Genomic DNA, 72,089 nt, shown 5'->3' with positions numbered 1-72,089 from the left:
TAAGAGCAGTTGGGGATAAATGAAAAGTCATCTAAAAAGGAGAGTCAATAAGACTATATTCTGACTACTCAGCAGAAAACATGCAGGCAGGAAGGCAATAGGATGACATATATAAAACCTTGAACAAAAAAGAAAATGCCAGCCAAGAATTATATATCAGGCAAAACTCTCTGTCAAATATGATGGAGAAATTAGGGCATTTCCAGATAAACAGAACTTTAGGATATTTTTAAAAAACAAACGAAAATTACAAGAAATACTAAAGGGAGTCCTCCGGTTACAAAATCAATAATATCAGAAAACAACCCAAGACTAGAACACAGGACAGAACAACCAAATATTAACCCAGATAGGGAAGTCAAAAAAATAAATCAAAGCTAAAACATTGAAAATAGGGAAACAGAGACATCAATATGTAAAAGATGACAACATTAAAACAAAAAAGGAGGGACTAATTTTTTTTTAAGTAATGTAGTCATAGAACTTTCATATGGTGATGAAGTCAAAGCGGTATCTAGAAATAAAAGCTTGGTTTAAACTTAGAAACACAGAGGTAAATATTAAGGTAACCACAAAGGAAACTATCCTACACACCCAAATAAAAAATACGAAAAACATAAAGACTTACAAAATCAACAATAATGAAAAAAAGTTGAAAAGAAAATAAATAAAGAAAAATGACTCAGCACAGAAAATTAACTGGAACAAAGGAACTGTCAAAAACAGCACACATACACACAGAGATACAACAGAACGACAGCACTAAACTCATACCTTTCAATAATTACACTGCATGTAAATGGAATAAATGCACTAATAAACAGAGAGTGGCAGAATAGATTTAAAAAACATAATCTGTCTATATGCAGCCAATGAGAGACACACTTAGATTCAAAGGCACAACCTAAAACTCAAAGGACGGAAAAAAAATATATTAAAAAAACAATCAAAAAAGTGCAGGAGTGGCAATACTCATCTGTGACAAAATAGGCTTTAAAGCAAAACCCACCACAAAGGTTAAGGAAGGACACTATATAATGCTTAAGGGTCAATACACCAGGAGGACATAACCATACTAAATATTTATGCACCCAAAAACAGGGCTCCAATATACATAAAACAAACTCTAACAGCACTGAGAAGAGACATAGCTCCACAACAATAGTAGGAGACTTTGACAGACCACTTTTTGGTGAAGGACAAAACATCCAAAAACAAGCTCAATAAAGACATGGCAAACCTAAATGCCACAGTCACCCAACTTGATCTCATAGACATATACAGAACACTCCACCCAACTGAAGCCCAGTATACTTTCTTTTCCAACACACATGGAACATTCTCCAGAATAGAGCACGTATTAGACCAAAAAAGCAAGCCTTAACAGAATCAAAAACATCAAAATATTACAAAGCTTCTTCTCTGACCATACAGCCATGAAGGTAGAAAGCAATAAAAGAAAAAGGAAAAAAACAAAAAAATCAAATACATGGAAACTGAAGAACACCTTGCTCAAAAACTACTGGGTTATAGAAGAAATTAAGGATACAGCAAACAAATTCACAGAATTAAATGAGAATGAAAACACATCCAACAAGAACCTCTGAGGCACGGCAAAAGCACTGTTCAGAGGTCAACTTATAGCAATAAATGCACACATTCAAAAAGAAGAAAGGGTCAAAATCAAAACACTAACCCTACAACTTGAACAAATAGAAAAACAGCAGCAGAATAAGCTCATGGGCACCAGAAGAAGGAAATAAGAAAAATTAGAGAAGAAATGAATGATATGGAGAATAGAAAAACAACTGAAAGAGTTAACAAGACCAAAAGCTGGTACTTTGAGAAGATCTACAAAATTGACAAACCATTGACCAAAGTGACTGAAGAAAAACAGGAGAGGAAGCAAATAACCCAAATAAGAAATGAGATGGGCAATAACAAAACAGACTCACATGAAATTAAAAGAATCATAACAGAATAGTATGAAAAACTGTACTGCAACAAATTTGAAACCCTAGAAGAAATGGACAAATTTCTAGAAACACACTACCTACCTAAACTAACAGAGACAGGTAGAACAACCAAATAAACTCATAAGAAAAGAAGAGGTCGAGGAGGTAATTAAAAAGCTCCCCCTCCCCCCCCCTCCAAAAAGTCCTAGCCCTGATAGCTGCACTGGAGAATTCTACTAAACTTTCAGAAAAGAGTAAATACCACTACTACTAAAGGTATGTCAGTACATAGGAGAGGATGGAATACTTCCGAACTTATTCTACGAAGCCAGCATAACTCTGATACCAAAACCAGGTAAAGACATCACAAAATAAAAAAAGAAACTTACACACCAATATCCCCCTAAAACAGGCGCGAAAATCCTCGGCAAAATTCTAGCCAATAGAATTGAAAAACATATCAAAAAAATAATTCACTATGACCAAGTGGGATTCATGCCAGTCATGCAGGGATGGTTCAACACTAGAAAAACAATTAATGTAATCCCTCATATAAATAAAACAAAAGATAAGAATGACACGATCTTATCAATTGACGAAGAAATGGCATTTGACAAAGTCCAATACCCATTCATGATAAAAACTCTCAGCAAAATAAGAATAGAAGGAAAATTCCTTAACATAATAAAGGGCATACATACAAAGACAACAACCAACATCATCCTAAATGGAGAGGGTCTGAAAGCGTTTCCCTTGAGAAGGGGGTCCGCACGATGCCCTTTACCACCACTCTTATTCAATATTGTGCTGGAGGTCCTAGCCGGAGCTATAAGGTAAGAGAAAGAAATAAAGAGCATCCAAATTGGTAAGGAAGAAATAAAAGTATCCCTATTTGAGATGATATGATCTTATACACAGAAAACCCCAAGGAATCCATAAGAGAATTACTGGAACTAATAGACGATTTCAGCAAAGTATCAGGATAGCAGATAAACATACAAAAATCAGTTGGATTCCTCTACAACAACAAGCAGAATCTCAGAGGAAATCACCAAACTAATACCATTTACAATAGCCTCCAAGAAGATAAAACTACTTAGGAATAAATATAACCAGAGATGTAAAAGACCTATACAAAGAAAAATACAAGACACTACTGAAAGAAACCAAAAGAGACCCATGTAAGTGGAAAAATATACCTTGCTCATAGATAGGAAGACTCAACATTGTGAAAATGTCAATTTTACCCCAAACTATCTACAGATACAAGGCAATACAATCCAAATTACAATGACGTTTTTTAATGAGACAGAGAAACAAACTGACAACTTCATATGGAAAGGAAAAAGACTCCAGATAAATAAAGCATTACTGAAGGAGAAGAACAATGTGGGAAGCCTCACACTACCTGATTTTAGAACCTATTATACCATGGCAGTCAAACAACAGTAAAACAGCTTGGTACTAGTACAAGAGATACATAGATCAATGCAACAGCATTGAGAATCCAGACGTGAATTCATCCGTCTAGGAGCAGCTGATATTTGACAAAGGCCCAAACTCCATTAAACGGGAAAAAGACAATCTCTTTTACAAGTGGTTCTGGCATAACTGGATACCCATCTGGAAAAAAATGAAACAAGACTGACACCTCACACCATGTACAAACTATCTCAAAGTGGATCCAAGACCTAAATATAAAGTCTAAAATGATAAAGATCCTGGAAGAAAAAATAGGGACGATGCTAAGAGCCCTCATACATGGCAGAAACAAAACACAAAACATAACTCACAATTCACAAAGAACAGAACAGAAGGTAGATAACTGGGAGCTCCTAAAAGTCAAACACTTATGCTCATCAAAAGACTTCACTGAAAGAGTAAAAAGACAACCTAAACACCAGAAAAAAAATTTTGGTTACAACATATCCGATCAGGGTCTAATCTCTGAAATCTACAAGATACTGCAAAACTTCAACAGCAAAAAGACAAATAACCCATTAAAAAATGGGCAAAGGATAGGAACAGGAACTTCACCAAGGAGACATTTAGGCGACTAACAGACATATGAGGAAATGCTCATGATCATTAGCCATTACAGAAATGCAAATCAAAACTACAGTGAGACACCATCTCTCCCCAACAACCCAAACCAGGGGGAGTATTAATCCAAAAAATACAAAATAATAAACGTTGGAGAGGTTGTGGAGAGCCTAGAACACTTACATACTGCTGGTGGGTATGTAAAATGGTTCAACCACTTTGAAAATCAATTTGGTGCTTCCTTACAAAGCTAGAAATAGAAGTACCATACAATCCAGCAATCCTATTCCCTGCAATATATCCTAGAGAAATAAGAGCCATCACACAGACGTATATATGCACACCCATCTTCATTGCAGCACTGTTAACAATGACAAAAAGATGAAAACAACCTAGGATCCCATCAACGGATGAATGGATAAACAAATTATGGTATATTTCACACAATGGAATACTATGCAATGATAAAGAACACCGATGAATCTGCAAAACATCTCACAGCATGATGAATCTGGAAGGCATTATGCTGAGTGAAATTAGTAAGTTGCAAAAGGACGAATATTGTATGAGACAACTATTGTTAAGAACTCAAGAAAAGTTTAAACACAGAAGAAAACATTCTTTCGTGGTTATAAGGGTGGGGAGAGAGGAAGAGGGGTATTCACTAACTAGATAGTAGACAAGAATTATATTAGGTGAAGGGGAGGACAACACACAATACAGGGTAAGTCAGCACAACTGGACTAAACCAAAAGCTGACAAGGTTCCTGAACACTACCAAACACTTTGAGAGACAGAGTACCAGGGGTGAGGGTCGGGGGACCTTGGTTTCGGGGGACATCTAGGTCAACTGGCATAACAAAGTTGATTAAGAAAATGTTCTGCATCCCACTTTGCTGAGTTGCATCTGGGGTCTTAAGAGCTTGGGAGCAGCTATCTAAGATGCATCAATTGGCTCCAACCTACTTGGAGCAAAGGAGAATGAAGGACACCAAAGACACAAGGAAAATATTAGCCCAAGAGACAAAAGGGCCACGTAAACGAGAAGTTCCATCAGTGTGAGAACAGAAGAACTAGATAGTGCCCAGCTACCACCAATTGTTACCACCAATGACTGCCCTTAGAAGGAACACAACAGAGTCCTTGACGGAGCAGGAGAAAAGTGTGGTGCAGAACACAAATTCACGTAAAAAGACCAGACTTGACGGTTGACTGAGCCTAGAGGAACCCCAGAAGGCATGGCCCCCAGACTCTCTGTTCACCCAGAACTAAAACCATTCCCAAAGCCAACTCTTCTGACAAAGATTAGGCTGGACTTTACAGTACTTTAATAATAACCATGGAGAGTTTGCTTCTTAGTTCAAGTAGATACATGAGACTAAATTTTTTTAAAAAAATACTTTCAAAATAAATACATAGTACATAGAAAAAAAGGAAAAGAAGTGTGAGAATTTGACTTGGGAAAAGAAAATCTGAAGGGTATGAAAATAAGTTTACTTCATATTTAACCATATTTAGGTTAGAATTCCAACTATGCTCTAATTCTCAGAATAAACAAAGAGTCAATCAACATCGATGGAGAGTTTAGGTATAAATATTTTTTTACCCCAAATTTTGAGGGCTTCGACAATTTTCCCCAGAGACTCTAAATAGCTGATAGGAAATTCATTCTCTTCTGAACGTCCTAGGCCATCAGCCCTCTTGTTCATTTTCTCTCTTTCAAATGGAAGCTGCCCTAACTCTCTGAAGTCCTTATTTGCCGACAGTTTTGTCAATGACGTTAGAGTTTCTTCAGCATCACCCTCCTCCCATCTTGAATTTTAAACCTCATGGACAATCAGCAAGAAAGGCCAAGTAACAAAGCTGTTGAGAGGAGAGTCTGGAATATACACCCCTGACTTAAACAGGGAGGGATACATAAGAAGAAGACGCAAAGACAAAACAGAGACTATGTACTCAGTTGTATGCAGCATAGTTACACCATGTTAGATGGAAGCATGGCTTTATTTGGAGAATAATTATGTTTAAGGAGACGTGAATGGATGCCACACAGACACAGGACAAATCACCCAGGGAACACTGACATAGGCAGGGAGTTCATTAGTAAATATCATTGTGTTTAGGGCCAATGGAGCCCCAAGGTAATGAACATGCAGTGGTCCCTTCTTCACGGTTCAATCTGAACTGACTGGGTCCTCTAGAGCTGGACCAGGAATAAAGCCTTATGCTCCCCAAACAACCCCACCTCACCAGACCATGAAAGGTGTTGTTGCCATCGCTCCCACCTATCCCCCACCTATCCCTCTCCTGATCTTTCTGCTCTCCCCTGAAAAGGAAGCGTGCCCTAGAGAGCAAGCATGGATCTGATCAGCCCTCTTGGATTCAGCCCTGGAGGAGACAAGACACATCCTTCTATGTCATAGCCTTTCTGTTAACTACTGTTGTTGGTAGTTGTCGTTGAGTCAATTTCGACTCATGCTGACCTCATGTATTTCATAGTAGACATGGGCTCCATAGGGATTTCAATGTTGTGATCTTGCAGAAGCAGATTGCCAGGTCGGTCTTTCAAGGCATCGCTGAGTGGGTCTGAACTGCCAACCTTTCAGTTAGTAGTGAAGCACTTAACAGTTTGTGCCACCCAAGTACTCCTATGAACTACTAAAGGGTTTTAAAATGGCTAGTGGTTACTTTCAGGTAATACTGAGTGGGACAAGGCTGTAAGGGAGTTAACTGGAAACTGGCCCTATTCTCAGGGTCATGATCTTGGTGGTGTTACAGAGGTGTATGCATATGTGGTTAAGAAATTGCACTTTACAGCTTATGGAGTTCCAGCGGTGAAGTGCTTAAGAGCTCAGGCTGCTAACCAACAGTTCAGCAGTAACAATCTACCAGCCACTCCCTGGAAACCTTCTGGGACAGTTCTACTGTGTCCTAGAGGGTCGCTATGAGTCAGAATTGGCTCAATGGCAACAGGTTTGGTGTTTTTGGTTTCATAGAGTACTTAGGATGTGAAAGCACTCTCCTAAAGCTTTATACCTATTAACTCATTTCACCTAGCCCTCAGTACTGTGTTGTTATTGTTGTTAGCTGCCATCGAGTCAGCCCCAGGCTCCTGAAGACCCCATGTGTTACAGAGTAGAACTGTTCCGTAGGGTCTTCTTGGCAGATCACCGGGCCTTTCTTCCACAATATCACTGGGTGGGTTCGACCCACCAACCTTTGCATTAGCAGCTGATGCCAAACTTCTTGCACCACCCAGGCTCCTTCAACAGTATGAGGCAGATGCTATTTTTATCCCATTTTAGGATAAGGCAACTGTGTCACAAAGCAGTGAAGAATGTTGCCTTAAGTCTCAAAGATATCACACGGTGGAGTTCAAATTTTAACTGAGCTTGTCTGGCTCTAAATCCATGTTCCTAACCCCTACACTTGAAAAAAAAAAAAGGAGAGAGAGAATGACACAATACCCTAGAGCTATAATGCTTGGATATTACAGGAAATCGTTTTGTTTTTTTTTTTTTTAATTTCTAAAGCAAACACTTAGATATTGGGGAATAAGATGCTGAATTTACATAAATGATTAAGATAAAATTTGGAGTTTCTAAGAAATTTCATACTGGTGGAAGCTGCTTGAGCTAAGGACCCAGAGCTCTGGGAAGACAAAGCATCCGTCCTCTGTCATCTGAGGCTGGGAGAGCCCTTGGGTGTGCCTGAGCATTGGTATTTCTCAGCATAGAGTGTCGAGGTCTTCACTTTTCGGGTCCAGGTCCTAGGCAGGTCACGAGTCTTGGGCTCCCTATGCTAGTTACTCTCTGTGCCAAGGGAAGATGTGACCTTTCAAAGCCAATCTTTGGTCTTCGGTCACCCCAATCCTGGCATCTGCCTCCGAACTCATGATGGAAAAAAGAGCTGGTCTTGCAGTTACCGAATCAGTCAGGCAGAGATGGACAATGCCCTGGCAGAGCACCCAGAGGCAAGTGAGTCAGCTGAGGTGAGAAGTCCAGATCCCATTAGATGGGAGGTGAGTACAGGACACGATGTGATCATGACTGCGTGTGGGCACTTGGAAGCCAGAAGCAGGAGAAACTTCAAGCCACTCTCTAGCCGGCCTTGGTCCTCTGGCACAGAGGGCACAGCTGATGTGTGTGTGGACTTCACTATGTGGTCAGCAGGTGGCAGTGGGCCTCATCTGTGGCTCTGTACATAAGGATTATGAATGATGATGATGAAGGCTGTGATGGTTAAGGTTGTGTGTCAACTTGGCTCGGCCATGATTCTTGGTAGCTTGACAGTCATATGAAGTTGTGATCACTTCCATGATCAAATTTGATATGATGTGATCACCTCCATGATGGCATCTGCTCTGAGTAGCCAAGCAGTTGAAAAGGAGTTTCCTTGGTCATTTCTCCTGCACTGAGTATAAGTGGATATTCTGACAACGTTTGTGGGCTTTTACTCCTTCTGGATTCTGCACCTGGCTCCTGTTTGTCTCACCTCCAGTTCTTGAGACTAGCTAGCAGCTTACCTGTGGTCTTGCCTGCTGATCTTTGGATTCATCGATCTTCACAGCCTGTGAGCAGCAGTACTTACTATGGGCCAACTCATTTAGCCCTCACAAAAATCCAAGGAGTTAAGTATTCTTATATACTGTTTTTACAGATAAGGTGTGGTCCTGGCAAGCAGAGGTCTTTTTAACCTAACCTGAAGGTTCATGGTTTGAACCCACCCAGTGGCACTGGAGAAGAAAAGCCTGGTGATCTACTTCCATGAAGATTATATCCAAGAAAACCCTATGGAGCAATTCTACCGTGTAACACATGGGGTTGCCATGAGTCAGGATCGACTGGAAGGCAATGGGTTTGGTTTGGTTTTATAGATGAGGAGACAGGCATAAAGAAGTTCTGTAACTCACCTGGATCACACTTTTAATAAGTGATGGAGCTAGAATGGGAATCTAAGCAACCTGGCTCCACAGCCTGTATTCCTTCATTCAACAAATATTTATTGAAAACCTACTATGTACTGGGCCCTATGCAGTCAATTTGGGGATATCCTTAATCATAATCATCAATTGCCAGTAAGTATTACTCATTAGGTCCCATGTAGGGAACTGTACATACAATAAGATTAATAATTATGATGATACTACTACTACTAATAGTAACAATAAATTTAAACTAACCAGATGGTTCACATGTATCATTACCTGGAATATTTACAGATATCCAGTAAGGGATGAACTTTTATTGTATCTGTTTCATAGACAAGGAAACTGAAGTTAAGAGAAGGAAATAATTTTCCAAGGACATAAATGGAATTGGAAGTAGTTAGATTTGAACCTGACTCTTTCCTTTTCCAAAGTTGATGTCATGGATTCAATTGTGTCCCCGAAAAGTATGTGTCAACTTGGTTAGGCCATGATTCCCAGTATTGTGTGGTTGTCCTCCATTTTGTAATTGTAATTTTATGTTACAGAGGATTAGGGTGGGATGGTAACACCCTTACTAAGGTCACATCCCTGATCCAATGTAAAGGGAGTTTCCCTGGAGTGTGGCCTGCACCACCTTTTACCTTAGAAGAGATAACAGGAAAGAGAAGCAAGACCAGAGTGGGGACCTCATACCACCAAGAAAGCAGTGCCAAGAGCAGAGTGTGTCCTTTGGACCAGGGTTCCTGCGCAGAGAAGCTCCTAGTCCAAGGGAAGATTGATGAGAAGGCTCTTCCCCCAGAGCCTTCCTGTGAAGCTGATGCCCTGAATTTGAACTTCTAGCTAGTAGGCTGTGAGCAAGTAAATTTCTCTTTGTTGAAGCCATCCACTTGTGGTATTTCTGTTATAGCAGCGCTACATAACTAAGACAGTCACCATGCTCTTATCAAGAACACAGCTCAAGCATCGCCTTGCTTTTCCATTCATTCAATAAACATTACATTTTTGCCATCACAGGGGTTAAGTGCTTGGCTGTTACCTGAGAGGTTGGCGGTTCAAACCCACCAGCCACTCCGCAGGAGAAAGATGTGGTAGTCTGCTTCCATAAAGCCTTGTAAACCCTATGGGGCAGTTCTCCTCTGTCCTATAGGGTTGCTATGGGTGGCAATTGATGTGAAGCCACTGGGTGGGGGTATCATTTCTTGGCATTCACCATGACTTCACTCCTGTGCTGCAGGTGGTGATGGTGTTCATTGTCCTGGCTCCACTGATCCTGTCCCATGACCATCTCACCAAGGAGTTGCAGCAGCACGTGAAGGGAGCGACAGCCCCACACAAGTACCCGAGGAAGGTGAGCATGGCAGATGGATGGGGTCTGGCCCTCTGGGCTGGTTCTGGTGCTCAGCTCTCCCAAGTCCTCCAAGGTGGTTAGGGTAAGCTTAGGTAAACCACCGCACTACCTTTTTCTACTGCAGAAGACCCAATTCAACTTAAGGATGTGATGGAGCAGACTTAACTGATTGGGATCCTCGAGCGTGTGTCAGAAACCAAAAAGGAACTCACTGCTGGTAAGTTAACCTAAAGAAAAAAAATCAGACAAGTGTCCACAGAGATAAGTTCAAGAAGGTTATTTATAAGCCTCCAGAATCTGAAAAAGAAAAGTCCAAATCAGCAGCTTCAAAACTATCTCTAACATGATTCATCGTAAAAAACACATTTCGTATTGCAGCCCAATACATATATACATAAATATGACATATAAAAGTTAATAAAATATCATTATAACTCAATACATTCAGTACTTTCTGTTCTACTTTGTTTTTAAATGCTACTTGCAACCAACAAAATTTCTTTTACAACTATCTAATGGGCCACAATATGGTTTGAAAATCACTGATCTCAATGTCCAACATAGAGAAGTGATTCAATTATTCCCAGAATTAATACAGGCACTTCCTGATGGCACAGTGGTTAACTGCTTGGCTGCCAACAAAAAAGGAGACAGTTGGAACTCTCTAACTGCTCTCTGAGAGAAAGATGTGGCAGTCTGCTTCTGTAAAGATTATAGCCTTGGAAACTCTATGGGGCAGTTCCACTCTGTCCTGTAGGAGCACTATGAGCCGTAATCAACCTTAATGGCAACAGGATTGTTTTTATATAGTTAGAAATGATTGCACATATTTAATTTTTTACATAAACAGATCTCGACAGCACATGGCAGAATATGGAATGGTATATGATGTATGATCCTACGTGCTCAGAGTTTGAAAGGGTACAGATGCCAAAGATTTAACATTTCCTTCTTTTGTAATACTTTGTGGCATTGTTCGAATCTTTACAATCAATGCATATTATGTAGCTACATGTCTAATATTTATTGATCACCTACCCTGTGTCCTGGGCCCTGTAATAAATGCTCTACATGTAGCATTATTTCACTTAATCCTCGCCACAACCTGCTATGGTATAACTCTCCTGTTCTACATGGAGGAAACTAAGACACAAAGTAAATGGCCTGAAATTACAGCTAATAAAAGGCAGAGCTGGAACTCAAACCCAGGTGTATCTGACAACAGAGTTCATGCTTTCCATTTTAGGTTCCGTTGCCTCATAGCCTTCATATCATGGCAACACCCAAGCCACCACAGTAACACCAACAGGCAGACAAGTATTGCAAACATCAGCAGGACCACCCATGGTGGACAGGTTTCAGTGGAGTTTCCAGACTGAGACAGAAAAGGAACAAAGGCCCGGAAATCTACTTCCAAAAGTTAGCTAATGGAAATCCTATGGATCACAACAGAATATTTTCTGATGTAGAGTTGCAAGATGAGCCCCCTAAGTTGGGAGGTACTCAAAATACGTCGTGGCCAAAACAATGGGCTTGAGCATCACAATGATCATGAAGATGGCACAGGACCAGTCAACCTTTCATTCTGTTGTCCTTGGGGTCGTCATGAGTTGGAGCCAACTTAATGCCAACGAATAGCAATAACAACGCTACCTCACAGAGAACAGAAAAAATGACGCATAGCATGAGGTTGTACCGTGGGGAAATGTGATGGTTAAGATTGTGCATCAGCTTGGCTAGAGCCTGATTCTCAGTGTTTTGGCAGTCGTTTCATGTTGTGATCACGTCCCTGTTGAGATTTGATGTGTGATCACCCCTATGATGGGATCTGCTGTGAGTGGCCGGCTAATCAGTTGAAGGAGTTTTCTTGGGCACGTGTCATGCATCAAGTGTGGGGGGACATTCTGGCAGGGCTCAGGGGCTTTTGCTAGTTCTGGACCCTACAGCTGGCTCCAGTTCATCTGAACTCCCATTCTTGGGACTTGAGCTAGCAGCTTACCTGCTGTCTTGCCTGCCGATCTTGGGATTCATCAATCTTCATAGCCTGTGAATAACAGCCCAGCTCTCCAACGAGATGATCTTGGGTTCACCAGCCCCTGCAGCTATGTGAATCAGGAGAACCCTCCATCCTGATACACAGACATGGGATGTTCCAGCCTCTACAACTGCATGAGCCATTTCCTTTATTTAAATCTTTCTCCCTTTATATATATTTATAAGCTTTACTGGTTTTTCTTCTCTAGAGAACCCAGCCTCAAACAATAACGAACAGCCCTAAAATCTTAGTGGCTGATAGCGGAGAAAGCTTATTACCATAGGTATTCTGGGAACTCTGCTCCACATCCTGTCACTCTGGGACCTGGATAAAGCACAGCCACTATAGAGACACATGCCAGGTGCTATGCTGATCGGAAGAAACAGTGGTCAGCCTTCCGTCTAAAAGGTTCTGAACTCTTCTGCCTAGAGGTGACACACTTCACAGTTCATTGGCCAAAGGAAGTCATGTGGCTACGTCCACCCTCAGGGAGACAGGAGGAGGACCTGAGATACCTGGTGAGATACTTGGAGACCCCCTCATGATGCCAGCCTGTCTGGGGTCTCTGCAGGTGACAAGGATGGGAGTGGGAAACGGAAGGAAATGATAGCAGGACCAAGTCAGGCCGGATCTGCTTTCTCCTGGTCCAGGTGGAGTTTGTTAAATAGCTGCCCAAAACCATCACTAGCAAGATCGACCAGATTGAACTTCGGAAAAAGAGTTGCAGCTGATGTAATCGACAGTCAACTCAGGCCCACGGAGTGAACCTGGGCATACCCCATCTCAGTTTCACCATTATGGTCGGGGGGGAGGTGTGTTCAGAGACTGGACTTCAAAGGGGATCAGGAGAGCCCAGATTCCTACATTTTTCTTCTTTGAAGTTAAATTCAGTCACCACACCTCCTCCCACTGCTCTGTCCCTTTAGGGTTGGCCAGGTAAGTGCTGGGACTGGGACTGAGGGGCGATAAAAATGTCTGGACCTGTGTTAAGTGCTTCCTCTGAGGTTCTCCCCAACCCCCAATTCAAGATCCCAGGCCAGATGAATTCTCCCTTCTGGAACCAGCACCATCTGGGGGCCCCGTGTGCCCATTCCCATGGCCAGAGACACTGAGCCTGGGAGGGAAAATTCAGGTGGCCCTAGGCTCCAGACCTGCTGGGCTCCTCCTGACCCTACAGGAGGGTAAGCCTGGCGTGGCCCTGGAAGGGCGTCTGGGGCCTCGGCCCTTGCTTGCTGGCTTCACCTGCTGGCTAGATAGTCCAGTACCTGCCACCACCCAGTGGGTCTGTCACCTTTCGGCCTGACAGTAACGCTGCTGTTGCTGCTACCACCACAGCTCCTGGCCACCACAGTGAGGGAGGGACCCGGGCTCTCTAGGATCCCAAGAGCCACAAAGACTCCCCGAGTCTACCTAGGTGTGCTGCACACTCACCACTAACCAGGGCCCCAGAAGCCCTCCCCATCAAATTTTCCTAGAGATCTCCCTCACTCAACCCATCCCCAGGAATCCAGAACTCCCCCAAATCTCCCACCAATGCCTAGCTACTCACCTCACCCCCGGGGCCACAGAGCCCTGAGACCCTAGCCCTCCGTAGGGACACTCACTCAGTCACCTCTCCCAGGGGCCCAGGACCCCCTCCACCCTTCCCACTCACTATAAACCTCTGCAGTTGCCCCCTGGCTGGGGGGGTCCTGTGAACTGACCCTTCACTCCCTCCATCTTGGGACCTGAGATGGGACCACCAGAAGGACAGCAGAGGCTGAGAGGAGCAGGGGCAGAAAGGTCCAGCCTGGCCTGAGAGAGGATGGACATACCGTCTCCTCTCACCCACTACCCCTGGGATGGCTCTCCAAAAAGTCCACTCTGTGTCTGCATGTTCCTGGGGTGCATACACACACATATACATATACACATTCAGTGAGAAGTGTACACACACAACGAGCATGGAGATGCACAGACAAGGACCACCTAGACTCACCTGGCAAAGGGTGTGGTGGGCTCATGGAGAGGCTCACATGGCCCCACACTGCAGACCCAGGCAGACACAACATGGGGAGCACACAGACACACACTCAGGGTCACCCTAGATGCCCCCCCAGGGCAAACTTTCATATGATGGACACACGCATACACAGATGCACACTCAGGAATATCCAAAAGAGCAATTTACACACACACGGATCCAAAACACAGATACTCCAACAGGGACACACATTCCCACACACACACACAGGCCCAGAGGCACATGGATTACATGCATTTCCACAACTGACACACACCCTTTCATTGACAGGCACGAAAACACACACACCCTGTAATGGATGGAATTGTTTCCCCCCAAAAATATGTGTCAACTTGGTTAGGCCATGATTCCTGGTATTGTGTGGCTGTCCTCCATTTTGTGATTGTAATTTTAAGCTGAGAAGATTAGGGTGGGATTGAAATACCGCTCTTAATCATGTCACCTCCTTAATGCAAGGTAAAGGGAGTTTCCCTGGGGTTTGGCCTGGACCACCTTTTACCTCTCAAGAGATAAAAGGAAAGGGAAGCAAGCAGAGAGTTGGGGACCTCATACCACCAAGAAAGCAGCACCAGGAGCAGAGTGTGTCCTTTCACCACAGGGCCCCTGTGCCTATGAAGCTCCTAGACCAGGGGAAGATTGAGGACAAGGATCTTCCTCCAGAGCCAACAAAGCAAGAAAAGCTTCCCCTGGAGCCCACGCCCTCAATTTGGACTTGTAATCTACTAGAGTATAAGAAAATAAAATTCTCTTTGTTAAAGCCATCCACGTGTGGTATTTCTATTATGGCAGCACTAGATGACCAAGACACACACATACACAGAGAAGGGCACAGAGAAACGCACAACAGCCACACAGGGGAAAGCACAGCACACAATCGATACACTCACAGACTCAGAAACTCAGACAGACAGAGACAGCCACACAGATTACACACCTGTACGCACACAATCACACACATGCACAGACCCTTGGCCCCCCAGGAGGCACAGATAGCCCCGGCACTCCCAACAGAGGCCACTGCAGGCAAATGAGGCTACAGTCCAGGCATGCCCTGCTCCGCTGAAGCTGACTGTACAGGGAGTGGTTTCCTGGCTTCAAATTCATGCTGGAGCCCTCTAGAGGGCTGTGTCCAGGGCGCTGAGAGTGGCCAGGGCAGGGTGGCTCTGGGAAGAGCTTCTGGGGCTGAGATTAGGACTCGGGACCCTGTCAGGAGCCCTTAAAGTGGGGTTGTCCTGTAGAGCCTGGTGGATGCAGAGGTCAAAGGAGACTTCAGGAACTGTTGTTGATTTTCATAGGTGTTGTGATGATTAATTTTGTGTGTCAGTTCTACCTGTGTGTACAAATGTAAGGAAAGGGAAGGGGCCTGTCCTAGTGGATCAACAGAGGAAATGCCCAGTAAATAAAGAAAGTATATTCCAGACAGGAGTAACGTTATAAATAATGGCAACTCCAGAACACTTCATTGTGCTCATGCCTAACCTTCACATGGATCCAGAGGCAATTGTCAAAACGGAATAAATTGCAAAAGGTGCGGCAGGGTACTATCCTTTTACCTTACTTATACAGTCTGTACGCTAAACAAATAATCCTGGAAGCTGGCATATGGAGAAGACAGCATCAGTATGGAAGGAACACTCATTAACAAACTCAATAATCAAGTGACAGAACCTTGCTTGCTGAAAATGAAGAGACTTGAAGCACTTACTGATCAAAGTCAAAGACTACATAGAGCCTTTGGTATAGATGATGACTGAATGTGAAGAAAACAAAAATCCTCAAACTGGACCAATAAACAACGTCATGATAAATGGCAAAGAAACTGAAGTTGTCAAGGATTTCCTCCTAGTTGTATCAACAATCAATATCCATGCAAGCAGTAGTCAAGAAATCAGAGAATGTATTGCACTGGGCAAATCTGCAAAAGACCTCTTTAAAGTTTTTTTTTTTTAATTTTTATTGTGCTTTAAGTGAAAGTTTACATATCAAGTCAGTCTCTCACACAAAAACTTATATACACCTTGCTACATACTCCCAACTGCTCTCCCCCTAATGAGACAACCCACTCCCTCCCTCCACTCTCTTTTCCTGTCCATTTCGCCAGCTTCTAACCCCCTCCAGGGAGGAGATGCCAACATAGTCTCAAGTGTCCACCTGATCCAGGAAGCTCACTCCTCACTAGCAACCCTCTCCAACCCATTGTCCAATCCAATCCCTGTATGAAGATTTGGCTTTGGGAATGGTTCCTGTCCTGGGCCAACAGAAGGTCTGGGGGCCATGACCACTGGGGTCCATCTAGTCTCAGTCAGACCATTAAGTCTGGTCTTTTTATGAGAATTTGGGGTCTGCATTCCACTGCTCTCCTGCTCCCTCAGGGGTTCTCTGTTGTGGTCCCTGTCAGGGCAGTCATCAGTTGTAGCTGGGCACCATCTAGTTCTTCTGGTCTCAGGATGATGTAGTCTCTGGTTTATGTGGCCCTTTCTGTCTCTTGGGCTCATAATTACCTTGTGTCCTTGGTGTTCTTCATTCTCCTTTGATCCGGGTGGGTTGAGACAAATTGATGCTCCTTAGATGGCCACTTGCTAGCGTTTAAGGCCCCAGACACCTCTCTCCAAGGTGGGATTCAGAATGTTTTCTTAATAGACTTTTATTGTGCCAATTGACTTAGATGTCCCCTGGAACCATGGTCCCCAAACCCCTGCCCCTGCTATGCTGGCCTTCGAAGCATTCAGTTTATTCCGGAAACTTCTTTGCTTTTCGTTTAGTCCAGTTGTGCTGACTTTGCCTATATTGTGTTGTCTTTCTCATCACCTAAAGTAGTTCTTATCTACTATCTAATTAGTAAGTACCCCTCTCCCACTCTCCCTCTCTCCCCCTCGTAACCATCAAACAATATTTTCTTCTCTGTTTAAACTATTTCTTGAGTTCGTATAATAGTGGCCTTAAAAAAATTTTTTTTATACAATATTTGTCCTTTTGCAACTGACTAATTTCACTCTGCTTAATGCCTTCCAGATTCCTCCATGTTATGAAATGCTTCACAGATTCATCACTGTTCCTTATCGATGCATAGTATTCCACTGTGTGACTATACCATAATTTATTTATCCATTCATCATAAATTATTTATTTTTCCATTCATTGGAACAAGCCTTGGTAAATTTTTTTTTTAAAACACTGGTGGTGCCACTGGATCCTATGAAAGATGGTTCAGAAAGCTGAAATTTAGAATTCTTTGAGGGCATGAAAATCGACAAACACGGCAATTATTTGAATTGAAAATGAGACAAACTAATAATTATATTTCAAAGATATAATTGATGACTGTCCTTCCATGGGAACCCTGGTGGCACACTGGTTAAGACCTAGGCTGCTAACCAAATAGTTGGCAGTTCCAATCCACCAGCCACTCCTCAGAAACTCTACGGGGCAGTTCTACTCTGTCCTATAGAGTCTCTACAGGGTGGATGCCGCAGCAACGTGAGTTTGTTTTTTGTTGGTGTTTTGTTTTTTCATGGTTCCATGAGGACTCCCTGGGCTGTGCAGATGATTAAGCGCTAGACTATAAGCCAAACTATAAGCCACCCAGACCTGCCTTGTAGTACAAACTTGGCAATCTGCTTCCAATAACATCATAGCCTTGAAAGCCCTATAGAGCAGTTCTGCTCTGCACACATGGGGTCACCCTAAACCAAAATCGAACCCATTCTACCACAACTAAAAACATAAGTGCTTTCACAAAAACCAGGACAATAAATTTAGAGTAATTTCTAATATTTTAATAAAGAAAAATAATTAAACCTTAAGTAATGTTGAGTGTTTTCATACACCTACTTTTCAATTTTTTATTATTTCCCAGCTACTTTAAAGTTATATGTAAAAATAACAACAAAAACCCGCTGCCATCAAGTCCACTGCAACTCATATCAACCCTACAGGACAGAGGAGAACTGGCCCCTAGGGGTTCCTAGGATGTCATCTTCAAGGAAGCTGCCACATCTTTCTCCAGCTGAGCGGCTGGTGGGTTCCAAACGCCAACATTTCGGTTACCAGCCAGCCGAGCGCTTCACCACTGCGCCTCCACCTGGGTTCCTTCTTTAGGTAAAAAGAACCATTAAAAAGGTAACAACAGCCTGTACACAGGGGTAGCGTCTTCCCTTTCCCCTCGGGCTCCACCGTGGCTGGCCTGAGAAGCCACAGCAAAGCCCCTTCTCCTCAGCACTCAGGGCCCCAAAAGAAAGCTTTGTACTCACTGTTGACTCTCGGGTCCCACAGCCGCGGGGCCTCCCTGACGCTGGGTCCCCTGGAAACTAAGCTCTTTGTCCTTCCCCGACAGCCCCATAACCCCCAGGCCGAAGCTCCGATCCACCAGCTCTTCAGGCGCCACCGGTCAAAATGGCGACGGGGCGCCCTCTGCCGGCTGCTGCCGCCCAGGAAAGGTCGCTTTGTGCAAACTGTTAGCGGTGGCCGCACCGCCCCCTGGGAATGACATTCTCAATTCTAAGTGATGTTTTAAACCAAAAAAAAAAAAAAGTTAATTACAGTTTTATCTAGAGAAGCACTTAAATAGGAATTTCACCAGCAATATTGACTAATCTCCAGGAAGAATTCTCCATCATCACGTTAAAACGCACACACGGTAATTCCTTGAGGAATTCTCCTCAGAGCTTGAGTGGAATACCTATATTCTTTATCTGGAAATGAGTATTTATCAGAGACGTCTTGTGCATCATTTCTGACCCTCTTGGCTCTCCTATCTCTTTTTCACATGCCACTATAACAACCAGCTCTGAAAGCTCAGATGTACTTCATGAGGGACAAACATCACAATCTCCTGCACTTTGTCCCTGTGTCCCATGACTCCCTATCCTTCTCTGGGTTTCTATGTTGATGGTGAGGTGGGACATGCCCCATGATCAAAGCCCACACATGCATAGTCAGGTGCCTTTTTGACTCTGGGTGTGTGTCTGGTCTCTGTGTGTATTCAGAGAGTGAGTGGTCACTGTGGTGGGGGTCAGTGTGTTGTTAGGGTGTGTACATATGATTTTCATGTTTATGTATGATCAGAAGGTATATGGTCATTTCAGGGTCTCTTTGTATGTGTATTTTATTATGTTTGCTATGGTCAGTGGGAGTATGGCCATGTGGAATCTTGGCGAATGTGCAATGTGTGTTTGTTGTCAGTGTTTTGTGCGTTTCTAAAGTGGACTGACATGTGAAAATGTGTGATCAGTGTGTGAATTCAGGATGTGAGTGTGGTCAGAATATGTGTGAGTTCTCAGTGTTGATGTGTTGTCAGAATATACAATCATTTGCAATATCTCTGTGTGTGCTGCATTCATTTTCATGTGGCCAGAAGTTGTGTGATCAGTGTGAATGTGTGTGTCTGTGTGTGTGTTTATGATGTGGTTACAGAGTGTTAGTGAGGAGCAGCATTGAATACTTGCCCAACTATTCAGCAGTCACCTTCCCTGGACCCCCAGTTTATCCAGGAATTGCCCAAAGATTACCTGAGGGTCTGCAAAAAGGAGGAAAGAACAGAGGGATCAGGGCAATGGGAGCTACTAATGCTCAGGACAGGTTCTTGACCAGCTAGAGACAGGGATTTGGGTTCTGTAGGTTCAAGGGGTTGGGGAACCTGCAGGCATCAGTAACTGTAGAACTTTATGGGATCTTGATTAAGGGCTTTGTGAAAGATAGGGATTTGGGACTAAGAATGTTGAACTACTTTTCATGTGCCTATTGGCCATTTGTAATCTTCTTTGGAGAAATGTCTATTCAAGTCCTTTCGTCAGTTTTGCATTGGCTGGTTTATGATTTCGTTCTTAGTGTTCTTTGTATCTTCTGGATACTAGACCTTTATCAAATGTATGATTTGCAAACATTTTCTCCCATTCTGTGGTTTGTTTTCCACTCTCTGGTTAGCATCCTTTGATGCAAAAATTTTAATTGGATGAAAATCAGTTTCTCTATTTCTTCTATAGTTGCTTGTGCTTTAGGTGCCATTTCTAAGAAACCATCCCCAAATGCAAGGTCGTGAAAATTGCACCTATGTTTTCTTCTCAGACTTTTATAGTTTTGGTACCTATATTTAGATCTTTGATTATTTTGAATTCATATTTGTATATGAGGCGAGGTAAAAGTCCAACATCAGTTTTTGTATGTGATATCCAGTTCCCTTAACATCATTTGTTGAAAAGACTCTTCTTTCTCCATCCAGTGGACGTGGCAGCCTTGTGGAAAAGCAATTGGCCTCATACGTGAGGGTTCAATTCTGGATGCTCTGTTGATCTATATGTGTATTTCTACGCCAGTATGATGCTGTTCTAATGACTGAAGGTTTGTAGTAAGTTTTGAAATTGGAAAGTATGCATTCTGCCACTTGGTTCTTCTTTTTAAAAATAATTTTGGCTACATGAGATTCCCCGAAATTCTATACCAAGTTTAGGACTGGCTTTATCATTTCTGTAAAAAAATGTTGGGATTTTGATAGGCAAGGCATTGCATATGTGAATTCCCTTAGGAAATATTGCCATTTTAAGAGTATTAAATCTTTCTATTCACAAACACAGGATCTTTGCATTTATTTAGGTCTTTTTCAAATTCCTGCAGAGATATTTTGTAGTTTTCAGGGTACAAATCTTTCACCTCATTGGTTAATTTTATTCCTAGGTAGTGTATTCATTTGGATGGTATTGTAAATGGAATTGTTCTCTCAGTTTCCTTCCTGGAGTTTTCAATGCTAGCGTATAGATATTCAACTGATTTTTTGTGTTGGTCTTGTATCCTGCAACCTTGCTGAATTCGTTGATTAGCTCTAACAGTGTTTGTTGTTAATTCTTTAGGATTTAATCTTTATACTATCATATCAGCTGTGAGTACAGATAGTTTGACTTCTTCCAGTTCAGCCTGGATACGCTATTTCTTTTTCTTGCCTGACTAATCTGGCTAGAACATCCAATACAAGTTGAATAGTAGTATTGACACCAAGAATCTTTGTCTTGTTCCAGATGTTAGGGGGAAAAGCTTTCAGTCTTTCACCATTGAGTATAATGTTAGCTGTGGGTTTTTCCATATATGGCCTTTATCATGTTGAGGAAATTCCCTTAGTTCAAACTTTCTGAATGTTTGTTTCACGACAGACTATTGGATGTTCTCAAATGCTTTATCTCCATCAATTAACAGGATCATGTGTGGGCTTGTGTGCTTCCTTATATTAATGAAGCATATTACATTGATTGATTATGTTAAACCACCCATGGATTTCTGGGGTAAACCCCTCTTGCTCACAGGGTATAATCCTTTTGCTGTGCTGCTGGATTTGCGTTGCCCTTGTTTGGTTGAGGATTTTTATGTCTATATTCTTAAGGAATAGTGTGCCACATTTTTCTTTTCTTGTGAAGTCTATTTCTACCTTTGGTATCAGACTAATGCTGACCTCATAGAATGAGTGAGGAAGTAGTCCCTCGTCTTCTTTTGTTTTTGAAGATTTTGAGAAGAATTGGTGATAATTCTTTAAATGTTTGGTGGAATTTAGCCACAAAAACTTCTGTTCTCAGCCTTTATTGTTGGGAGTTTTTATCACTGATTCAATCTCTTGTTATAAGTCTATATACATTTCCTATTTCTTTTTGAGCTCTTTTGTAGTATGTGTGTTTCTTGGAATTTGCTCATTTGATTTACCCTATTTATTTGGTTGGCTGAAGTATTCACTTAAAACCTATTTTTTATTTCTGTAAGGCTGATAGTAATGTCATCACTTTCATTTCTGATTCTTGTAATTTGTGTTAATGTAACAATTTTGAAGCTGCCATGGGCCTGAATAAGTTTCAGAATCACTGTGTTCAATCATGCAGATAAACACCTACATAAGACTTCAACTCAGGACAGGGCCTGGGAAAGATGATCACCTGTGCGAGTTTGTCCTAGTCACCGGCGCCCCCAAGCCCTGCCTACCTGCTTGACACTCACCACCCATTATTCCTGGGGTTGCCATGCTCTCTGGGTATTGTTTATTTGTTCCCCAGAAGAGAAGCTTTGGAACTTTCTTAAAATGCACAAGTTCTTTGGAGATCCCAGGAAGTTCAAGTGTGAGAGTCAGCTTGATACATTCCGCATTTATGTGCATCATTTAAAATCCACACTAATGAATAGTGGGGTGACACAGTTAATTGACATTTTATAACTATTTAAGGTGTGATATTTTCTAAGTTAATAAGGGATGATTTGGAGACCTGAAAATCTTCCCAACCCAAATCGGAATTCCCAGGCCAAAAGGAGTTGCATTTGAATTCCGTTTTACGTTATCCTTATCACCGAGGTCCCATATGTTCCTTTTCCCTTGAGATTTTGCCTTTGATTCGTGTTTCATTTAAAAGGGCATATTACCATTTCCAACATGGGGAGTTTCTAGTTAGCGCTATATCGTTATTTCTAGCACAGTTATGATCATAAAACTAGAAAATGTGTTCTCTGTGATTTCATTCCTCTGAAATTAATGGAGACGAGCTTCAAGTCCAGAACAGAGTGATTTTTGTAAATGTACCATGTGTACTTGAAAATAACGTTTCTTGTACAGTTGTTAGGAATAATGAGATAAACACATATATGTATCGGTTTGCTATTCAAATGTTCCACATTGTCACTGACATTTGTCTGTTTATTATATGAGTTGCAGAGAGATGCCAGGGGTGTGAACTCCCCTGCTCTGCTTCTGTTTGTTTCTTCTAGCAGCTCTGTCATCACTCACGCAGTAAGTTTTGTAGCCAACAGTTAGGATGGGAAATTCTGGGAGTGCAGGAAAGGAGGAACCCAGAATGTGGGGGACAAGGAAGATGGGTTGGGAAGGACCATAAATCACAAGTTTCTTGATGGTCCCAGAGAGGACCTGTAGTTGGTATGGCAGTTGGTGGGGGATGGTACATGGTGGGTTACCTGTGGTGTGTCAGGTATTGGTTCTACTGTGATGCATCAGGGGCGAAGGCAGGGATTAGACAAGGGAGAATTTATAAACCATGCAGGTTACTAAGGCATCGACCAGACAGGAGAAGGCTACTGATCCTGCGAGTCCAACTCTTCTGCTCCTTGCATCCTACTGACCTGCTGACCTACTCACCTACTGACCAACTTTGGAACCTCCTCCAACTTCTCTCCTTTGTGGTCTCCTTGCCCATCCATCCCATTCCAGCCATCTCTACCGTTTTCCCTTCCTTTCCCCCTTTCCCCCCCTCCCAGGAGAACAAGCACCCCCTGTCCATCCAGGCCATACCCCTTGTTCTACTTTCATATACAACTGACCCTGTTCCCATTCCATACTTACCCGACTCTTTGTCCCAGTAGGGCACTCCTGACACCAGCGTCTCGACCATAGCCAGATGGGACAAGAGTGCCCAGAACTGGGGTGTTTGACCAGTGAGGAAAGGATGGCCTTGGTTTTTTCATGCATCTGATCTGCTTCTTTAATCTATCTGCTGAGAGTGACTGTTCCCTTTTAGACAGTGGCTACTCAAAGACAGTGTGTTTTCTGAAAGCACACACGGTAGTCACCTCAGCTGTAAGGGCTGAGATGAAAGTGTTAGAGAGCTCAGAGTTTATTTTCCAGAGAGATTTCAATCTGCATGAAAGTGAACTTCCATGTGGGTTAGTATGAATTCCATTGCAAAGTTATTTTCTCCTATAATACTTGTACATCTTGTTTTTAAAGAAACAAGATTTGCCTTTTGTTGTGGCGATCATGCATTCCAGAAAGTTTTGTATTTCTTTTACATATTAGTTTCCATGTTCCTATTCATTGGTTCAGGTGAAGTACTATGAAATACAAAACTAAATTCTTGTTAGCAGCTATCTGGAATTGTGTTGCTAACTAGCTGCTATTTTCATAGTTTTAATCATATAATACACAAGATTCCTCTTTTATGCAAATCTTTTATGGACTTCAAAAATCTGACATGACATGGCTTGGTTCAGAATGAAAATGAATGTTGAAGGAAAACCAATGATTTTAGAAACTGGATGTTAACAGTATTCTGTACCTTTCATTGGAATATGAACTTATGATGGCAACTGCCTACCTCTCCTAGTTATGGCCATAACTATATCTATATTTATCTCGCATATACCCTCTTTAAAACAGAATTTTCATTCTTATTATTTCTCATGCTTTCATACAGTTTGGGTGTATTCCTAACCCTTGTAAAGTGCCAGGATTCCCACATAATGTAAGGATGTATTTTTTCCTCAATTTTAAATTCCTTACAAATTTATAAATTCATAAATTATATCCTGTTGACTTTTTAAAGATACTTGCAATATTCTTTTGGCTAAGGAAATAAAAAAACTGTAACAGTTTGTATATCTAATCTTTTTTCATACAGCTTGTGTATAAGTGATGTATAATAATCAGCACCTAATTAAAGTATGGAAACCCTGGTGGCGTAGTGGTTAAGTGCTATGGCTGCTAACCAAGAGGTTGCAGTTCAAATCTGCCAGGCGCTCCTTGGAAACTCTATGGGGCAGTTCTACTCTGTCCTATAGGGTCGCTATGAGTCGGAATCCACTCGGCCGCAGTGGGTTTAATTAATTAAAGTATGGAGTTTGTTGAATTTCTATGTGTATATACGTCATGAAACCATTACCATAATCAAGATAATGAGCCTAACCCTCACCCCCAAACACTCCTGCTGCTTCTTTTAATTCATTCTGTCCTCTCCCTCCATTTCTGCCACCCCTCTTCCAACCGCTGATCTGCAGTTTTAAAGAACTTTTGTGTAATCGAAGCGTACGAGATTTACTTTGTTTTTATCCAGGATCCTTTAAGTCAGCATACTCGTTTTAGATTCATCCGGGATGTTTGGTGTACTAGTAGCTGCTTTGTTTTCCTTGCTCAGTAGAAGTCCTGTATATGAATATACCACAGTGGGTTTGCCCTTTACCTTGGAAAGAGACCTCGGGGGCTGGTTTTTCCAAATGGGCCATGGCCCTTTAATCAAAAGCCCAGAAAGCAGCACCTTCACAGGGTTGTTTCTCCCAGCTTATACTTGCATTTTGCAAGTTCAAGATGGATCATTCTTGCCTCATTCCATAATTCATTCGTTTCTGTTGCTGAATCATATTCTGTCGAATGTGTATCTCTGTTGAACACACTGTCTTGAAGGAAATGTTTAGAATGAAAGTAATGAGTTTTCAAGAACAAACAGTTAAATCCAAAGCAAGCTCTCCCGACCAGGTATCAGAAAAGTCCGAACTTAGTCAGATGAAGTCTGTCTACATGCACAGAGGAGTGGAATAGAATTAAAATCAAGGATCTTAGAGAAACCTCACGTTGTTAGTGTCATCTGCATGGTCACCACTTTGCTTTTATTCAAGCCCTAAAAGTTGATTAATTCTGAATAAGACATCTCTGTAGTGATTTTCAGGTTTTTTTTGTTTTGCCCTATGCTGGTCTTTAAAATGTTAAAAAGTCAGTGTATCCATGAGAAAAGTGTGATTCAGCATTAGACACAAGGGCAGGTACAGTCTCTGGGGAACTAGAGATTGAGCCCCATTACAGACAGGACACTCACAACCTCTAACACCACTGCCAGACTCAGAAGAAACACCAGGTGGCCAGGTGCCAAGCTTCCTGGAAGCAGAGAAATCCACTGGAGATATCTGATGGGTGAGGCTCGTTCTTGGAGGCTGATTTGGGTTTCTCTCCAGGAGTCCATGTGACTGCTATATTGTACATTTCTTTTGAGGTTTCACGTGACTTTGAATATTGCTCTTTCAGCTCATTGACAATAGTTTTCCTGGGCTGGACCAAAAACTTGTAATGATGTTCCTCTTTCTGGAGATTGCTGTTTTAGCAATAATCTTTCTCCTCAGTCTCTGTTCGGAGACTACCTTAACATACCTTATAGATACGCTTCGAATCATGGATAATCAGGACAGAGTAGAGTGGCCAGTAGGGTTTCCAAGCAGCAGCAGGTGGACTGGAATGCCGACCTTTGGTTTAGCAGCCTTAGCTCTTAACCACTACACCACCAGAGCTGGGTTTTTGTTGTTGTTGTTGTTGTTCCTTTGTTTATACATATGCTTTGAATCATGAATAATCAGGAATTTTTATACTCACAGGTCTATTATTCGATTTCCCTTTAAACTACTAATGAGAACACAAATCGATGAGTGAAACCAAAGCTAAATTTGTACAACAGTCTCATCTTTTTTAGTGAAGAATTAGTGAACAAGACAACTATATAACTTCAATGAGAAAACTTTTATTTGATAAATTCTTTCTATCAAAGTAATTAAATATTAACTCTTCTGGGGCTCCTTTCGCACACTGATAGTGGAATTGTGAATTCTCACAACCATTCTGAAATGCAATGTAATACTCTCTACCAGAAGCCTTCCAAATACTCACACCCTTTTATTCAGCACAATTGCACGTCTAGTCAGCTGCCCTAATGAAAGAACCACCACATATCCAAAGACCAGGTGAGACCACATTCAAGGGGAACAGGATGGATTACAGTGAAAATGTGGCAACGAGCTGAATGACTCATGGTAGAGGGATGGTGGAACTAGAGTAAATCCTTCCAGTGGAGGCAGCTCCTAAAAGTCCTATGTTTCAAAGACATTTCAGAACACAGAAAATGCTCTTAACGTAATGTCAAGTGGAAAGACCCAGAAACCAGGCTTTCTATGTTGTGTAGAGAAGAGTGTATATGTTTCTGCACAGAGAGAGTGAACAAATGCTTCATGAAAATACCATAGAATCGAAGAACAGAGCTTTCTAAAGGGTGCTGTAACCACCTCTGTATCAACTTCTTGACAGTTATTTCTGGGGCTCCAAACACTCAATTCTGTCCTCACTCCACCACTGAGGGTGGGGGCACTTTCCTCCTTTTTACCAAAGGCTTGGTTGGACTCTAAGTGACAGGCCCAGGAGGGGCCTGGCTTCCTCTTTTCCTTCGTTACTCCTATGTATGATCTCAAAGTTTCTTGTGCACTTTGACTCCTCAATCTAGTTCTTGTTTTTTGCTTTTTGGTTGCATCCTTTCCCACCCCCTAAACTGTAGTGAGATCAGCGGGAGCGATAGAGTTTTCTGGCACTGATGCTCTTTTGAGACCTGGTGGAGGGGAAGGTGTCAGGTGTAGACACTGGCCTGCATCATTATGTTTCAGCTTTTATAATTCATAGTGTTTTGGTCTGTCCTATTGAAGTATTTTAAAAATTTAACTGCTTCTATTCTGCAGGGTCAGCAGGCTTCAGCAGGGACCCTTCCTTGCCCAGAAGGATATGCTACACGCTGCCCCATCAGATGGCCTCCATCAGTACCCATGGGTGGTGGGCCACAAGCTCCACCTGGATGTCTTCCCCAATCTTGGAATGACCCTTCACCATACCTTCTACCCCCTCCTCCCAGATACATTCCCAAAACTGGGCCAGGCCCTCCCCCACACCCTCCCACCCGTGTTACCAAACCCGGGCTAGACCCTCCACCTCCACCTCCCACCTGTGTTCCCAAACCCCGGCCAGACCATCCTCCTGCCACCCGTGTTGCCAAAACTGGGCCAGACCCTCCCCCTCCTCCTCCCACCCCTGTTAGGAAACCTGCCCCCGACCCTCCCCTCCTCCTCTCACCAGTGTTCCCAAACCTGGGCCAGACCCTCCCTCTCCTCATCATCCCACCTGTGCTCCCAAACCTGGGCCAACCCCCCCCCAACCGTGTTTGCAAACCTAGGCCAGACCCTCCCCCTCCTCCTCGCACCTGTGTTCCCAAATATGGGCCAGACCCTCCCCCTCCTCCTCCCACCTGTGCTCCCAAACCTGGGCCAGAGCCTCCCCAGCCTCCTCCCACTGGAGTTCCCAAATCCAGGCCAGACCCTCCCCCTCCTCCTCCCTCCTGAGTTCCCAAACCTGGGCCAGAGCCTCCCCTTCCTCCTCCCAGCAGTATTCTGGATCCTCCATTACACCCTCCGCCTCCTCCTCCTAACCCTGTTCCTGGACATCGCCTAGACCCTTCCCCTCCTCCTCCCCGCTGGCCTCCCAAGGCTTCCCCAGAATCTCCACCTCCTTGTACACCCTGCTGTCCTCCCAAGCCTCCACCAGGGTGCTCACCTCCTCTACCCGGCTGGCACCCTCCTCCCCCACCACTCTGGCAAGCCCCTCCCCCACCTGGCTGGCTTCCCCCTCCCTTACCCTTCTGGGAGCCCTCTCCCCAACCCAGCTGGCTTCCCCTGCCTCCACCTAGCTGGCTTCTGCCTACCACAGGAGGCTGCCCTCCACCCAACCCGCCAGTATGCCGTCCATCCACCCCATCGGGTAGCCGTCCACCACCCCCACCTGGCTACCGACCATCCCCCCCACCCAGATGCTGCGGCCCTTGTCAGCCTGGCTGCTGTCCCTCTCCCCCACATGGCTGGGGTCCCCTCCCCCTGGTGGGTGGGGTCGACCTGCCCCTCCCCATGAGTTGGGTCCCCCTCCTCCACCCCAGTGGTATCCCGCTCCCCCACCCACCTGAGGGCCAGTAACCCACCTGGTTGGCATCTGCCTCCATCCCTTGGCTGTCCTTCACTTTCCCTGCCCAATCTGCCATATGGGCCTCAGCAGCTGCCTCTATAACCCAAGGCCTCTTAGGTTCTTAGCATCTACCATTAAAACAAAAAAAAAGCCAAACTGGTTGCCGTCAAGTCAATTCCTACTCATAGCAACCCTACAGGACAGAGTAGAAAGGCCCCACACAGTTTCCAAGGAGCGCCTGGTGAATTCACACTGCCGACTTTTGGTTAGCAGCCCTAGCACTTAACCATACGCCCCAGGGTTCCCCATTGAAGTAAGAGGGACAACAGTTTTAAGGGAAACAGAAAGTGGCAAGTTTATTATCGGCGCAGATAAGGAGCAACGCAGGGTCTAAACCATGAGCTCCCCAAGCTGGTAACTTGGGGATCTTTAAGGGGGAGACTAGTTCCGGGTCTTATACCTCAGTCCCTTTAGCCTGCCCATTCTTGGAATTCCCCTCCCCTGTCCAAGTCTGGGAGTCTGTCGGGTCATCTTGGTTTGCACATACTGGTGGATGGAACGTCTGCTCCAGAATGGGCTCCAGGTACAACCATGGGCTAATGATTGTGCACCCCTCCAGAGGAGGGAAGTTCTGAGGTCAGAATCTCTGAGAGCCTGGGTGGCCGCTTGGAGCTGGTTCTCAAGGTGCAGCCTTTTGACTTAAACAATGTTACTAAGGCAGGCGGAGCCAAGAGGGTAGAATAGACAGAAGCTTCCCTCTTTACAACAAAGACCCAGAAAAACAACTGAAATGAGTACATTTGTGACAAGCTGGGAGGCCTGAGCATCAAAGGCAAGCTTAGACAGTGAACTGAGGGGCGGGGGAGGAACAGGCCATTCAAACTGGAGAAGAGTCACCGGGACCTCAATCACGGGGAGCCCTCAGGCACTATTTCTGGGTCCTACAGTCTTAGAGGGGCAGGGGTGACTGGCATATATACCAGTATCTGATTGGAGCAGGGGGTCATGCTCTGAACAAGGCAGGGGGCTGAGAACCAACCCCCAAGTGTCTCTGAGGAAAATGCATCTCTGTTCCATAGAGCGTGCTGGTGGGTGGGTTCTGCAGAGGGACCATGTGCACCCAAAGTTTTTGGTTGTAAGGACTGGGAGGTACCAGTTATCTTTGGACCCCTTTTGCGGGTGGCTGGGTGACCTGAGTGGAGCTACCAGTCCTTAGGACCATGATGTGGGTATACGAGGATACTGTTTCCTAGGCAAAGCAATGCTTTTCATTTTAGGCTATGTTGCCTCATAGCTTTCACATCATGCAGCACCAGTAAGACCAACAGGCAGATAAGTATTGCAAACATCAGCAGGACCACCCGTGGTGGACAGGTTTCAGTGGAGTTCCTAGACTAAGACAAAACAGGAACAAAGGCCTGGCAATCTACTTCCAAAACTTAGCTAACGGAAATCCTATGGATCACAACAGAGTATTTTCTGGTATAGAGTTGGAAGATGAGCCTTCTCAGTTGGAATGTGCTCAGAATCCATTCTGGCCAAAACAATGGGCTTGAGCATAACAATGATCATAGAGATGGCACAGGACCAGGCAACATTTCATTCTGTTGTCCTTGGGGTCATCATGCATCAGAACTGACTCAGTGGCAGCTCACAGCAACAACAATGCTGCCTCACAGAGAATAGAGAAAATGATGCATAGCATTACGTGGGCTACATTATACTATGGGTAACTGTGATGGTTAAGATTGTGTGTCAACTTGGCTGGGGCATGATTCTCAGTGTTTTGGCAGTCACATGATATTGTGATCACTTCCCTGTTGAGATCTGATATGTGATCACCCCCACGACGGGATCTGCTGTGAGTAGCCAGTCAGTTCAAAGGAAGTTTCCTTGGGTGTGTGGTCTCCATCGAGTGTGTGGGGACATTCTGACACGGCTCAGGGCCTTTTGCCAGTTCTGGATCCTGCAGCTGACTCCTGTTCATGTGACCTCCAGTTCTCAGGGCCTGAGCTAGCTGTTCACCTGTGGTCTTGGCTGCTGATGTTGGGATTCATCAATCTTCACCGTCTGTGAACAACAGCCCTGCTCTCCAACCTGATAATCTTGAATTTGCCTGCCCCTGCAGCTGCGTCAATCAGGAGAAGCCTCCATTCTGACTACGGACTTGGGACATTCCGGCCTCTACAACCGCGTGAGCCATTTTCTTGATATAAATCTCTCTATATATATGCGTGTGTGTATATATATGGAAACCCTCGTGCCATAGTGGTTAACTGCTACAGCTGCTAACCAAAGGGTTGGCAGTTTGAATTTACCAGGCGTTCCTTGGAAACTCTATGCAGCAGTTCTACTCTGTCCTATAGGGTCGCTATGAGTAGGACTCAACTTGAAGGCACTGGGTTTGGTTTTGGTTTGGTTTATATATATATATATATATATATATATATATATACACATACATATATAAGGTTTACGGGTTTTTCTTCTCTATAGAACCCAGCCTAAGACAATAACAAACAGCTCTAGAGTCTTAGTGGCTGATAGCAAAGGAAGTTTTTTACCATGGGTCTCCTGGGAACTCTGCTCCATGTTCCGTCATCCTGGGACCTGGATAAAGCACGACTACCATGTAGACACCTGTCACGTACTATTCTGATGGGAAGACAGGGTGGTCAGCCTCCGATCGGAAGGGTTCTGAGCTCTTTTGCCTAGAGGTGACACACGTCACAGTTCACTGGCCAGAGCAAGTCTTGCGGCTACATCCACCCTCCGGAAGTGAGGAGGAGGACCTGAGACACCTGGTGAGCCCCATGGAGACCCCTACATGGTGTTAGCCTGTCTGGGGTCTGTGCAGGTGACAAGGAAGGGAGTGGGGAATGGAAGGAAATGATAGCAGGACTGAGTCAGGTTGGATATGGTTCTTTCTCATCCAGGTGGAGTTTATCTCAGAGTTGCCCAAAACCATTCCTGGCAAGATCAAACAGAGTGAACGTGGGAAAAATGAGTTTGGGTGGATATAATCGACAGTCAACTCAGGCCCACTGAGTGAACTTGGGCACACTCCCAGCAGCCTCAGTTTCCCCAATATGGTGGGGGGGAGTTGTGTTAAGAGAGTTGATTTCAAAGGGGATCAGGAGTGCCTAGATTCCTACATTTTTCTTCTTTGAAGTTAAATTCAGTCACTACCCCTCCTTCCCTGCTCTGTCCCTTTGGGATTGGCCAGGTGAGTGCTGGGACTGGGGTTGAGCGGTAATAAAACGCCACCATCAACGTCTACAGCGCCTCTGTTTTGCGAGCTTGTTCCGTGCCTGGGCCTGTGCTAAGTCTTCTCACAACTTCTTCTGCCATCCTCCCCAGCCCCCAATCTGAGATAACCCCGGCCAGATGGGTTCTCCCTCCTTGATTCAGCACCATCAGGTGGCCCAGTGTACCCATTCCCATGGTCAGGGACACTGAGGTTGGGAGGGAAATTCTAGGTGGCCCTAGGCTTTAGCCCTTTGGGCTCCTCTTAACTCTACAGGAGGGTGAACCCACGAGTGGCCCGGGAGGGGCTTCTGGGGGCTCGGCCCTCCCTTGGTGGCTGCACTTGCTGGATAGACAGTCCAGCACCTGCCACCATCCAGTGGGTCTGTCACTTTGTGCCTGACAGTAACGCTGCTGTTGATGCTACCACCACAGCTCCTGGCCACCATGGTGAGTGAGGGACCAGAGCTCTCTGGGGACCCAAGTCATTCCCAGGTGTGCTGCCCACTCACCCCTAACCAGGGCCCCAGAAGCCTTCCCCCTTGAATTTCCCTACAGAATTCCCCAACTCAACCTATGCCCAGGAATCCAGGACTCCCCCAAAACTCCCAACAAACTCCAGCTACTTGCCCCACTCCAGGAACACGGAGCCCTCAGAATCTAGCCCTCCCAAGGGACAACCACTCAATCACCCCTCCCAGGGACCCAGGACTCCCCCAGAAACTCCCCTGGAACCCAGGACCCTCTCCAGCCCTCCCACTCACTCTAGCCCTCTGCAGTTGCCCCCTGGCTGGGGGCCACGTGAACTGACCCTTCACTGCCTCCATCCTTGGGGCTGAGGTGGGACCACCAGGAGGACAGCAGAGGCTGAGAGGGGCAGGGGCAGAAGGGTCCAGCCCCACCTGAGGGAGGACGATGGACATACTGTCTCCTCTCACCCACCCCTGGGGTGGCTCTCGAGGAAGTGCCCTCTGTGTCTGTGTGTTCCTGGGGTACACACACACAAACACACTCAGTGAGAAGTGTACACACACAGGAAGCATGGAGACGTGCAGATAAGGACCACCCAGACACACCTGGGCAAAGGGTGCGGGCTCATGGAGAGGCTCACACAGACACATACTCAGGGCCACCCTAGATGTCCACCCAGGACAAACTGTCACATGATGGGCACGCGCACACACAGATCCACACTCAGGAACACCCAAAGGTGCAAATTCACACAGAAAAGGATCCAGAATACAGATACTCCAACAAGGACACACATTCCCACACATACCACAGGCATAGAGGCACATGGATTACATGGATTTCCACAACTGACACACACCCTTTCACTGACAGATGCACAAACACACAAACACATATACAGAGAAGGGCACAAAGATACACAGAACAGCCACACAGGGGAAAACAAAACACAATCAATACACTCATAGACTCAGAAACTCAGACAGACACAGCCACACAGATTACACAACTGCACACAGACACACACACGCACAGTCCTTTGGTGCCACAGGACAGACAGACAGACCCGGCACTCCCAACAGAGGCCACTGCAGGCAAATACGGCTAAAGCTCAGACATGCCCTGCTCCACTGAAGCTGTCACAACAGGGAGTCCTTTCCTGGGTCCAAATTCATGCTCTGCCCAAGGCGCTGAGAGTGGCCAGGGCAGGGTGGCTTTGAGAAGAGCCTCTGGGCCCGAGGTTGGCGCTCGAACCCTGTTAGGGGCCCTTAGAGTAGGGGTGGGGTGGGGGGTCCTATGAAGCCTGGTGGATGAATGGGTCAAGGGAGGCCACAGGAACTGTTGTTCATTTTCATAGGTGTTGTGATGATTAATTTTGTGTGTCAATCTTACCTGTGTGTGTAAATGTAAGGAAAGGCAAGGGACTGTCCTAGAGGATCAACAGAGGAAATGCCCAGTTAATAATGAAAGCATATCCCAGACAGGAGTAACATTACAAATAATGGGACCTTCAGAACACTACATTGCGCTCATGCCTACCCTCTACACAGATCAAGAGGCGACTGTTCCAACAGAATAAACTGCAAAAGGTGTGCGGCAGGGTGGTATCCTTTTACCTTACTTATACAATCTGCACACTGAACAAATAATCTTAGAAGCTGGACTATATGCAGAAGACAGCATCAGGATGGGAGGAATACTCATTAACAAACTCAACTGACACAACCTTGCTTGCAGAAAATGAAGACGACTTGAAGCACTTGCTGATGAAGTTAAACACAGAGCCTTCCGTATAGATTACACCTGAATGTGAAGAAGAGAAAAATACTCACACCTGAACTAATAAACAATGTCATGATAAATGGCAAAGAAACTGAAGTTGTCAAGGATTTCACCTTACTTGGATCAACAATCAATATCCATGCAAGGAAAAGTCAAGAAATCAAAAAATGTATTGCATTGGGCAAATCTGCTGCACACGACCTCTTCAAAGTTTTGAAAACTGAAAAGTTACTTTGATGACTAAGATGCCCCTGGCCTAAGCCATGGTCTTTTCAATCACCTCATATACATGGGGAACTTGGACAATGAAAAAGGAAGGCAGAAGAAGAACTGATGCATTTAAATTGTGGTGTTGGCAAAAAATATTGAATATACTGTGGAGTGCCAGAAGAACAAACAAGTCAGTCTTAGAAGAAATACAAGCAGGAGGCTCCTTAGAAATGAAGATGTCAGGATCTACTTTGTTTTGCTTATTTTGGACGTGTCATCAGGAAAGACTAATCACTAGAGAAGGACATCGTGTTTGGTAACACAAAGAGGCAACAAAAACAAGGGAAACCCCCAATGAGATGGACTGACACAACAGCCACAACAATGGACTTCATTATGTCGTATAAAGTTGCCGTGAGTCGGAATGGACTCCATGGCAAATAACAACAAAAAACACAAACAACAACCTTTTAAAATACAGCACAGAGTAGAACTGCCCCACAGGGTTTCCAAGGAGTGCCTGGTGGATTTGAACTGCTGACACTTTGGTTAGCAGCTGCAGCTCTTAACTACTACGCCACCAGGCTTTCCTTAAAATATACAACAAATGATACATCACCTTCTTTTTAATTAAATGAGCAGATAGGATATTCTCATGTTTATTCTAAAAACTGCATTATAAACATATAAGGATATCCAATGGATGTCGAGCTCAGATGTATGGTGATCAGGGCAATGCCCATACAAATTCACATATTATCCCAATAAAATACACATAAAATACCAAAGGGAGAAAGTGCCTCTGCTCAAAATGAAAAGCATATTTGTGCAAACAGATTACAACCTTTTATGCAACTCCTGAATGTGGGATGATATTTTAAACTAAGTGGAAAGAGTCAATAAAGCCGTCCAATAAGAAATCCAGAGTGTATATCAAGCTCCAGGCCTATGAGAAGGCCTAGCCCCTTGCTTACGGCAAATGAGAAAAAGTAACTTTGAATGCATGTTCGGTAAATGTAAAACTTTCACAAGACATAAGAGTACATTTCTGAATTTGAAAATAAAGAAAAGTAAAGGAATGGGACATGTATGACTCACTGGATCCAACTATCAATTATTATGAGAATAGATATATTTTAAACAGGACATTATGGACATCCTGATTTCACCTTTGAAGTGAAGATATAAAAAAATTTGGTTTTCAAATCTTGACTTTTTAATAGAAAAAATGTATTTTCAATGAAAACATCCAAATTGCAGTCATTCGATTGGCTCTTAAATATTCTAGCAAATTATATCTTGTAGAAGATTCACCTTATAGAGTTTTAAGCTGTGTAAAATATCAATAGTTGGTACTAAAAACCACATTAATGTTCTTTGTTCATCTACATCTGACTCATGAATTGTGCTTAGTACAATATTATCCCAACTTGGAATGAGCCTTGGTAATTTTTTTTTAAAACATTAATGATCCCAAAGGATCCTATGAAAGATGGTTCAGAAAGCTGAAATTTAAAATTCTTTGAGGTCATCAAAATCGACAAACACAATTATCTCCATTGAAAATGAGACAAACTAAGAATTACAGTTTTAAAATATTATTGATGACTATGCTTCCATGGCAGCCCTGGTGGCACAGTGGCTAAGAACTAGGCTTCTAACCAAAAGGATGGCAGTTCCAACCCACCAGTCACTCCTTGGAAAGCCCAGGGGGCAGTTCTACTCTGGCCTGTAGGGTTGCTGTAGGTTTGACGCAACAGCAACGTTTCTGTTATTGCTGTTTTAATGCTCTCATGAGAATTTCCATTGCCTTCTTGCCTGCATGGTTTTGCTGAGTAGTCCAAGCTTATTCTTTTGGCTCTCCTTTTTTTTTTTTTTTTTTGTAGGTGACTTTTCATTTATCCCTAGCTGCTCTTATAATTCTCTTTATCTTTGGTTTTGGCTAATTTGATTATAATATGTCTTGGTGACTTTCTTTTAACATCTACCTTATGTAGAGTTCGACGAGCATCTGTGATAGGTATCTTTTCATCTTTAACAATATCAGGGAAGTTTTCTGCCAACAAATCTTCAACAACTCTCTCTGTATTTTCTCTTATCCCTCCCTGGTCTGGTACTCCAATCACTCAGAGGTTATTTCTCTTGATAGAATCCCACATGATTCTTAAGTTTTCTTCATGTTTTTAAATTATTTTATCTGATTTTGCTTCAAATATATTAGTGCCAAGTGCTTTATCTTCAAGTTCAGGAATTCTGCCTTCCAGTTGTCCAGTTCTGCTCCTCTGACTTTCTATTGCATTTACTTCTGTAGTTTTATTGTTAAGCTTCCAGATTTCTGATTGCTTTCTGCCTATGGATTTCTCCAGCTTATTAAATTTTTCATTATGTTTCTGAAAAATCTTTTTAATTTCTTCAATTGATTTATCTGTGGGTTCCTTGGCTTGTTCTGCATATTGCCTCATTTCCTTCCTGATGTCTTGAAGGGTTCTGTATATTAATCTCTTGTATTCTGCCTCTGATAATTCCAGGAATGCACTTTCACCTAGAAGATCCCTTGACTCTTTGTTTTGAGAGCTTGTTAAGGCAATCATGGTCTGTTTATTTATGTGACTTGATATTGACTGTTGTCTCTGAGCCATCTATGAGTTATTGTATTAGTTTATTTTATGTTTTTTTACTGTGTTGTAGCTTCTCGCTTTGTGTTTTTTTTTTTTTTTTAAGATTTTTGTTTGTATTTCATGGATAGTGATGCTGTTCCAACCTTATAATGTAAAACTGCCTGCTTTCCAAATTTCAAAAATTAAAATAGTCCCCCTCTCACCATACTAGCCAGTGCCCTTTGGCTTCTTCAGAACAAGGAAGGGTTAAAGAGTTGTTTAAAGAAGTACAATTTTGATTTTGGGACCTTCCGAATATACAAATCATACTGAAGGGCCAGACACTCATTTTACATAGTTTAAATATTATGCATTAGCCAAATCAAACTATTCCACCACTCTGTTGGAGGGGGAAAAAATCCATACCCATGTAACTACTTCACTCGACAGGATTTGTCTATCAATGATAAGCTTAAACAATTTTCACCTATAATGTATCTAATTTGTTTTTTAAAATGGAAAAGTCATATAGCTAAAATCTTGAATCAAGTATAATTTGAACCTAATGAACCATGCATCACTGCAGGAGCAAGGGTTAATAAACCAATGTGCTTTGAATTTGTTCAAGTACTGATATTTTTATATATAAAGATTTAGCAAACATAACAGCTATCATGAGAATTGAAAAAAGATTTTTCCCAAAAAATGAAAATATTAAAACTAAGTTAAAATACATAGTTAGTGTTCCACACAGCATAAAATTTGACAAATCAAGTTTACATGTCTCAGCTGACCATGTGTGAAAACGCAAAGCAGGTATAAAAACCAATATTATGTCCAATATTTAAAATCACTTTGTAATTGAGGGAACATCTAAATCCTTAATTAAAAAACACAAATGAAGTGAAAGCTTTAAACTGGTACACACTGTTCACACCTATATTTCAAGTTTGGAAATGCTTATTTGCAAGCAGCAACACAAAAGTATTCATGAAGAATGCAAAATCTCTAAAAATTATGAAAACATCCCTGATACCAATACATTTCTAAATACAAAACTGACTGCCATATTTGTTACTTCTGTGTAGTAAGAGAAGTTCATTTTCAAAACAGATGAAATTCACTCTTTAGGTGTGAATGGTATGAATGAGTCTTTTTTTTTTTTTTTTTTAATTTCTTAGTTGTTTGGGATCCTTAAGCATGCAAAGCCTCAGAGAGGAGGGTCCACAAAGGAACCAGGGTTGTCTTATGGCACCCAGTTAGGCCAGAGCTGGAATGCCTCTGGGTCGTCTACATCAGGGGCAGAAGCACTTGACTTGTCAGTCCTGCTGCCATGATTGGGATGCCCACCACACCCACGTCCACCTCTTCCTCCCCTGCCACCACGTCCTGGACGGCCAAGGTCTCCAAGGTTGATCTCCAGCTGGGACGATACATCATTTGCTGGCTTCCGGAAATGATGATCCATGACCGAATCTTCAGCATGAGCCTCTTCACTCTTTGATTTGTGAAGAACAAATCCCTTCTTCCACTGCCCATCAGCACCTTCATTTGGTTTTCGGATGTTAAATTCTACTTTTGCCCGGTCCTTATCTTGAATAGCCTTCCACTCATCCAATGTCATCTCTTTTGGACCCTCTTTTTTTTTTACCTCTTTGACTTCGTTCTCCTTATTCTCAGTGTCTGCCACTGGATGTTCTTCACCTTCAGGTGCTTCTTCAGTCACATTCGAATGATCCAAGGTAGTTAATTCATCTTCGATAGTCCCCAGTTGTGAGATTTGCTACCTCCCTGTTTCTCTTCCTGTTTCAGGCCAGATCTATCACTTCCACTATGCCTATCAAATTCACAATTGCCACGAGAATCAAATCCATCTCCTCGGCCCATTCCATGTCCACGGCCTCCTCGACCTCTTCCAGGACCACCACGGCCCCAAATAGGCCAACCAATGATTGGTCTATCAAATGAAAATTCTCCTCCTTCACCCTTTTCTTCAAGTGGTTTTTCAAATCGTCTTTCCTGAGGTGGTCAGCTTTCTGCTCTTCTATCAGTTATTTTCCCTTCACCCTGAAGTTGCTGATCAGGTCCTCTTCCAACACGTCTAATTCCTTCTTTCTTAAGTGCCACGGGTGGCTGCGTCTCCTCTTTCTTGTCAACCACGCCAGCACTGGGAGGCAGTGGGTTCTTGCGGTCTTTCTGGGACTCTTTACTCAACTGTTTGCCTGCCTCATAGGAGTTGGTCTGGGGGGCGCCCTTGGCCAGAGGGCCCCCAACACTGCCTCCACCAGCTTCTTTTTTCTTGTTCTCCACCACCTTCAACACCTCGAAGGGATCTGATTCGTCATCAAATAACTGGTCGAATCGGCTGGCGACCACGCAGCCGAAGCCTTCCTGTAAGTGCCCAGGCATGATGGTGGCTGGGCGGCACGTTCCTCCACGGATTGCAGCGGGCCGCGCTGAGCCAAGAGTGCCTGTTTCAGCACTTCCCACAAGATGGCCTTTGTTTTGTTTTGATATGCCCAAATGGGTTGGTTGACGGAGCTAATTTGATTATTTTCGCCTTTGGAGCTCTGACATCCTTTCCCCAGATGGCTAGAGCTGTTATCAGGTGTATCAGTCTAGGAGTCCATTCACTTTTCTTGTATGAATTCAGCTCAGATGTCCAGGTAGCTGATCATCAAGTGTATGGTACAGGCTCTGTCCTACACTCTTAGAGGGGCAGGGGTGATTGGTGTAGGTAATGGTATCTGGTTGCAGCAGGGGGTCACACTCTCAACAAGGCAGGGGGCTGAGAATCGTCCCCCATGTGTCTCTGAGGAAAGCATGTCCCTGTTCCCTGGAGCATACAGATAGGTGGGTTCTGCAGACAGACCATGGGCACCCAATGTTTTTCGTTGTAAGGACTGGGAGGTACCAGTTATCCTTGGACCCCTGTTGTGGGTGGCTGGGTGACCTGAGTGGAGCCACCAGTCCTTATGCCCATGATGTGGGTTGGTGAGGACCCTGTTTAATAGGCAAAGCAATGTCAAACATCAAACACCCACCTCTCCACTGCACAGCTGAAACGGAGTCTGCCATCAGGGGCCTATTCTCCTAAAATAGGCCCACACAGGTCCATGCAGAGGGGAAAGGTACTCAAAGTCCATGGACCATTTATGCCTGGACAGGAGACACGTCTGTCCTGAGCTCCCCCAGTTAGTGGAGCTGGAAAATTATCTTTTCCCCCAATTTCAACTTTATTCCATCTGCAAGGCCGGGAGGATGGCTCTAGGCACTCAACAGGGCCTATCTCAGGCCCAAAGAAGTCAGCCACTGAAGCTGGTGTGGGAGTAGGCAGGGGTAGGGGCGCAGTGAAATATATACAAGTACTTAGCTTTTGCCAAGAGCGCCATTCTTCTCTGGTTCCGGAGGTGTGACCAGGCTGTGTGGCTGGCTGCTTCTCCCTGAGGAAACTGTGGCCGAACACTAGTGCCAGCATGCCACCACCGCTCCCAGGAATGGTGCCTGAGGGCTCTCCACGATGCAGGTCTGGTAAGTCCTCTCTGCTTCTGAACCGTCTCTTCCTCCCCCTGCCTCTCAGTTTGTTTTCTAAGCTTTCCTTTGATGCTCCGGGCACCTAGCTTGTCATAAATGTACTCATTTCACTTGTTTTTTGGGGGTCTTTGTTGTAAAGAGGGCCCACCAGAAGCGTCTGTCTATTCTGCCATCTTGGCTCTGCCTCCTGATGCTGATAGAGAGCTGGTGGAGTGGAAGGTGCCAGGTGATGACACCCACATCTTTTTGTTACAGCTTCTATATTTTGAAGTGCTTTGGTCTGTTCTACAAGAATATTTTTAAAAATTTAACTGTTTCTATTCAGCAGAATCAGAGGGCTGCAGGAGAGACCTTCATTGCCCAGGACGATTGGTCACACACTGCCCAATAAAATCCCTCCATCAGCACACATGGGGAGTGAGCAAAGTACTCTACCAGGATGTCTTCCCAGGCCTTGGTTGGATCCTTCACCATACACTCCACCACGTCCTCCCAGGTGTGTTCCTTGACCTCAGTCAGACCCTCTACCAACTCCTCCCAGCTGTGTTCCTGGACCTCTGCCAGACTCTGGACTTCCTCCTCCCAGATGTGCTGAGGACATTGTTCAGACCTTCCTCCTCCTCTTCCCCACTGTGTTCCTGGACCTAGGCTAGAGTCTCCTTCCACTCCTCCCAGCTGTGTTCCTGGATCTTGGCCATACCCTCCATCTGTTCCTCCCACCTGAGTTCCTGGACCTTGGACAGACCCTCTCCCTCCTCCTCTGAGCTGTGTTCCTGGAACTTGGATAGCTATCCTGCTCTTCGTCCCAGCTGTGTTCCTGGACCTCAGTCAGTACCTCCACCTCTTCATCGCAACTGTGCTCCTAGAACTTGGAAAGACCCTCCACCTCCTCCCAGCTGTGCTCCTGGACCTAGGCCAGACCATCCATCTCTTCCTCTCAGCTGTGCCTGGACTTCTGCCAGGCCCTTACCATCTCTCCTATCAGCTGTGCCCTAGGACCTTGCTCAAGCCCTAGTCTTCCTCCCAACTGTGTTCCTAGAACTTGGAAGGACCCTCCACCTCCTCCCACCAGCTGTGTTCCTGGCCCTTGGCCAAAACCTCCCCCACCTCCTCCCAGCTGTGTTTCTGGACCTTAACCATATAGTCCATCTTCTCCTCCCAGCTGTGTTATTGGACCTAGGCCGCACCCTCCCCCTCCTCCTCCCAGCTGTCTTTCTGGACCTCTGCCAGACTCTTCCCCTTTACCCCCAACTGTGTTCCTGGGCCTTGATTCCCGTCCCAAACTCAGCTGGAGTCCCCACTCCCTAATTTGCCCACAGGGAAGGGGCCCCCCTCCCCCACATGGCTGGCATCACACTCTACCACATGACTGGTGCTCTACTTTACTACCCAGCTCTTGTCCACCTTCCCCACCTAACCTGCCATGTGGGTCTCATCAGCAGCCTCCTCCACATACTCCCAGGCTGAAATGTCCACGGCCTCAACCACCTTTATGCTTCCGGTCTCTGAAGAGCATTACAGAGTTGCCAGAGTCTCCTCTTCCAATACCCTGATCACTAGAGAAAATCAGTTATCAACCAAAATTAATCACATTTAAAGAAGAATCTTATAACTGGTATCTGGCATAACTTCATTAGATGTAAGATAAGTACACACCCAGTCTACACTGATATTTGTTTACTCAACAAAGCTTTATTGAGCACCTGCTGTCTGCTATAACAACAATACACTTGATCCTTGGCCACATGGCTTTCAGATGCAAGAGTCTGAAATAAGTGTGTGCAACAATTGTCAAAAGCTCTTCGGGCTGGAGTGGATATTAACCTGTCGCCATAGAGTCCATTCCGACTCACAGCAACCCCATAGGCCAGAGTAGAACTGTCCCATGGTGTTTCCAAGAAGTGTGGATTTGAACTGTCAACCTCTTCGTTAGCAGGTGACCTCTTCACCACTGTGCCAACAGGGTTCCAGAGAGGACATCAGGGACCAAAAAAGTCACCTTTGAAGAAACTAAGGTTGAGTGACATGCCCCTATCTCCCAGTAAGAATGCCCCAAAGTTGTGTTCTTGACTGTATTCTTGAGTCATTCCGCTTATTCACAACCACTTTCATGACTTAAACTGCCCTCTACATACTACTGATTCCCATTTGTATATTAGGTAAAGACCTCTTTCTCTAAGTTTTCATGTGTCGATATGCTGTCTACAAGAGACACACTTTAGATCCAATACACAAATGGGTTGAACCTGAAAGGATGGGAAAAAGAAATTCCATACAAATAGCAACCAAAAGAGTTGGATGGCTGTATTAATATCAGATGAAATAGGCTTTAGGTCAAAATCTGTTACAACAGACAAGGACATTACATACTGATAAAAGGGTCAATTCATTAAGAAGATATTACCTAACAACAGAGCCCTAAAACAGATGAAGTAAACATGATAGAACTGAGCGTAGAAATAGTTCTACAGTCATAGTTGTTTCAAAAATGGAACAATGTATTGATGTCTATACAGAACATCAACAGGGAAATAGAGGCTTTGAACAACACTATAAACCAACTAGACCTAGTAGAACTATACAGAACACTCCACCCAACATCAGTAGTACATACATTCTTCTCCAGTGCACACAGACTTTAGGATAGAGCATATAGTAGGTTATTGTCTTAGTTATCAAGTGCTATTACAGCAGAAATACCTCAAGTGGGTGGCTTTAACAAATGCATTTTCTCACAGTTTAAGATGCTAGAAGTCTGAATTCAGAGTGCCAGCTATAGGGGAAGACTCTCTGTTGGCTCTAGGAGACGGTCCCTATCACTCTTAAACTTCTCTTTCTTGGTTCTGTGGAGATCTCATGTGGTGTGGCATCTATCTCTGTTTCCCTGCTTACTTGCTCCATCTGCACTTTTATATCACAAAAGAGATTGAGGGAAGGTGGCGCCAAGACGGTGGGCTAGTCAGATGCTTCCTATGTTCCCACTTACAGCAAAGACCTGAAGAAACAATTGAATCAATTATATATGACAATCTAGGAGCCCTGAACACCAAATACAAAGTTGAGGATCTGGACTGAGTGTTACAGGGAGGGAGACACAGTTCAGAAGCACCAAGGATTTGCCAGACCTGATCTGGCCAGCACCCTGGAGCCTAGATCGGCTGGCTCACACTGCCTAAGGCAAGCAGCAGTGCTCAGGATGCACTTTCCACACCTGAAGAAACTGAGCGGTGGAGAGTCTGTTCAAGCCTCCAGTACCAGGGAGAAGCAGTGCTGAATCTGTGAACGTTAAGTGGAAGTGTCTAACCTACCACAATGGATAAAAAAATCCCTTCTCCCCTTTGGGAAATACCTCTATCCCACTTACTCACCCCCTCCCCACTCTGGTACAGCCATTGCCTTGCCCCCTGGGCCACAAGTACAACCTGTAGCTCATCCCAAGCCATTCTGCCAGCTGTGGAGAGGGAATAAATTAACAAACAGGAAAAAATAATCTGCCAGCTCCCCTAAACCAGGAACTCAGGGTAGGCACAGCCCCTTTGGCTAGATACAGGCACAAAGCATCCACAGACTTTGAATGCCCTTCACCCCTGCCTAGACCTGTGTGGGGCCATTTCCACAGCATACACCCTCATTACCACAGTACAACAGGGTATATACCTGAAGCCTATTTTCAACTGCAAGAGCTAAGGGGGAGTGGCAGATTCGTGACATCTGACACCACCCTGCCCATAAAGCAGGGTCCTTACCTACCCACATCAGGGGCCTGAGGACTGGTGGCTCCACTCACTCCACCTAGCCACCCGCAACAGGGGTCTGAGAATAAGTGTTGCCTCTCAGTCTCTACAGCCAACAGTACTGGGTGCCCGGAGACCAGCTACAAAATTCATCCACTTATGCGCTCTAGGGAACAGGGACGTGACTTCCACCCCGGCGCTCAGTGGCAGCTGTCATCCCCCTAACCTTGTTCAGCACATAACCCCCAACTGCAACCAGATACCTGTGCCTGCTCCAATCACCCCGATGTAGTCCTGCCCTTCTAGGATTGTAGGTGACACCCTGCACCACACACACGATGACCAATGACCTGGACACCTGAGGTGTACCCACACAAGAAAAGTAAATGGACTCCTGGGTTCGCATACCTAGTAAGAGCTCTAACCACCTGGTGATAGGACCTGAAAGCTTCAAAGACGCCAATAATCAAAGTAGCTCACATGACCAGCCTGCTTGGGCATATCAAAACAAAACAAGAAGCTAGGACACAATAAGCAAATGTAAAATAAATATAACATATTTTTGGTGGTTCAGAGTCAACAGTCAATATAGAAGCATATAAAGAGGCACACCGTGACGGCTTCAGCAAGTGACCAAAACAAAGAACCAAGAAACCTCTTGGAGGAAGAGCGGGTCTTGGAGTTTCCAGGGATAGAATTCAAAAGATTAATATACAGAGTTCTTTAGGAGATCAGGAAGAAAATTAGAAAAACTGCAGACCAAGTCAAGGAACACACAGACAAAGCAACAGACGGACATAAGAAGGTTATACAATGGCATAATGACAAATTTAAGAGGCTGCAAGAATCCACAGAGAGACAGCAAATGGATACTCAAAAGCCAAGTATTATACATCCAGCAAAACACTCTCTCGAATATGATGGCAAAATTAGGGCATTTCCAGATAAAAAGAAGTTAGGGGAATTTGTAAAAACCAAACCAAAATTACAAGAAATACTAAAGAGATTCCTCGGGTTAGAAAATTAATAACGTCAGAAAACAACTCAAAACTAGAACACGGGACAGAACAACCAAATACCAACCTAGATAGGGATGTTACAAAAATAAAGCTGAAACCCTGAAAACAGGGAAACAGGGACATCAATATGTAAAAGATGACAACATTAAATCGAGAAAGAGGGGCTAAAAAATGAAGTCATGGGTCTTTCATATGGAGAGGAAGTCAAGGCAATATATAAAGATAAAAGTTTGGTTTAAGCTTAGAAAAATAGGGGTAAATAATAAGGTAACCACAAAAAAAAAAAAACTAACAATTCTACACATCAAAATAAAATACAAGAAAAACATAAAGATGCAGGAAAAACAAAATCAACAACAATGAAAATGAGGAAAAGACAATATATAGAGATAAAATACTCAGCACAAAAAATTAAGTGGGAAAAAGGAACTGTCAACAACACACAAAAAAGATATCAACATGACAGCACTAAACTCATAAAAAAAACTCATACCTACCCATAATTCTGCTGAATGTAAATGGACTAAATGTGCTAATAATGAGATAGAGAGTGGCAGAATGGATAAAAAACACTATCCATCTATATGCTGCCTACAAGAGACACACGTTAGCCTTAAAGACACAAACAAACTAAAACTCAAAGGATGGAAAAAATACATCAACCAACAACAATCAAAAAAGAGCAGGGGTGGCAATATTAATTTCTGACAAAATAGACTTTAAATCCACCACAAAGGATAAGGAAGGACACTATATAATAATTAAAGGATCAATATACCAGGTGGACATAACCATAATAAATATTTATGGGCCCAATGACAGGGCTTCAAAATACATAAAACAAACTCTAACAGCATTGAAAAGAGACTTAGCTCCACAATAATAGTAAGAGACTTCAATACACCACTTTCGGTGAAGGACAGGATATCCAGGAAGAAACGCAGTAAAGACACGGACGATCTAAATACCACAACCAACCAACTTGACCTCATAGACATATACAAAACATTCCATCCAACAGCAGCCAAGTATACTTTCTTTTGCAACACACATGGAACACTCTCTAGAGTAGACCACATACTAGGCCACAAAAGCAAGCCTTAACAGAATCCAAAATATTGAAATATTACTAAATCTTCTCTGACCGTAAAGCCATAAAAGTAGAAATGAATAACAGAAAAAGCAAAGAAAACAATTAAATACATGGAAACTGAACAATACCTTGGTCAAAAACTACTGGGTTATAGAAGAAATTATGGACAGAACAAAGATATTCACAGAATCAAATGAGAATGAAAACACATCCAACCAGAACCTTTGGGACATAGCAAAAGCAGTGCTCAGAGGTCATTTTTGCAGTAAATGCACAGATCCAAAAAGAAGAAAGGGCCAAAATCAAAACATTTACCCTACAACTTGAACAAATAGAGAGACAGCAGTAAAAGAATCCTTTGGGCACCAGAAGAAAGGAAATAATAAAAATTAGAGCAGAAATAAGTGAAATAAAAAAAAAGAACAGAGAAACAATTGAAAGAGTTAACAAGACTGAAAGCTGGTTCTTTGAAAAGATCAACAAAATCAATAAACCACTGGCCAGACTGACAAAAGAAAAACAGCAGATGAAGCAATTAACCCAAATAAAAAATGAGATGGGCAATATCAAAACAGAAACCTACTGAAATTTAAAGAATCATATCAGATGACTATGAAAAATTGTATTCTAACAAATTTGAAAATCTAGAGGAAATGGACAAATGTCTACAACACACTACCTACCTAAACTATCACAGACTTAGGTAGAACAACAAAATAAACTTATAAGAAAAGAAGAGATTGAAGAGGTAATTTAAAATCTCCCAAGGGAAAAAAATAGCCCTGGCCCTGAGGGCTTCACTGGAGAATTCTATCAAACTTTCAGAGAAGAGTTAACACCAGTACTACTAAAGGTATGTCAGAGCATAGAAAAGGATGGAATACTCCCGAATTCATTCTATGAAGCCAGCGTAACCCTGATACCAAAAACAGGGAAAGCCACAAGAAAATTACAGACCAATATCCCCCATGAACTTAGATGCGAAAACCCTCAACAAATTCTAGCCAATAGAATTCAACAATATATCAAAAAAAAAAAAAATTCACCATGACCAAGTGGAATTCATGCCAGGCATGCAGGTATGCTTCAACATTAGAGAAACAATCAATGTTATCCATCACATAAATAAAACAAAAGATAAGAGCCACTTGATATTATCAATTGATGTAGAAACAGTATTTGACAAAGTCCAACGCCCGTTCATGATAAAAACTCTTAGCAAAATAGAAATAGAAGGCAAATTCCTCAACATAATAAAGGGCATTTACACAAAGCCAACAGCCAACATCATAGTAGACAGAGTCTGAAAGCATTGCCCTTCAGAATGGGAACCATAAAAGGATGTCCTTTACCACCATTCTTATTCAACGTTTTGCTGGAGGTCCGAGCCAGAGCAGTAAGGCAAGAAAAAGAAATAAAGGGCGTCCAAGCTGGTAACAGAGAAGTAAAAGTATCCCTATTCGGTAGGCAGTTCAAATCCACCAGGCGCTCCTTGGAAACTCTATGGGGCAGTTCTACTCTGTCTTATAGGGTCACTATGAGTCGGAATCGACTCGACAGCATTGGGTTTTTTGGGTTCTGGATGATCTTATACCCCCCACACGTCTGTCAGTTTCACCAACATAAACGGTGACTATATACATGGACCTCGCCACATGGAACACACAGAAATCAAATTGACTACATCTGTGGAAAGAGATCATGGAAAAGCTCAATATCATCACTCAGAACAAGGCCAGGGGCCGACTGTGGAACAGACCATCAATTGCTCATATGCAAGTTCAAGCTGAAACTGAAGAAGATCAGAGCAAGTCCACGAAAGCCAAAATATGACCCTGAGTATATCCCACCTGAATTTAGAGACCATCTGAGGAATAGATTTGACGCATTGAAAACTACTGACCGAAGACCAGATGAGTTGTGGAATGACATCAAGGACATCGTACGTGAAGAAAGCAAGAGGTCATTGAAAAGACAGGAAAGAAAGAAAAGACCAAGATGGATGTCGGAGGAGACTCTGAAACTTGCTCTCGAACATCGAGCAGCTAAAGCAAAAGGAAGAATTGATGAAGTAAAAGAACTGAACAGAAGATTTCAAAGACATTCGAGAAGACAAAGTAAAGTATTATAATGACATGTACAAAGAGCTGGAGATGGAAAACCAAAAGGGAAGAACACGCTCAGCGTTTCTCAAGCTGAAAGAACTGGAGAAAAAATTCAAGCCTCGAGTTGCAATAGGGAAGGATTCTATGGGGAAAATATTAAACGACGCAGGAAGCAAAAAAGAAGATGGAAGGAATACACAGACTCATTATACCAAAAAGAATTAGTTGCTGTTCAACCATTTCAAGAGGTAGCATACAATCAAGAACAGATGGTACTGAAGGAAGAAGTCCAAGCTGCTCTGAAGGCATTGGCGAAAAACAAGGCTCCAGGAATTGATGGAATATCAATTGAGATGTTTCAACAAACAGATGCAGTGCTGGAGGTGCTCACTCGTCTATGCCAAGAAATATGGAAGACAGCTTCCTGGCCAACTGATTGGAAGAGATCCATATTTATGCCTATTCCCCTTTGGGGTTGCCAGGAGAGTGCTAGGACTGGGGCTGAGGAGTAATACAATGCCACCATCAACGTCTACAATTGTCCTGTTTTGTGAGCTTGCTCTGTGCCTGGGCCTGTGCTAAGCACTTCTCACAACTTCCTCTGTGAGTCTCCCCAACCCCCAATCTGAGATAACCCAGGCCAGAAAGGTTCTCCCTACTGGAACCAGCACCAACATGTGGCCCCATGTGCCCGTTTCCATGGCCAGGGACACTGAGGCCCAAAGGGAAACTCCATGTGGCCCTAGGCTCAGGCTCTGCTGGGCTCCTACTGGGCCTCACACGAGGGTGGGCCCAAAAGTCACTCAGGAGCAATGTCTACACGGTTGGCCCTTGCTTGGTGGCTGTACTCGTTTCCCAGTTACTCCAGCACCTGCTACCATCCAGTGGGTCTGTCGCCTTTGCTCCTGACATACTGTCTGCTGTTGGTGCTACCACCGCCCGACCTCCTAGGCACCATGGTGAGTGAGGGACAAGGGCTCTCTGGGGATCCAGGAGCCCCAAGGACTCCCCCAGTCCTCCCCAGGTGTGCTGCCCAATCACCCCTAACCAGGCCCCGGGAGCCCTCTCCCTTGGATTTCCCTAGAGATCTCTCCTACCCAAACCTTTGCCAGGGATCCAGAACTGCCCCAACTCTCCCACCAACCCCCAGCTACTCACACCACCCCAGGGACACAGAGCCCTACAGACCCCCAGGCCTCCCTAGGGACACCCACACAATCACCCCTCCCAGGAACCCAAGACTCCCCCAACCCCACCCCCGATCCTCTCGCACTAAGTATAACTCTCTGCAACTGCCCCCTGGTTGGAGGGTCCTATGAACTGACCCTTCACTCCTTCCATCCTTGGGGCCTGAGGTGGGACCACCAGGAGCACACCAGAGGCTGATGGATAAGCGACAGAAGGGCCCAGCCATGCCTGAGGGAGGAGGATGGACAAACTGTCTCCTCTCACCTACATGGGGGTGGCCCTCGAAGAAGTCCCCTCTGTGGCTGCATGTTCCTGGGGAACACACACACACACACACACATACACACACTCAGTGGGAAATGTATAGATGGAATGAGCACACAGACGCTTAAACAGAGACCACCCGGTCTCAGCTGGGAACACAGATGTGGGCTCATGTACAGGTTCACAGGGCCCCACACAGCAGACCCAGGCAGAGACACTATGGGGAGCGCACGCACACACAGACACACACTCAGGGTCACCTGAGACAACCCCCAAGCAAACTGACACACAATGGACAGTAAGGAACACACAAAGGAGCAAATTTACACAAGCACACAGATCCAAAACACAGACACACACAGACACTCCAGCAAGGAAACACATGCCCAGATACACACACTCACACACACAGAGGCACAGGCACAGAGATACATGGATTTCCACAAATGACATACACCTCTTCACTGAGACAGACACACAGACACATACAGAAGACCATAGAGACACAACAGCCACATGAGAAAACACAACACACAATCAATATACTCACTGACTCAGAAACTCAGAGAAAGCCACACAGATTACACAACTGCACGCACACACTCACGCACATGCACAGACCCATGGCCTCACAGGACACACAGAGGGCCCTGGCACTCCCAACAGAGGCCACTGCAGGCAAACGGGGCTATGATCCAGGCATGCCCTGCTCCATCGAAGCTGTCACAACAGGGAGTGCTTTCCTGGCTCCAAATTCACACTGGGGCCCTCTAGAGTGCTGTGCCCAGGGCTCTGAGAGTGGCCAGGCCTGGGTCGCTGTGGCAAAAACCTCTGAGCACAAGGTTGGGACTTGGATCCTGTCAGGGACCCTTAGAGTGGGAGAGTCTTATATAGCTTGGTGGATGCAGTGGTCAAGGTAGGCCACAGGAACTGTTGTTACTTTTCATAGGTGTTGTGATGATTAGTTCTGTGTGCCAGTTCTACCTGTGTGTGCAAATGTAAGGGAAGGCAAGGGGCCTGTCCTAGAGGATGAACAGAGGAAATGCCCAGTTAATAAACAAAGCATATTCCAGACATGAGTAACATTATAAATAATGGGAACTCCAGAACACCTAATTGTGCTCATGCCTAACCTCGACATGGAACAAGAGACAATTGTTCAAACAGAACAAATTGCAAAAGGTGTGTGGCAGGGTTGCATTTTTTCACCTTACTTATTTAATCTGCATGTTGAACAAATAATCCTAGAAGCTGGGCTATATGAAGAAGAGAGCATCAGGAAAGGAGGAACACTCATTAACAAATTCAATAATCAATTGACACAACCTTGCTTGCTGAAAATGAAGACGACTTGAAGCACTTACTTATCAAAGTCAAAGACTAGACCTTTCACTATAGATTTTGCCCAAATGTGAAGAAAACAAAAATTCTCACAACTAGACCAATAAACCACGTCATGCTAGATGGCAAATATATTGAAGTTGTCAAAGATTTCATCCTACTTCGATCAATAATAAATATCCATGCAAGCTGTTCTTGTCGTTAGGTGCCGTTGACTCATATCAACCCTATGTACACCATAATGAAACACTGCCCAGTCTTGGGTCACCCTTGCAATGGTTGTTATCCTTGAGCCCATTGCTGCAGTCACTATTTCAGTCCATCTTGCTGAGGGTTTTCCTTTTTTCACTGGTCCTCTACTTTACCAAGCATAATGTTCTTCTCCTGGGACTGTTCCCTCCTAACATGTCCAAAGGATGTGAGACACAGTCTCACCATCCTTGCTTCTGAGGAGCATTCTGGTTGTTCTTCTACCAAGAAAGATTTGTTTGTTCTTTTGGGGGTTCAGGGTGTACTCACTATTCTTTGCCAACACCACAATTCAAAGGTGTCAATTCTTATTCCGTTTTCGTTATTCATCGTCCAGTTTTCCCACGCGTATGAGGTGATTGAAAGAACCATGGCTTGGGTCAGGTGTACCTTACTCTTCAAGATGACATCTTTCCTTTTCAACCTTTAAAGAAGTCTTTTGCAGCAGGTTTGCCCAATGCAATGCGACTTCTGATTTCCTGGCCGCTGCTTCCGTGGGTGTTGATTGTGGATCCAAGTCAAATGAAATCCCTGACAACTTCAGTCTTTTCCCCGTTTATCATGATGTTGCTTTTTGGTCCAGTTGCAAAGATTTCGTTTCCTTTTTGTTGAGGTGTAATCCATACGGAAGGCTGTGGTCCTTGATCTTCATCAGTAAGTGCTTCAAGTCGTCTTCACTTTCAGCAAGCAAGGTCGTTCACCTGTATATTGCAGTTTTCTTCCAATCCTGATGCCCCATGCTTCTTTATACAGTACAGCTCCTGAGGTTATTTGTTCAGCATACAAGCTGAATAAGTATGGCGAAAGGATACAACCTTGATGCACACCTTTCCTGACTAAACCACGCAGTATCCCCTTCTTGTGTTCCAACGACTGACTCTTGATCTATGTATAGGTTCCTCACGAGCACAATTAAGTGTTCTGGAATTCCCATTCTTTGCAATGTTATCCATAATATCTTATGATTCATGCAGTCGAATGCCTTTGCATAGTCAATAAGACACAGGGAAACATCTTTCCTGTGTTCTCTGCTTTCAGCCAGGATCCATCTGACATCACCAATGATATCCCTGGTTCCACTTCCTCTTCTGAATTTCGTTTGAATTTCTGGTAGTTCCTGGTCGATACAGTGTTTCAGCCGCTTTTGAATCATCTTCATCATATTTTACTTGCATATGACATTAATGATATTGTTCAATAATTTGGGCATTTGGCTGGATTACCTTTCTTGGGAATAGACATAAATAGGTATTTCTTCCAGGTGCTTGGCCAGGTAGCTTTATTCCAAACTTCTTGCATTGATGAGTGAGCACTTCCAGTACTGCATCCATTTCTTGAAACACCTCAATATGTATTCCATCAATTCCTGGAGCCTTGTTTTTTGCCAGTGCCTTCAGTGAAGCTTGGACTTCTTCCTTTAATACCATCGGTTCCTGATCATATGCTACCTCCTGAAATGGTTGCATGTTGACGAATTTTTTTTGGTATACTGACTCCGTGTATTCCTTCTTTTGATGCTTTGTGCGTCGTTTAATATTTTCCCTGTAGAATCCTTCAATATTGCAACTCGAGGCTTGAATTTTTTTTTTCAGTTCCTTCAGCTTGAGAAATGCCAAGTGTGTTCTTCCCTTTTGGTTTTCTATCTTCAGGCCTTGGCACATGTCATTACAACCCTTTACTTTGTCTTCTCGAGATGCCTTTTGAAATCTTCTATTCAGTTCTTTCACCTCATCGTTTCTTCCTTTCATTTTAGTTGCTGGACGTTCAAGAGCAAGTTTCAGAGTCTCTTCTGACATCCATTTTGGTCTTATCTTTCTTTCCTGTCTTTTTAATGACCTCCCCTGGTGGCATAATGGTTAAGTGCTATGGCTTTTGGTTAAAAGTTCAGCAGTTCGAATCCACCAGGTGCTCCTTGCAAACTCTATGGGGCAGTTCTTATTCTGTCTTATAGGGTTGCTATAAGTCAGAATCAAGTCAATGGAAATGAGTTTTTGTTTTTTTTTGCTTTCTTCATGTATGATGTCCTTCCACAACTCGTCTGATCTTCGGTCATTAGTGCTCAATGTGTCAAATCTATTCTTGAGATAGTCTCTAAATTCACATGTGATATGCTCAAGGTCATGCCTTGGCTCTTGTGGACTTGTTTTAATTTTCTTCAGTTTCAACTTGAACTTGCATATGAGCAACTGATTGTTTCGCAATCAGCTCCTGGCCTTGTTTTGGCTGATGGTATTGCGCTTTTCCATCGTCTCTTTCCACAGATGTAGTTGATTTGATTCCTGTGTATTCCATCTAGCAAGATCCACGTGTACCGTAGCCATTTATGTTGTTGAAAAAAGGTATTTGCAATGAAGAAGTCGTTGGTCTTGCAAAATTCTATCATGTGATCTCCAGCATCATTTCTATCACCAAGGCTATATTTTCCAACTACCAATTCTTCTTCGTCTCCAACTTTCGCATTCCAATCACCAGTAATTATCAATGCATCCTGATTGCATGTTTGATCAATTTCAGACTGCAGAGGTTGGTAAAACTCTTCAATTTCTTCATCTTTGGCCTTAGTGATTCATGTGTAAATTGGAATAATAGTCTTACTAACTGGTCTTCCTTTCAGGGATATGGGTATTATCCTATCACTGACAGCAATGTACTTCAGGATACATCTTGAAATGGTCTTTTTGACGATGAATGCATCCATGTAAACAGCAGTCAAGAAATCAAAAAATGCATTGCATTGGGCGAATCTGCAAAAGACCTCTTTAAAGTTTGAAAAACTGGAAATGTCACTTTGATGACTGAGATGCCCCTGACCTAAACTATCGTCTTTTCAATCCCCTCATGCATGCAAAACCTGAACAATGAAAACGGAAGGCAGGAGAAAATCTGATGCATTTAAAAGGGAAGGCAGAAGAAAAACTGTGGTGTTGGCAAAGAATATAGAATATACTGTGGAGTGCCAGAAGAACAAACAAATCAGTCTTAGAAGAAATACAATCAGAAGGCTCCTTGAAGTGAGGATGGCAAGGTTTACTTTGGCTCTCCTGTTTTGGACATGTCATCAGGAAAAACCAATCACTAGACAAAGGACATCGTGTTTGGTAAAACAGAGGGTCAGCAAAAACATGAGAAGCCTTCGATGGGATGGATTGACACAATAGCCACAAAAATGTGTCCCATGATGTCCTATAAGGTTGCTGTGAGTCGGGATGGACTCCATAGCAAATAACAAGAACCATCCTTTAAAATATAGAACAAAGAATATACTACTTTGGTTTAAATTAAATGAGCAAATACGATATTCTCATATGTATTCTAAACACTACATTATAAACACATAAAGATACCCAATGGATGTGAAGATCAGATGTACACTTATCAGAGCAATGCCATACAAACTGACATATTATTCCAATACTAATGTACATAAACTATCAAATGGAGAAAGCTCCTATGCTGAAATGAAAAGTATATTTGTGCAAATAGATTCCAACTTTTTGTGTAACTCCTCAATGTGGGATGATATTTTGAACCAAGGAGAAAAAGTCAATAAAGCTGTCCAATGAGAAATCCTGAGTACACAGAAAGCTCCATGACTACTAAAGGCCTAGCCCCTTGCTTACAGCAAATGAGAGAAAGTAACTTGGAAAGCATGTTTTGTGGAGGTAAAACTTTAACAAGACATATACTTCTGAATGTAAATATAAGAAAATGAAGGAATGGGAAATGTATGGTTCACTGGATCCAAGTATCAATTATTACGGGAATAGATATATTTTAAACAGGACATTATGAACACCCCGACTTTGCCCTTAAAGTGAAGACATAAAAAGTTTACTGTGTCTGAATCTTGAATTTTTAATAGAAAAAAAAATTATTTTCAATGACTACATCCAACTTACAGCCATTGGCTTGGCTATTAAAAATTCTAGCAACTTAAGTCCTGCAGAAATTTCATCTTAAAGAGTTTGAAGCTGTGTCAAATATCAATAGTTGGTACTAAAAGAGATATCAACGTTCTTTGTTCATCTAAATCTGATTCAGGAATTGTGCTTAGGACAATATTATACTGACTTGGAACAAGTTTTCGTAATTTTTTTTTTTTCAACATTAATGGCCACGATGGGGTCCTATGAAATACCTTTCAGAAAGCTGAAATTTGAAATTATTCGAGGTCATCACTGAGTCATGAAAATCCTCAAACTCGGCAATTATCTCAATTGAAAATGAGACAAAAAATAGAATTATATTTAAAAAATGTTATTGATGACTATCCTTCCACGGGAGCCCTGGTGATGCAGTGGTTAAGAGCCACAGCTGCTAATCAAAAGGTTGACAGTTGGAATCTACCAGCCGGTCCTTGGAAACTCCATGGGGGAGTTCTATTCTGTCCTACAGGGTCGTCATGAGTCTGACATGATGGCAACGTTTTTGTTTGTTTGGTTGGTTTTGGTTTTGGTTTGTTTTTATGCTTCTGTGAGGATTCCCTGGGTTGCAAAGATGGTTAAGCACTGGACTATAAGCCAAAAGGTTGGCGGTTGGAAGCCATCCAGAAGCACCTTGTACGACACACCTGGCAATTTGCTTGGGAAAGGTCACAGCCTTGAAAGCCCTATGGAGCAGTTCTACTCTGCTCACATGGGTTGCTCTCAGTCAGAATCCAGTTCACTCCACCACAACTAACAACAGCAACGCCTTCATGAAAACTAGGACAGTAAAATTATAGTAATTTCTAGTATATTAATAAAGAAAATAATTAAAATTAATGTTCAGGGTTTTAATACACCTACTTTTCAATTTTTTTACTATTTCCCAGCTACTTCAAAGTTACAGGTAAAAACGGAAACAAAAACCAAACCCACTGCCTTCAAGTCAATTCCGACTCATTAAAAAAAAAACCCAAACCCATTGTTCGTCCAGTCGATTCTGACTCATAGCGGCCCTATAGGACAGAGTAGAACTGCCTCATAACAGCGCCGGGTGGATTCCAACTGCCAACCTAGCACTGAACCACTACGCCACCAGAGTTTCCATAGGGCTTCCACCAGGGTTTCTACAGGGTTTCCTCGGCTGTCATCTTTACGGAAACAGACTGCCACATCTTTGTCCCGCTGAACGGCTGGTGGGTTCCAACCGCAGCCGAGCGCTTAAACACTGAGCCATCAGGGCTCTTTCTAAAGTAAAAACCAAACCAAACCATTGCCGTCGAGTGCATTTCGACTCATAGCGAAAAGTAAAAGCAACCACTAAAAAGTTAACAACAGCCTGTACACAGGGCCGCGCATCTTTCCTTTGACCTCAGGCTCCACCATGACTGGCCTGGAGAAGCCACAGCAAAGCCCCTTCTCCTCAGCACTCTGGGCCCCAAAAGGAAGCTTTGTACTCACTGTTGACTCTCAGGTCCCAAAGCCTGGGACGCCTCCCTGGGGCTGGGTCCTGTGGAAACGAAGCTCTTCTTCCCGCCCCAGTGGCACCATCACCAGCCAGGCTGACACCCAGCTCAGAGCCTCAGAAGGAATCAACGGCCAGAAAAGGAGACGGCGCGCCCTCTGCCGGCTGTTGGAGCGCAGGGAAGGTGGCTTTGTGCCTGCTGTTCAGCGGAGACCGCGCACCCCTGCGAAGGACAGACATCTCAGTTCTAAGTGATATTTAAACAAAAAATAAGGTTCAACAGAAATTGAAATAGGAATTTCACCAGCAATACTGGCTGATCTCCAGGGAGAATTCTCCGTCATCATGTTAAAATGAAAACACGTTAATTAACTCCTTGACGAATTCTCTTCATAGCTTGAGTGGAATAACTACATCCTTTAGTTGGAAATGGGTATTTTATCAGAGAACTCTTAGACACCATTTCTGATCCTCTTGGCTCTCTTATCTCTGTTTCACATGCTACTGTGACAACCAGCTCTGAAGGCTCAGATGTACTTCATGAGGGACCAACATCACAATCTCCTGCACTTTGTCCCTGTGTCACATGAGTCCCCACCCCTCTCTGGGTTTCCATGTTGATGCTGAGGTGGGAGATGCCCCATGATCAAAGCCCACACAAGCACAGCCAGATGCCCTGTTAACTCTGGGTGCATGTGTGGTCTGTGTTTGTGTGTGGGCAGAGAGTGAATGGTCAGTGTGGTGGGGGTCAGTATGTTGTTACGGTGTGTACATGATTTTCATATTTGGGTATGATCAGAGGGTAGATGGTCATTTCAGGGTCTCTTTGCATGTATGTTTGCTATGGTCAGTTGGGTGTATGGACATGTGGGAATTTGGACAATATGCAATGAGTGTGTGCATGTCAGAGTTCTGTGTGTTTTTAAGGTGGACTAATGTGAGAATGTGTCGTCAGTGTGTGAATGCAGGATGTGAGTGTGGTCAGAATATGTGTGAGTTCTCAGTGCTGATGGGTTGTTAGAAGATAAAAAATCATTTACAATATCTGTGTGTGCTGTACTCATTTTCATGTGGTCAGAAGTTGTGTCATCAGTGTGAATGTGTGTCTTGAGCGTGTGTTTATGATGTGGTTAGAGTGTTAGTAACGAGCATCGAACACTGGCCCAACTACTCAGCAGTCACCTTCCCTGGAGCCCCAGTTTGTCTAGGAAATGCCCAAAGGTTATCTGAGGGGCCTGGAAAAAGGAGGAAAGAACAGAGGGGTCAGGGCAATGGGAGTTACTAATGCTCCAGACAGAGAAGTGCCCGGGTTCTTGACAATTGGAGACAGGGCTTCAGGCTCTGTAGGTTTAAAGGGTCAGGGAGCCTGCAGGCACCAGTAATTGTGGACCCATATGGGATCCTGATTGAGGGCTTTGTGCAATAGGGTTTGTGACTAATAATGTTCAGCATCTTTCCATGTGCCTGTCGGCCATTTGTAATCTTCTTTGGAGAAATGTCAATTCCTTTGCCCAGTTTTGCATTGGGTGGTTTGTGATTTTGTCCTTACTTTTCTCAATACCTTCTGGATACTAGACCTTTATCAAATATATGATTTGCAAACATTTTCTCTCTTTCTGTATTTGTTTTCCACTCTCTGGTTAGTGTCCTTTGATGCACAAGAATTTTTTCTTCTGATGAAATTCAATTTCTCGACTTCTTTAGTAGGTGCTTGTGCTTTAGGTGCCACTTCTAAGGAACCATTGGCCAATCCGAAGTCATGAAAACTACACCTGTGTTTTCTTCTAAGAAGGCTTTTATAGTTGAAGTACCTATATTTAAATCATTATTTTGAATTAATTTTTGTATACACGGTGACGAAAAGTCCAACATCAATTTCTGTATGTGATATCCAGTTCCCCTAGCATCATTTGTTGAAAAGACTTCTTTCTTCATTGAATGGACTTGGCAGCCTTGTGGAAAAGCAATTGGCCTCGTAGGTGAGGGTTCAGCTCTGGATGCTCAGTTCTATTTTATTGATCTATACGTGTATCTCTATGCTAGTGCCACACTGTTTTGATTATTGAACCTTTGTAGTAAGCTTTGAAATTGGAAAATGAGAGTCCTGCCACGTGGTCTTCTTTTTCAAGATTATTTTGGCTACCTGAGTTTCCTTGCAATTCTGTACCAACATCAGAACCCACTTTACCATTTCTACACAAAAAGGGTAGGAATTTTGATAGGCAGGGAATTACATATGTGGATTACTTTAGGGAATATTGCCATTTGAAGGATATTAAATCTTTCCATTCACCAACACAGGACCTTTCCATTTATTTAGATCTTCTTTAAATTCCTGCAGAAATGTTTTTTAGTTTTCAGGGTACAAATCTTTCAACCTTACCTCATTGGTTATATTTATTCCTAGGTAGTTTTTTTTTTTTTACTGTATTCATTTGGATGCTATTGTAAATGGAATGTTTTTCTCGGTTTACTTCTTGATTTTTCAATGCTACTGTATAGACATTCAGCCCATTTTTTGTGCGGGTCTTGTGTCCAGTAACCTTGCCAAATTTGTTTCTTTGCTCTAACTGTTTTTTGTTAATTCTTTAGGCTTTAATCTTTACAAGATCACATCAACTGTAAGTAGGGATAGTTTGACTTCTTCCAGTCCAATGTGGGTAATTATTTCATTTCTTGCCTAATCTGGCTAGAACTTCTGTTACACGTTGAACAGAAGTATTCACAGCAAGGATCCTTGTTCCGTTCCTGATGTTAGGGGAAAAGCTTCCAGTCATTCACCATCAAGTATAACGTTAAAAAAAAAAAAAAAAAAAAGTGGGTTTTTTCTATTTGGCCTTTATCATGTTGAGGAACATCCCTCTTAGTTCAAACTTTCTGAAAGCTGTTTTCATGACAGAATATTGGATATTCTCAAATGCTTTATCTGCATCAATTAGCATGATCATGTGTGGGCTTTTGTCCTTCCTTCTATTAATGTAGTCTGTTACATTGATTGATTTTTATGTTAAAGCACCCTCGCATTTCCGGGATAAACTCCTCTTGCTCACAGTGTATAATGCCTTGGATGTGCTGTCAGATTTACACTGAGGATTTTTACATCCATATTCTTAAGGGATAGTGCTCTACATTTTTATTTGCTCATGAAGTCTTTCTATATCTGGCTTTGGTATTGCTGAGTTCATACATATTCCTTTACCCCTGAGATTTCTCCTTTGATTCGTGTTTCATTTAAAACAGCACATTACCAGTTCCACCATGGGGAGTTTCTAGTTAGTGCTCTATCATAATTTCTAGCACGATTATGTTATGATCAGAAAACAAGAGAACATGTTCTCTCTGATTTCATTCCTCTGACATTGATGGAGACGAGCTTCAAGTCCAGAATAGAATGATTTTTTTAAATGTACCACGTATGCTTGAAAATAACGTTTCCAGTACAGCTGTTAGGAATAATAAGATAAGCACATATATATATATCGGTTTGCTATTCAAATATTCCACATCCTTACTGATTTTTGTCTGTTTATTCTATCAGTTGCAGAGAGAGAGCAGGGGTGGAAATCCCCTGCTCTGCTTCTGTTTGTTTCTACTCAGAGCTCTGGCTTCATTCACGCTGTAAGTTTTGTAGCCAAGACTTAGGATGGGAAATTCTGGGAGCTCAGGAAAGAGGTGAACAACCCAGAATGTGGGGGACAAGGAAGATGGGCTGGGAAGGACCATAAATCACAAGTTTCTTGATGGTCCCAGAGAGGACCTGTAGTTGGTATGGCACTTGGTCTGGGATGGTACATTGTGGGTTACCTGTGGTATGTCAGGCTTGGGTTCCATTGTGATGCGTCAGGGGCGAAGGCAGGGATTGGACGAGGGAGAATTTATAAGCCATGCAGGTTACTAAGGCATCGACCAGACAGGAGAAGGCTACTGATCCTGCGAGTCCAACTCTTCTACTCCTTGCTGCCTTATTCACCTACTGACCGACTTCGAAACCTCCTCCAACTTCTCTCCTGTGTGGCGTCCTTGCTCATCCATCCCACTCCTGCCATCTTTACCATTTTCCCTTCCCTTCCCTCCCCTTCCCCTCCCCAGGAGAACAAGCACCCCCGTCTCTCCAGGCCATACTCCTTGTTCCACTCTCATATACAACTGGCCCTGTCCCCATCCCACACGTACCCGACTCCTACTTTGTGCCACTGAGCCTCGTCAAGGGGACAGGACATGAAGGCACAAAGGGTATTGTTCTGGTTCCTGGTGCTCTGGCCACCAACTACTCCATTGGAAAATGTGAGTAATCCTTGAACATGCCGTACTTTCTCACCTTTTATTGGGCTCTTTCACACCAGTTTAAACAACAGCTTTTCCTCGGGTGATTGAGAAGGACTCAGTCTAGCACAAAGGGTGACCAGCAGAACCACAGTGTTTAGTGGCCTCTGTCTGAGCTGACTTAGGGAGTAGGGCACTCCTGACACCAGCATCTCGACCATAGCCAGATGGGACAAGAGTGCCCAGAACTGGGGTGTTTGACCAGTGAGGAAAGGATGGCCTTGGTCTTTTCATGCATCTGATTCACTTCTTTAATGAATTTGCTGAGATGACTGCTCCCTTTTAGACAGTGGCTACTCAAAGACAGTGTGTTTTCTGAAAGCACACACGGTAGTCACCTCAGCTGTGAGGGCTGAGATCAAAGTGTTAGAGAGCTCAGAGTTTATTTTCCAGAGAGATTTCAATCTGCATGAAACTGAAACTCCATGTGGATTAGTATGAATTCCATTGCCAAGTTATTTTCTCCTAAAATACTGGTACAATCTTGTTTTTAAAGAAACAAGATTTGCCTTTTGTTGTGGTGACCATACATTCCAGAAATTTTTATATTCCTTTTATGTATTAGTTTCCATGTTGCTATTCATTGGTTTACGTGAAATACTATGAAATATGAAAGGAAATTCTTGTTAGTGGCTATCTGGAATTGCGTTGCTAACTAGCTGCTATTTTCATAGTTTTAATCTATAATACACAAGATTCCTCTTTCATGCAAATATTTATGGACTTCAAAAATCTGACATGACATCGCCTGGTTCAGAATGAAAATGAATGTTGAAAGAAAACTGCAATGGTTTTAGAAACCTGATGTTAACAGTATTCTGTACTTTTATTGGAATATGAATTTATGATGGCAACTGCCTATCTCTCCTAGTTATGGCCGTAACTATATATATCTATATTTATCTCAAATATACTCTCTTTAATACAGAATTTTCATGCCTATTATTTCTCAGGCTTTCCTACAGGTTGGGTGTACTCTTAATCATTGTAGAGTGCCAGGATTCCCACGTAATGTAAGTATTTCTTCCTCAATTCTAAATTGGCTTATAAATTCATAAATTTTATCCTGTTGGCTTTTTTAAAATACTTACAATATTCTTTTGGTCAAGGAAATAGAAAACTATAACAGTTTGTATATCTAATCTTTTTTCCTATACCTCGTGTATAAGTGATGTATAATAATCAGCACCTAATTATAGTATCCAGTTTGTCCAATTTGGATGCGTGTATATGGCCATGAAACCACTACCATAATCAAGATAATGAGCCTAACCTTCACCCCTCAAACACGCCTGCTGATTCTTTTAATTCATTCTGTCCTCTCCCTCCGTTTCTGCCACCCCTCTTCCAACCACTGATCTGCATTTTTAGAGAACTTTTATGTAATTGAAGGATACAAAATTTACTTTTTGTTTTTATTCAGGATTCTTTAAGTCAGCAGAATCATTTTTAGATTTATCCAGGATGCTTGGTGTACTAATAGTTGCTTCGTTTCAATTACTGAGTAGAAGTTCTACATATGAATATGCCACAGCGTGTTTATCCTTTACCTTGATCCTTTACCTTGGAAAGAGACTTAGAGAGCTAGTTCTTCCCGTTAGGACATGGCCCTTTAAACAAAAACCCAGAAAGCAGCACCTTTACAGGGTTGTTTGTCCCAGCTTCTACTTTCATTTTGCAAGTTCATGATGAATCATTCTTGCCTGGTTCCATAATTCATTCGTTTCTATTGCTGAATCATACTCTGTCGAATGCATATCTCTGTTGAACACACTGTCTTGAAGGAAACGTTTAGAATGAAAATAATGAGTTTTCAAGAACAAACAGTTAAATCCAAAGCAATCTTTCCAGACCAGGCATTAGGGCAGTCAGAACTTACTCAGAGGAAGTCTGTCTCCATTCACAGAGGAGTAGAATAGAACTAAAATCAAGGACCTTAGAGAAACTTCACATTGTTAGTGTCATCTTCATGGTCACCACTTTGCTTTTATTCAAGCCCTAAAAGTTCATTAATTCTGAATAAAGACATCTCTGTAGTGATCTTCTGGGTTTTTTTTTGTTTGTTTGTTTGTTTTTGCCCTGTGCTTGTCTTTAAGATGCTAAAAACTCAATGTATCCATGAGAAAAGTGTGATTCAGCATTAGACACAAGGGCAGGTAGAGCCTCTGGGGAACCAGAGACTGAGCCCTATTTAGAGAAAGCACACTCACAACCTCTAACAACACTGCCAGACTCAGAAGAAACACCAGGTGGCCAGCTGCCAACCTTCCAGGAAGCAGAGAAATCCACTGGAGATATCTGGTGGGGCAGATGGTTCTCGGAGGCTGATTTGGGGTTTCTGTCCATGATCCCGTGTGACTGCTATACTGTCCATTCCTTTGAGGCTTCTTGTGACTTTGAATATTGCTCTTTCAGCCCATTGACAATAGTTTTCCTGAGCCGGACGAAACACTTTTAACGGCGTACCTCCTTCTGCAGATTGGTACCTTAGTAATACTCTTTCTCTTCAGTCTCCGTTTGGTGAGTATTTTAACATACCTTATGGATATCTTTGAATCATGGATAACCAGGACACAGTAGAATGGCCAATAGGGTTTCCAAGGAGCAGCAGGTGGACTGGAATGTCAACCTTTGGATTAGCAGCCTTAGCTCTTAACCACAACACCACCAGGCCTGGGTTTTTCTCGTTTATACATATGCTTTGAATCATGAATAATCAGGAATTCTTATATTCACTGGGCTATTATTGGATTTGCCTTTAATCTACTAATGAGAACACAAACTGATGAGTGAAACCAAAGCTAACTTTGTACAACAGTCTCATCGTTTTTAGTGAAGAATCAGTGAATAAGACAACTATATAACTTCAATGAGAAAACCTTAAATTGATAAATTCTATCAAAGAATTAAATATTAACTCTTCTGGGGCCCCTTTCACACACTGATAGTGGAATTGTGAATTCTCACAACCATCCTGAAATGCAATGTAACACTGTCTACCCGAAGCCTTCCAAATACTCACACCCTTTTATTCAGCACAATCCCACGTCTAGTCATCTCCCCTAATGAAAGAACCACCACGTATCCAAAGACCTGGTGAGAGCACATGCAGTGGAACAGGATGGATTACAGTGCAAATGTGGCAACAAACTAAATCACTCATGGTAGAGGGAGGGTGGAACTAGTGTAAACCCTTACAGTAGAGGCAGCTCCTGAAAGTCACATGTTTCAAAGACATTTCAGAACCCAGAAAATGCTCTTAATGTAATGTCAAGTGGAAAGACCCAGAAACCAGGCTTTCTGTGTTGTGAAGGGAAGAGTGCATATGGTTCTGCACAGAGAGAGTGAACAAATGAAAATACCACAGAATGGAAGAACAGGGCTTTCTAAAGGGTGCTGTAACCACCTCTGTTTCAACTTCTTGACAGTTATTTCTTGGGCTCTGAACACTCAATTCTGTCCTCACTCCAGCATTGAGGGTGGGGGCACTTTTCTCCTTCCTTTTTACCAAAGGCTTGGATGGACTCTAAGTGAAAGGCCCAGGAGGGGCCTGGCTTCCTCTTTTCCTTCCTTACTCCTACGTAAGATCTCAGAGTTTCTTGTGCACTGTGACTTACTCAATCTAGTTTTTGTTTTTCGCTTTTTGGTTGGATCCTTTAGCACCCCTGAACTGTAGTGGAACAGCAGGAGGAATAGAATTTTCTGGCACCAATGCTCTTTTGAGACTTGGTGGAGGGGAAGGTGTTAGCTGCAGACGCCTGCATGCCTCATTATGTTTCAGCTTTTATACTTTGTAGTGTTTTGGTCTGTCCCATTGAAGTATTTTAAAAATGAAACTGCTTCTATTCTGCAGGGTCTGCGGGCTTCAGCAGGGACCCTTCCTGGCCCCGGAGGATTGGCCACACGCTGCCCCATCAGATGCCCTCCAGCAGTACCCATGGGCAGTGGGCCACCAGCTCCACCCAGATGTATTCCCCAGCCTTGGACTGACTGTTCACCATACCTTCTACCACCTCCTCCCAGATATGATCCCAAAAGTGGGCCAGACCCTCCCCCTCCTCCTCCCACCCATGTCCCCAGCCCTAGGCCAGACCTTCCCCCTCCTCCTCCCACTCATGTTCCTAAAACCTGGCCAGACCCTCCCCCTTCTCCTCCCCTCTATGTTCCCAGACCTAGGCCAGAACTTCCCCCTCCTCCTCATCCCACTCATGTTCCTAAAGCCTGGCCAGACTCTCCCCCTCCTCCTCCCATTCTTATTCCCCAAACCAGGCCAGACCCTCCCTCTCCTCCTCCCACCCATGTTCCCAAACCTAGACCAGACCTTCCCCCACCACCTCCCACCAGTGTTCCCAAACCTGGGCTAGACCCTCCCCCTCCTCCTCCCACTCTTGTTCCTAAAACCAGGCCAGACCCTCCCCTTCCTCCTCCCACCTGTGTTCCCAAACCTCAGCCAGAGCCTCCCCCTCCTCCTGCCAGCAGTATTCTGGGTCCTCCACTACAACCTCCCCCTCTTCCTCTCAGCCCTGTTCCTGGACCACCCCTAGACCCTTCCAGGCCTCCTCCCAGCTGGCCTCCCAAGGCTGGGACAGAGGCTCCACCTCCTTGCATACCCTGCAAAGCTATCAAGCCTGCACTAGAGTGCTCACCTCTTCCACCCTTCTGGCCTCCACCACCTCCACCAGGCCAGCAACCTCCTCCCCCACCCATCTGGTATGCCCCTCCCCCACATGCCTGGCGTCCCCCTCCCCCACCCTCCAGGCCTCCCCCACCTGGCTGGCATCCCCCTCCCACTCCCTTCAGGCCTCCCCCACCTGGCTGGCGTCCCCCACCCCCACTTGGCTGGTGTCCTCCTCCCCCATCCGTCTGGCCACCCCCACCTGGCTGGCGACCCCCTCCTCCACTCTTCAGGCCCCCCCCACCTGGCTGTCATCCCCCTCCCCTACCCTTCCGGCCTCCCCCACCTGGCTGTCATCCCCCTCCCCCACCCTTCCGGCCTCCCCCACCTGGCTGGCATCCCCCTCCCCCACCCTTCCACCCTCCCCCACCTGGCTGGGGTCCCCCTCCCCCGCTCACCTGTGGTCCACTTGCACCACCCAAGAAGCCATGTGAGCCTCCAAAGCTGCCTGCACCAAGTACTCCTCGGCCTCAACGTCCTCGGTGGCGACCATCTAAAAGCTTCCGACCACTGGATACAATTCCAGAAGTGCCAGAGCCTTCCCTCCAAGACCCTGATTCCTGTCGCTGTTATTAAATAGTCACATTCTACCTCCTCAGCTTTCTTTGTAAATCTTTCTTCACATTTATTTCCACCTCTCCAGAGGTGTTGATGTAAGTACAGCAAGACGTGCTGGCTACTGCACAAACGCCTCCTTGTTCAGCTAGCAAGTAGTCCAAACTACATGATGCTCTAAGAGCACCCTTGGCAGAAAGTCAATGCTCATTTGTTGATCGTCGATGGCTCGAGCAGTGGATTACACAGTATTCTCTATAGACAAAGTCAGATTATGGAGAGTGGCTTCATGATACACAAATCCTCATCAAGGAGCCAGGAACCCTATTACTACACCTGCCCCAGTCAGGATTAAACCTAGGGCTCTCTTTCGTCTATTACCTGAGGTTCAGTTAGAGGCCTGGTATAATTGGACACTGGTGCCTGAGGGGGAGAAAAATCCTAGAGAGCACTGACTGGTGGTAGTGACAGGGTCGATGCAAGGAATCGCCCAGCCGGCTGGGCTCAAGCGGGACCCACGCACCCAGATACATCCACAGGGGGCAGACAAAGACCCAGCGATGGCACAGCCACTGAAGGCTATGCAAGCCCGCTGGACCCTAGCACCGCTCTGCAATTTCAGGGCCAGGAGAGCACAAAGCTCAGGTCAGCACACTTGGCACTCGGGGGCCCTGGCTCTCTCCTATAGCACTGCGAATATGCCTCAGAGGCAGTGGAACCTGTCCAGGCTGTAGGTCCCCTGTGGCTGGGCAAGAAACAGCCAAAGAGCAAACAAAAAACCCTTGGGAAATTCCTGGACACCCTCCCCAGCAGGTGCCCCTGTACAGCAGACCCAGCCGGCCAGACCCCCCTGTACACAAGCTGTCCCACACCAACTGTCCAGGACTTCAGCACTGGAGTCAGCAAGACCCTGGACAGTTTGCCGGGCAAAATTTCCATTGCAACCATAGGCACGTGGGTGGCAAACACAAACACAGCCATAAACAGAGCGAGATGACAGCTGGTTGCTGAGTCCAGTGGGAAACAGGCACCAGGCCATACAAAGCCAGAGCCAGAAAATAAACCACCAATGAGGCAAACAAGCCCCACAGCCACCAGGGGGTGACAATCAACGGAAACAATTGTCTATCACTTTAAATCCTCTAAAGCCTGAGTCTTCCAATTATCACTGCCCTGCCAACTCTTACCGTTTTGCAGTTGCTGGTTTGATGCGAGAGTGGTGGATCCCCACTCCCCTTCTGGAGACCTTGACTGCACTGTGTGTGTGTGTCTAGAGACCTTGACTGCAGTGTGTGTGTGTCTGTGTCTCTGTCTGTGTCTCTGTGTGTGTCATCAACACGTCAAAAGGTCCCTTCTATTTTTCCTACCAGGTCTGGTGTGTTCCAGGTCTGGACGTGGAGAGAGACTTCAGGCTGTGCAGCTGTCTGCCACACTGGGTACTTGGAAAGACAGTGAAGGACCCCCGCCACAAAATACAAATATTGTCAAATAGTGACCTAGCCTTGCTTGTGTATGTTCTTAGCCTCCAGGGTGTTTTCAGGACCCAAAGTATTTAAGTCCTCCCAAAAGTTACACAGAGTTGGGGATGCCCATACATAAGCTCAAAAGGACTTACCTGAAGTTTGGTTTGAGGTGCAACCCTGATGCTGAACAGAGCCAAGGGAAGGGTCTTCACCCATGTTAATTCGATCTTCTGGGAAAGGTTGGTCACATGGATTTCCTTAGTTGGGTTCAGTCTTTCTACTTTTCTACTGAACTGGAGTCTCCAGGCACTGCGAAAACATCACTTAATCCTTAGTTGTCGGGACACAAGCTGTGTGACCTGAGAAGAACAGGTAGGCACTCGAAACCTCAACAGAGCCGATCACAGAGGGACTCGAACCCTTTGGTAGTGTCCACTCCTGATGGTTTGGAGAAGGCCAAACCTGGGGATGACGTCTTCTAGTAGGCTTCTGGCAATTTCTGTGGCCTTCTCAGTCCTGCAGGGGAATGCTTCTATGCAATTAGAACAAGCTGTCTGCAAACACCAGCAGACACTGGCAAACACCTGGAGCCCTGGGTATCTCAGTGAAGTCTATCTGCCAGTCATTTCTTGGAACATACTCTTGGTACTTGGTCCACTCTGGCACTGCCTAGAATGTCCTGGGGTTGCTTTTCTGACAGGTGACACACTGTCTAATAATGTCTCTGAAAATTGCCTGCAAAGTCTGGCCGACAAAGTGTCTCTTTACCTGATCATACATTATTTTCCTCCTGTACTGAGTGGCCTCGTGTACGTGCTTTAGGATGTCTGCTATCCCTCATACAGAGTCTCTTATACTTCTTCACTAATGGGCCACATAAAGGTCTGTGTCACTGTAACCAGGGTCTTCTGTGGCTTGTGGCGGGCTAGGGTGTGGAAGAAGGCCACCACTACTGCTGGGGTCATTGTTCTTGCTGCTCACTTGGCCTCTAAGTAGGCCCTTCCTTTGCCCTAGGCCTCTGGTGTAACGTTCTGCTGATGTCTTTGCAGTGTCCCACGGCCAGAGCACAGGGGAATAACACTGCCTCAAGAGGTTGAAAAATCTGTTGGCTGCATTTGATTCCTTTATCAGCCGAATTCAAAGCCTCCCGTTTCCACAGATCCCCGTGTGCATTTAAAACTGACAACACATTCTTCCAGTCTGTACAAATGATCGCCCACTTTGGGGCTTGGCCAGCCACAAAGCCAGGATCACCGCAACCAGCTCGGCTTTTTGGGCTGAGGTTCCGTTTGGGAGACCGTTTGCTTTGAGGTCCTTGGTGTGGCTGAGACTGCATAGCCAGCCCTTTCTGGCCACCCTCTATGAAGCTACCACAGAGAGACTCAAATCCTTAGGTCACCAAAAGGGAGGTCTGGGTGCCTGGCACAGGCTAGGTCCACTGTCTGGACACAGTCATGGTGGATGCGGTCTCCCAGGAGCAGAGTGGGGAGAGGTGTGGCTAGAAAATTGAGTAGGTTCTTCCTCCATATTCATTATGACCAGAGGCTCAGGTGGAGGTCCTGCCCCTGGTCCACGCTAGTAAGAGTCTTCCTCCAGAGTGAGGGCTAACATTTGAATTACTCATTGCCCAGTCTTTTTCTTGGGTCATACTCTTTTCCATTGGCCCTCCTTCTTACAATATGTACACTGGTTCTTCCCCAGTAGGGGTTGGGGTTGGGCCCCACTAGGGCCCACAGGTCTTCTCCTCTCAGGGAGCCTATCCTGTACTGCTGCTGCTAGTAAGGCAACCTGGCGCTTTCCGCCTTTGTCTTCCCTCTTGTTAGAGGCCTTGAGTGCCATCTCAACTAGGTATCCTGGATCCTGATCAGTATATTGCCTAAAGACTCTATAAATCTTTCTTGAGGAAAGCTAAAGGATCCTTATCTTTACTCTGGTGAGATTTGAGCCCATAACTTTGAGTACCTGTATCTAGCCAGACATCCAGTGCACTATCCATTGCACCACGGAACCAGAAAACTCTTCTTTCTGCTATTTAATTTCATTTACCTTACTCCAACTTAAGTGCTTAGATACTCCATTTTTAAAGCCCACTAAGAGACAGTGCCGATAACGGGTGAGCATACCATACTCTGCTGCGTGATTGTGATCCCAGGGAGGGTCTCTAAGGGGCAGATGTCATCAACTGCATCTCTGGTTGGCTGAGCATCACGTCATCTCTGGGCTTCCTCTCCAGCCCTGTCTAGGATCACCCACCTCTCTTCTGAGGAGAGGAGAGTGCTGAAGAGGGACTGACAGTCTGCCCATGTGACATCAAAAGAGTTAAAGATGGTAGTAAAGACTTCATACATTTCTTTCGGGTTCTTGAGATATCCCACGATGTAATTCTTCTAGTTAATCAGGTTTGCTATACTAAAACGAACACAAAACTGAACCTGGCCCCTGTCTGCTGCTGCAGTTGTTTGGCGGAAGGGACACTAGCCGGAGGCTGGCCCTTCCTCTTGGCTCTGTCCTGTCTCTGTGGCACCCTGGCCACATTTGACCCTTGATAGGGTGCCCCCCCTTGTATGGGGTGATGGCTAAGGAAGATTCCCAGGGCACTTGCACAGCCTTGCTTTTCTCTTCAATTCTCCATCTCTCCCCACCCTCCACCCCGCTCCAGGAAACAACAATGCCCAAGAAGGGGAGCTGGAGCATGCTCTCTGCCCCCTCTCACCAGCCCACTCCTTCTTGCCCCAGCTGCCCTTCTCCAGCAGGTGCAGGTGAGGGAGGAGAGCTATAGATAGACACACTGCTGGGGTTCAAACGGTCCTCTGCCACTAGCACTGGCCACAGAGTGATGGGCTTTTCCTTTTCCTTTTGTACACAGATTTTGCAAGCCTTCTGAGTTTCATTAACATTTTGCAATGACATGAAGGCCTCCACATAATACTTTTCATCCCACTTACCATTTCACGTACAATATAAATCTAGCTGAAGAATGGTGTTGCTGTTCCGCGACCCATTCAATGACCACCTTCCTTTGTCGCGTAAACAATAATGGGGCCCAGCACTATTACGTGAGAAAATTAGCTTTTCTTCTTCATTCCCTCGGATTTGAAAAAATCACAATTCTTTATGACATACCCCTAAGGGAAGTCACAAGCTATTCAACTTTTGTTCACCATTTCCTCTAAGTATTTACCACTACTAAGTTACCACAATTCCTAAACTACGCCCACAGCCAAGGTTGGTAATTCTTGGGGTTACACTATGCCTTGGGGTAAAAAGCCACCCTTTTCCACTTGGAGAGGAAAGAAAAGGAAAATAAAGGATGGAAAGCAGACAGAGAAGAGTGTTCCCAAAGACAGAAGAATTCAAACCCTGCGGTTACCAACATGGTGACCACAGACAACTCAGAGGGACTCTAACCCTCAGGTCACCGATGGAGTAAGGGACCCCAACTAGGCTGAGGATGGGTCCCAGGGGCCATGACACTATCTGATTTTAGAACCAACTAGACCACCCCGGTACTCAAAACAGTCTGGTACTGGTACAACAAGAGATACATAGACCAATGCAACAGAATTGAGAATCCAGACGTAAATTTGTCTACCTATGAGCACCTGATATTTGACAAAGGCCCAAAGTCCGTTAAATGGAGAAAATGCAATCTCTTTAACAAATGGTGCTGGCATAACTGGATTTCCACTTGCAAATAAATGAAATATCACCCATATCTCACACCATGCACAAAAACTAACTCAAAATGCATCAGAGACCTAAATATAAAATCAAAAACAATAAAGATCATGGAAGAAAAAGTAGGGATGGTGATAGAAGCCCTAATACATGGCATAAACAGAATACAAACATAACTAACAATGCATAAACAACAGAAGAGAAACTAGATAACTACTGGGAGCTCCTAAAAATCAAACACACTCATCAAAAGACTTCACCAAAAGAGTAAAAAGGCAACCTACAGACTGAGAAAAAAAATTTGGCTACGACATATTCAATCAGAATCTAGTCGCTAAAA

At 44.1% G+C, this 72,089-nt stretch overlaps 1 pseudogene; it reads right to left on the bottom strand.

Moving 5' to 3' along the window:
- Positions 1–36,054: 36,054 nt before the first annotated feature.
- On the bottom strand, positions 36,055–39,633 carry LOC100659031 (SERPINE1 mRNA-binding protein 1-like; annotated as a pseudogene).
- Positions 39,634–72,089: the final 32,456 nt, after the last annotated feature.

The sequence above is a fragment of the Loxodonta africana genome, chromosome 12 (genome assembly GCF_030014295.1).
Source record: "Loxodonta africana isolate mLoxAfr1 chromosome 12, mLoxAfr1.hap2, whole genome shotgun sequence".
NCBI lineage: Eukaryota > Metazoa > Chordata > Mammalia > Proboscidea > Elephantidae > Loxodonta > Loxodonta africana.
The sequence above is the reverse complement of the archived record's forward strand: the minus strand, read 5'-3'. Positions and strand labels throughout refer to the sequence as shown.